This window comes from Mytilus californianus, unplaced genomic scaffold (assembly GCF_021869535.1).
Source record: "Mytilus californianus isolate M0D057914Y unplaced genomic scaffold, xbMytCali1.0.p SCAF_13, whole genome shotgun sequence".
Taxonomy (NCBI): domain Eukaryota; kingdom Metazoa; phylum Mollusca; class Bivalvia; order Mytilida; family Mytilidae; genus Mytilus; species Mytilus californianus.
In genome coordinates, this window is record NW_026262615.1 from 27009114 (window position 1) to 27073321 (window position 64208).

General features: G+C 33.0%; 1 long non-coding RNA gene across 1 annotated transcript; it reads right to left on the reverse strand.

Annotated features, from left to right (window-relative positions):
• Positions 1-34244: 34244 nt before the first annotated feature.
• LOC127723451 (uncharacterized) lies at positions 34245-48389 on the reverse strand. Its single transcript, XR_007992084.1, has 3 exons — positions 48357-48389; positions 45879-45998; positions 34245-35911 (listed from the first exon to the last, which is right to left on the reverse strand). It is a non-coding gene; the product is annotated as an uncharacterized LOC127723451 (long non-coding RNA).
• Between the last annotated feature and the right edge of the window lie 15819 nt (positions 48390-64208).

Consider the following 64208-nt stretch of genomic DNA (forward strand, 5'->3'; position numbering starts at 1 on the left):
AATAAAAGGCAGCGTTATTTTGCATTTAAGGTTTATCATTAACTGGACATTCATAGCTATAAAGTCTTCAAAAAAAAAAAAAGGAAAAAAATATGGAAGTTTGTCATTTGTGGCTGCTTTAAACATGTGAGATTTAAACTTTTTATGATTGTTTTTTTTTTGTCTTCCCTGCAACGAGGGTCGCAGTATGCGAGACATAGGAATTACTATCCGACAGCGTAAACTATTTGTTTAAAACTTTATATTTCAGAAGGTAGAAAACCTCTATACTTCATTACTTGTATGCAGATACTTTATATTATAAAGTTTATGTTATAAAGTTTCTGTCTGTCATATGTCCATTGTCTTTTGTCTCATTTTAATGGTTCAGCGACTGCTTGAAAAAAATACAGTTTTTTTGTCATGTGAATTTCTCACTAATTATGAGTAATAGGATAACTTTATCTGGTGTATGGGTTCCTTGCAACGGCTACATGTCCGTCATAAAGGGTTCACCTGACCTCGACCTCATTTCATCGATTGGTGATCAAGGTGTAAGTTACGTTTCTCAAATACTATAAGCAGTAGGTCAACTATATGTGTTGTATGAAATGATTGTAAGAGTTACATGTCAGTCTGGTAGGTTTCATCTGACATTGACTTCATTGTCATGGTTCAATGGTAAATGTTAAGGTTTTGTGTTTTGAGTTGTTTTTCAAATACTTATTGCAAATGGTTAGCTATATTTGGTGTATGTAATAATTGAAAGGTGAACATGTCTGTCTGGCGGGTATAATCTGACCTTGACTAAATTTTCATAGTTCATTTATAAATGCTAAGCTTTTGTGTTTTGGTCTGTTTTATTAATTACCATAAGCACTAGATCTTCTAATGGTAAGGTGTGCATGTCTGCACTTCATTGTCACACATATCTTAAAAAAATGTTAATGTGATACTTTTAGAAAAAAAACCTTTATCTTTAAGACTTCCAACAAAGAATCAATGGTTAGTAAAGCAGGCGAGACATTTCAGCGTGTGCACTCTTGTTTTGCGAATAATGCATCTTATGATAAAAAGGAGATGTCAACGGGACCGTAACTTAAACATGACATAAAACGGGTTACATATGGATTTTTTATTTATTATGTCGATCAATCTCATATCGCTTAGTGAATAAACAAATTTAGAAAGAGACAGAGACAACAGATCTGCCATGAATATCTAATGTACCTATATGTAAAAACATAAATTAAAATATACAATGCCATCAGTACTGGCAGCCCTGAAGTTGGACATGAATATGAACTTGTGAGTAATAGTATTTAGATCTCAACACTTTCTTTATATCTTTTCGATCGATGTAATAACAATAAACACAAACGAACATACAATGATAATTAGTGCAGAAAAAGCAAGCTTTATAATTTATAACCAAAACAGAAACAGACTCCATTACATACAAATAACAAATTATATTTAGGAAAACGTTTACCTAACCTGAAAGCAAGCTAAAATATTTTAACTAGGTGATAATCAATCATACGATCCTACACCTTATTTTCGATGACTGTATTTCATCAAATATTTCATACAGCAACGTCATAAACAGACAGAAAGACTCAACTTTGTTTGAATTGTTTATCTTCTCTGATATAGTTAACAGTTTTGAATACTTCCCTTTATCCTTCCCAGGTGACAACTCGCTTAAACGTAAACTGACCCAAACATTCACCCTGAGAATCAGTCATGCGCTTGTGTATTTTATCAGTCTCTTTCTTAAGCAAACAAGTTGACACGTTCTTTCATTGCTCCGAAAATTCGTGTTCGAAAGTTTTTTTGTAAATGCACACATTGTATAGTTCTGTCAGACACAGACATTGTAATTAAGGGAACTACTCTTTACCAAGGGCGATATCTCGTCGGTCAGCCTGGAGGTCGTTCAAAACACCAAAAAATCGATTTAAGTTCGAAACTAAGTCGTCATTTTTAACAACAAAACAACAACGATATTCAAGCTCTGGAGGATGAATTGGAAAGTAAATTCTCAGGTTTTTAGTCCAAAATTGATACATATTAATGGATTTGTTCACTTTAATGTTCACTGATGATTTGGAAAATGTCACTAGTCGTAGTGGGCAGATACCTATTGCAGCAGGCACAAATGTGGAAAAAAAATCTTTGGCAGTGAGTTGACCAAGTAATTTTGATGATGACCTCCGACGAAACTTATGAATCTATTGGAACCTTAAAAAATGTAATAAGGATATATTTATCATGTTCCTTTAAACCATCTGTTGAAATTGATTTAACGACCTAACAAAATTGGAAAACACACAAAACATGCATTGGGTTTGTTTCAAAGAGGTATGTGATTAGGCTGATTATTTTTATACATTAACATGTAAAATGTATGACACTTCGATCAGTTTACATTACAATTGCCGAGAAATTGTTGATCGATTGAAAACAAGATGTTGTAAAGAAGAAGAAATCGACGGAGAAATCGAAGTCGAAAATACGACATGGACATACAGGTATGAATCATAAAAATTGAGAACTACATCAAAGAAGAAAGTCAGTAAAAAAATCAATCACTTTTAAACCATAAAGCGCTAGATTTCATATACTCGAACCCAGCGTGCAAGAACATTTAAATGCTATAAACAACGAGGGTAAGTCAGTCAAAAATGCCCACATCTATGTCGTCCTATCATTAAAACACATTGCCTAAACACAACTTGCCAATTTGACGAAAACATACTAAAATGATCAGCTTTTTTGGATTTATACAATACTAACGTACATGAAAATCCTTCTTTGAGTGATGTACAAAGATCTTATTATTTGAAATAGCAACTTTACGAAGAAGCTAGCAAGTGTATATCGGGAATGCAAATTACTAGTACAAATCATAAACTAGCAATACAAATTCTACATGAAAGATTTGGCAAACAACATAAAATCGTAAACGAATACATGCACAACTTGCTAAAGTTGCCTGAGACAACGCCCGGAACTAAGGGACTGAAATTGATCAGTGACACGCATGAAAGTTATATACGCGTGTACTCGAATGAATGGTCCGATATCAAGAATCGTACGGAAGCCTATTAATACCACTTATTCTCAACAAAATTCCATGTTTTGTCAGACTAAACATTACTCGAGACCACGGTAATGACGATTGGGATATTTCAAGTTAACGCAAAGCAATAAAGCTGACGCCAATCCCACTGAAACCGATATTATCCCAACCGCATCTTTTGTAACAGAAACTACAAATAAAGGATGGAGGTCAACTAGACTAAAAGGCTGTGTTTGTTTTGTCAAAATTTGCATCAACCAAATGAATGTACAAAGATCACCGATACAAATAAACTCATCATAGATACCAGGATTGAAATTTTGTATTTGCGCCAGACCCTTGTTTCTTCTTCAAAAGACTCATCAGTGACGCTCGAATCAAAAAAAGTTAAAAAGGCCAAATAAAGTATACAATATGTCCGCATGAAAATTGTCAAGGAAAAAAGAGTTTGCATTAACTTATGCGGTTATCCTAAGGTTTCTGAATGTTAGTCACAATATAGTTGCCGATATTGCAGTAAGAAACATTATAGCAGCATTTGTCGTAATACTTTACAAAATAGAAATTCCACTTCGAATAAAGATAAACCCTTAACAAAACCTGCCCATGGAGATGAAGTAAGTACTATAAAAACAAAGAGCATTCTGCTGTTACAGCACATACCGAAGTTCTAATAAAAACTGCCCGTTTCGCACCATGATGAAAGTGTTATGCTCACATTCTTCTCGAGGAGGTCGCCCAGAATTCATTTATTTCTCAAACGTTAGCAGGAAAACTTCATATCAAACCGAAAGTTAAAGTAAGTATGCAAATTTCAGCATTGGGCGGGAAAGAGGTGAGGTACGCAACCTGGGGATAGCATCAATATCGATTGAAACCTAAGGTAAAGAAAGAATTCCAATGGAAATAATCTTTCTACCAAAAATTGCCCCCCGATACATATGAAGGAACGTGTGCACATCAACCGTTGGTTTTATTTAAGAGGATTACAACTTGCTCACCCTGTTACACACGATGAAATGTTCAACATTTTACTACTCGTTGGCGCAGGTCTACTGGTCTTTGGTACTGGATGAAATTATCCCAGATAACAGACCGACAGCGGTTTAATCCAAAATCGGATATTTGCAGGACCGATGAATACAGATATTAACACTTACAATGATGGATGTTTTAGTTGCGAACAAAACCCGAGTAATGCCATTTACAGAAATTTTTGGAGATTGGTTGAGCGAATTAGAGACGGACTCCGATGAAAACACAAACAATTTACAAAACATATTGATTCAGTACCAAACCTTTAGTATAACTTTGCAGGAAAACAGATATGTCGCTAAACTTCCGTGGAAACCAGATCACCCAGAGCTACTTTCAAATGAATATGTTGCAAGAAGGAGGATTCATTATGGCTAGGTTAGCCAAAGACCCGGTGATGTAACATTTAGACGATAAAATCATCAAAGAACAGGAGATGTATGACTTTATAGAAAAGGAACCCTTTGCAGAAATATATCGCGAAAACTGACGAATTCATTATATTCCGCACCATCCCGTGAAGACGGAATCAAACACAACCCTTTTTAGAATTGTATATGATTACAGTTGCCGTGGAAATCCAGATTTACCCAGCCGTATTGACTGCTAATAAACTAACAAGATTTAGATTAGGAAAAAACGGAATCACAACAGACATAGACAAGGCGTTTTTACAAGTAAGACCTTACAATGAAGACAAAGACGCCACAAGATTCTTTTAGTTCTCCGACTCAAATGATCCAACAAGCGACTTAACAATGTACGGATATAAAGCTGTACTTTTCGGAGCAACGTGTTCTCCGTTCATTTTAAATGCGACATTGCTGAAATATATATCAATGAATCCAAACAAAGTATCTACAATTCTACAGAAAGACTTGTTTATTGATAATGTATTAACTAGCGTGGAATCCTATGAATTAACATTTAAGCAATCCAAGGAATCGAGAGAATTACTTAAACAGGGAAGCTTCAACGATCATGGATGTCAAACAGTTACAAACTGAGAGATGTGGTCCAGTCTGATAAAGTACTTGCTGCAGAAAAGATGACGAAAAAAGTATTGGGTATGCGCTGGAATGCAGACTCAGATACACTTAGCTTTACCGAAACGAAATAATTAAAGATGGACACACAATTGACAAAACGGGAACTTTTGCGACAGTCTTTAGATATTTATGATTCGTTAGGACTTCTAGCACCCGTCACATTAGAGCAAAAATACTCTTTCAAGAACTTTGGAAAAAAGGATATACGTTGGACGACACTCGACCGAAAGAAATTGAAAACGCATAGACCACTGTGAAGAATGACATTTTACAGATAACTTCAAAGTATACTTTAACGAGATATTATAATTGCGCAAACCATGACGAGAAAACCAACGACTCTACTCTACACATTTTTGATGATGGAAGTCAGAAAGCATATGAAGCTTCCGTTTTTTCGAGTTAAGGCACTGTTTTAACAATAGTTATTGCAAAGAACTGTGTTGCACCGTTGAAACATTATTATAACATTACCGAGATTTTAATTAATGGCTGCAGTGATCGGAGCACGGCTCGCAAAAATATGTAATCGACACTTTCGGGAAAAAAAGATCAGTATTTTGGAGCGATAGTCAAATAGTTCTAGATTGGCTTACCTTATCGAAACCGTTAAACAAATTTGTAAAAAAGCGTGTTAGTGGAATTAAAGATATTACTGAAACTTACGAATGGAAATATGTACCTACAGAAATGAACCTAGCTTACCTATAAACACAGGGAATAACAGCGTCGCAATTTGAGGATTCGACATTATGCAAAAATGGACCACAGTGGATAACAGATGAGGGTAAGTGGCCCTCGTAGACCAGACATGTGGAAAGTAGCACTCAGCTAACAAATATGACAAGAACAGAGACAAATAAAATTGACGATAAAAACCCAAGTGTTCCGCATGAAATGTTACAGATAATAGATAATTCCAAGTTTTCTAAATTACACAAACTTTAAACAGTGACTGGATATGTCTTAAAATTTGCAAGTAATTGTAAAAAAACGACTGTAGTGACTTAAGAGTTCACAAGGTGATTGGAATCTCTAGATACTACTATTAAAAGAGGATATTGCATTAGCTATAGATATAAGAAGATGTGGTATGAGTGCCAATGAGACAACTTTCCCTTAAAGTCACAATTTGTAAAAAAGTAAACCATTATAGGTCAAAATACGGCCTTTAACACGGAGCCTTGGCTTACACCGAACAGCAAGCTATAAAGGGCCCCAAAAATGACTATGTAAAACCATTCAAACAGGAAAACCAACGGTTTAATCTATATAAGAACGAGAACCGAGAAACACTTATGAACCACATCAACAAACGACAACAATTTACTACAGGTTCCTGATTTAGGACAGGTGCAAACAAATGCAGCGGGTTTAAAAGATTTAACAGGCGCCAACCTTCACCCTAACCTGAATGTAATGCATTTATGGATCAACGAAACATAACAGAACAGGTTCGGACGCATGAAATAAATATCATGTTGTTTTCATTTATTTTACAGCACTGGTTCGATACCTCTGCTTGTGGACTATCAGTGCCCGAGGGTATCATAAGCTCAGTAGTCAATGCTTCAGTAATGACATGATTTATAACAAACCTTTCTAAAATTGTCCGTGTATAAATTTTGAAATTATAAAGAAACTAAGGTTTAAACTCTCTCAGCAAAATTGAATTTAGATAGGTTTGGCTATTGTTTAATTGTTTTTGAAATAAATAACATCTTGTTTGCATTTATTATTCGGAAAGAGCTTGGAACTATTTCATTGATTCCGAAAAATAAATAACTACCACTTGTACAACATTTATAAATGGATGCAAATTGAATCATACGATGTAAAGGCAGAATACGAAATTCATCTTTAGAAGAAAACGCAAAGTTTCCTATTTTGCTGCCAAAAAAAAACCCCACAAATTTACCGATTGTCTTATTATGGATGAACATCTACGAAATCTACATTCAAGTGTCGGACAGACAATAACACAGATAAAACTGGATACCGACAATTCGACAATATTTGAACGATGACTTCCGTAAATGCCTACAATGCCAGAAAATAATTGGTTAACCGTATAACATACCGGAACCGCCACACTACCAAATGATTGAGTAAAATTGACAACCTTTGGTGTGGCGGTTTGTGGGAACGTCTAATTGGATTCACAAAAACGACATTAAAGTAAATTTTTTGTAGAGCGCTCGTTAGAGAACAATCCTAGACAACAATATTTACGAAGATTGAAACAATTGCCCACTTACATATATGTGTCTTCAGACCTACGAGATCCCAAACCATTGACATTATATCATCTTTCACAAGAAAGGATTGATTTGACAACAGAAATGCACAATGACATACACAACGAGATGTACAAGAACTTGATGCAATCACTGCAAACAAATTATTTGAGGGAAAAAGACTTTTACTAGACTCTTTTCAAAACATTGGTGTAACGAATACCTAACTGTCTGTGAATAACATTATAAACAAGTTAACATCGGTGATGTAGTTCAACTAGAAAGTGATTTACTACGACTTTCATGGAGCTCATGAATGATAGAAGACGTTATCAAAGGAGGTCATCGACTTATTCGTGCAGCAAAAGTACAGACTTCTAGAGGTCTAGTTACCAAACGAACAATTATATCCCATATAACTAGTTACTGGTGACAATAGGACTGTTAAGTGATTTTTGTGAATGACAGTTAACGTAATGTGAAATTTACAAACACTTTTATAGAACTTTAATTGTTTTGATTAATTATCAATTCAAAATAGTTTAATTTCTGTTGCATTTTGATGCCCCTAGAATGTCGTGAATGTTTGCCAAGAGACTTTATAACGCAATGTTTGTAATTGTTTCCCTGACTTTCGCGCACGCTATTCTAATGCAATGTAACGTATCACTATTGTTATGAGTCTATAGAATTATAAAGTATAACAACTAGCAAGACGTTATTTTCTTTCACAAGTCTTACAAAATTAATAACCCTCAAGATTAGTGTTTAATTGCCTTGCAAATGTTAAATATGTATTATTGTTGAAAGCAGAGAATATACATAATTTCGTTACAGAAAACATGTACACATGCCAGTGCTCAACTATAAAAAAAAAAGTAATCACCTTTATACATGTGCTACGGTTAACGCGTTTATTCCCCAATAAAATTTTAAAGTTGCATTCAATTCTTTTTTATCTTAAGACTTACTAATATTACTAACTTTGACTCCATGGAAGAGCTTCTAGAGAAGAATGTTGAGAAGTTAGCATTATCCTTTTACTTCACGTTCCGTTATATAGATGAATAAGTTTGGTGACTATGTTGAATGCATTTATCCCATCGAACTTGAAATAAAGGATACAACATATACAGTTAAGTCTGCCTCATATCTTGATTTTCATTTAGAAATTGACAATGAGGCTCGATTAAGAGCAAAACTTTACGACAAAATACATAATTTTAGTTTCCAAATTTTGAACTTTCCATTTCTATGTAGCTGCATTTCAGTAGCGTCTATGTTACGAGTTGTATATATCTCCCATTTAATAATAATATACTCCACGTCTTGCATTTTCTGTCAATATTTCCTTAAAAGATGGTTGCTGCTTACAAAGAAGCTATTAAACAAAGAGTTCCAAGTGGTGAAGTTGAAATCATCCCATCAAACATTTTACAGACTCCATCACGAGTTGGTTGAACATTATGGCATATCTGTTTCACAGACAATGACGAATATGTTCCAAATGTCATAAACACACTCCCGTCCTTTTTTCCTCAAATATGATTTACCGAATTAGACCGGTTTATGCCTATCACCGGGTTTGTACTTACATGCACAACACGACGCGTGCCACATGTTGAGTAGGATCTGCTAACTCTTCAAGAAAACAAAAAAAAATCACCATCAATTTTTAGTTTTTAGTTTAATGTCATGTGATTGTCAGTTCGTTTAAGACTATCCCTCTTGTAGCTTCTGCATCTTTTTTGACGAATATCATATGTGGGATTTGATAATCATCGGTAAAATACATTTGGTGTGAACAGACTGTCGGATTTATCAAACTTTGAATAAACATATTCATTGAACATATTTTGATGATTAATATAAAAATTCATCCGGCAGTGACTGGAATCAACAAAATGTAGAGTACATCTATATAACATTTGGATATTGTAATCATATCTGATTTTGAGTATATATATATATATATATATATACATACAAGTCTATATTGAAAACAACGTTCAAACCTATGATAGCGTTGGATAAAAACCGCAATTTTTATACGTGTGCATGCAAAACAAATTTCTTGGTAGCGGGGTCTAAATACAGCACAAACAACATTTTCCAAAAGACCAAAAAAGTGAAAAAGTATATTTTAACAAAACGCATTTGACTAGCAGGTCGAACAACGGATGTTGTTAAAACCTGCTGACTGCCATTGGCGATTGCCAAATAAACGGATCACCAAATGTAACAAAATGGATCTCAACTATTGATTTAATACCAAACAGAAAACAATAAACTTGCGGAAAAGATGGTAACGCAAACAAAAGGTGCAAAAATTAGTACACCATATCCGGATTTCGACAATTAATGTCTCTTCAGTGATGTTAGGAATCGAAACGGTATTTGGAAGACCATATAATTTACCTCAATTTAGGATAGACTCTTGCATTTTGAAGAGTCGAAATAGGATGAACGGATTATATAAACCCGAAGGCAAATATAATACAAGCCCAAACGAAAAAATATAAACAAGTCTAAATTGAAAACAACGTTCAAACCTATGATTGCGTTGGATAAAAACCGCAATTTTTATACGTGTGCATGCAAAACAAATATATATATACATAATTACTCTAAATATCAGCACAACAATGTTTTTCCCTCGCCGGGATTCGAACTCTATTGGGATATCGAGACAACACCGCCTATACTGTGTCCATCGCTCTAGACCACTCGGTCACCTAGACTGATTTATTAATTCAGTTTTCGGTGGCTTAGTGTTACCTTTCCTCGTCAGTAGAATCTGCAGTTGTTACACAGTACATGGTATATTATCAGTCAGGGGCATTACTTAAACAAGTAATTTTTAAAATTACCTATATAAGTAATGTTGAAAACGAGGCTATTTTGAATATTTCTTATATAAGTAACTTTTCTAAATATTATTTTTATAGGTGTCCTTCCATAAAGATTTTACTACCTTTAACAAATTTTCACAGTCATCTGGTTATTTTTCCCATGAAATATAAAAACGAATCCTCCTGAAACACTAATTGTCTTTCTGACGCACTTATCTTTCATATTGACGCTTTTGAGTCAAAGATTGGTCTCTTGGGACTATTAAAAATATCATTTTCCTTGAAAATCTTGAAGGTAGACAGATTTAAATAGATAGACACTTGAGAGTTAATTAAGACTTGAAGTTATTTATAATTTGTAACCCAAAACAATTACCTATGTTCCTTAAATAATTGTAATTACTAATTCTTTCAAAGATGTATAAAATAACTTATTGAAGTAATATTTTTGTCATTTTTTTTTTTAAAGTAACCGTTTATCTCTATACTCCTCTCAAATTTAATAAATTTCTTATTTTATGTAATAAAATGATGTAAAAAGTCATGAAAACTACATCTAGTCCATGCTTTTATTGAAATTTAAAATAACTCTATTGAGTAATTTAATAAATTTTAAAAACAAAAATTACCTTTTTAAGTAACTAAAAAAAATAGCTTGTTTAAGTAACACCCCTGACTGATTATGCATGAAGATGGAATTGATTGCAGATTAGCTAAATATATATTGTAAAGGATCGTAAGATACAGTCAAGTACGTGACAATTTTACGACGATATATATATATATAAGTGCCTAAGAATGTAACTTTAACACACTAGTGAGTGTAATAAAATTAGTTGTTACATTTTATATATTATTCACGCAATATTTCGCTAAACAAATTAGCTTCATCAGGCGCGTGCAGCCAACCAGGTAAAAGTTAGAGGCTGTAAAGAAATTTTTGCAGCTCAATGTTAAATGTCTAGAAAAATATTTTTACCGCTTATTGTACATAGCAGTTCTTAAATCAAAACAAATAGTTGAATTAGTTAAATAAAATGAAGTTTAGGATTTATTTTTTTGGTTTTGGGTAGAACTGTTTTTCATCTCTCTCATTCAGTCCATCAGGTTCAAGAGTACGTAGCTGATGCATCCCGAACCTTTCACACTGTTTTCTCTTTTGGGAGTCCCAATTTTAGTTTACCTCAATTATTTGAAAGGTGATATTTTCAAAAGTATGCCCTGTTCTTAAGAGGTGTCTCGTAATTGGGCAGTTTCTTCCTTTTGTATAAAAAGACCGATGATTGTTAAGTCTGATGTTGAATTTAGTTTCTGTTTCGCCAACATACTGCAGCTTGCAAGTTCCACAAGTAAGAATATAAATACTATTTTCTGTTTTGCAATTAGATGTAACATAGATGTTGTATCGCTGCTTTGTTACTGTGCTGCTGAAAGAGTGGTCAGTGTTGGCGACTTTACAGCACTTACAATTGCTTCTTCCGCATTGTTTGTAACACCCAATTTTAGAAGTCTCTTGTTTCTTTACTTTTGATGTGACAAGTATGTCTTTGTGATTTTTGGGTCTGCGATAGGCAATAACAGGAGGTGATGGAAAAATTTCTTTTACGGAAGAGTCATTTTCGATAAGACGCCAGTGCTTGCGGATAGTAGATGAAATATTTGTCAAATCGGGATGGAAGGTGACAACAAAAGGAACTCTATCTGCGCGGGTCGTCTCATCTTTGTATTCCATGAGGATATCTTTAGTTGTCCCAAACGATAGTTGAGTTATGATTCCGAGGAGCAAATTCGTTTGAGTCTGATGGCTTGACTGTAAGGTATGCTCCTGGAGCAATGTTTCGGGTGACAACGGGGCATACTCAAAAGGATGCGTTCTTCAAGATCCCCCATAAACATCTTGAAGAACGCATCCTTTTGAGTGTGCCATACAAACCCTTGTCATGGCTCCGTTTTATTGATGATATTGACATGAAATGGAACGATACTGCAGATCATTTACAAGATTTCTTAGATCATTGTAATCAGTTCCATCATTCAACTAAATTTACATCTGAATTTTCAAGCGAGAAAATTGCTTTTCTCGACACCACCACATTTGTAAAAAACGGGGTCATGACAACTGATCTCCACACCAAGAAAACTAATAAACACCAGTTCCTTTCTCCAAAAAGTTGTCACCCGAAACATTGCTCCAGGAGCATACCTTACAGTCAAGCCATCAGACTCAAGCGAATTTGCTCCTCGGAATCCAAACTCAACTATCGTTTTGGACAACTAAAAAAACAACTAAAATCAAGAGGATACAAAACCAAAAACATCACAGACGCTTTTGATAAAGCCCAAGAAAAAGATCGAGATATCCTCATGGAATACAAAGATAAGACGACCCGCGCAGATAGAAGTCCGTTTGTTGTCACCTTCCATCCCGATTTGACAAATATTTCATCTACTATCCGCAAGCACTGGCGTCTCATCAAAAATGACTCTTCCTTAAAAGAATTTTTTCCATCACCTCCTGTTATTGCCTATCGCAGACCCAAAAATCCCAAAGACATACTTGTCACATCTAAAGTAAAGAAACAAGAGACTTCTAAAATTGGGTGTTACAAACAATGCGGAAGAAGCAATTGTAAGTGCTGTAAAGTCGCCAACACTGACCACTCTTTCAGCAGCACAGTAACAAAGCAGCGATACAACATCTATGTTACATCTAATTGCAAAACGGAAAATAGTATTTACATTCTTACTTGTGGAACTTGCAAGCTGCAGTATGTTGGCGAAACAGAAACTAAATTCAACATCAGACTTAACAATCACCGGTCTTTTTCTACAAAAGGAAGACACTGCCCAATTACGAGACACCTCTTAAGAACAGGGCATACTTTTGAAAATATCACCTTTCAAATAATTGAGGTAAACTAAAATTGGGACTACCAAAGGAGAAAACAGAGAGAAAGGTTCGGGATGCATCAGCTACGTACTCTTGAACCTGATGAACTGAATGAGAGAGATGAAAAACAGTTGTACCCAAAACCAAAAGAATAAATCCTAAACTTCATTTTATTTAACTAATACAACAATTTGTTTTGATTTAAGAATTGCTATGTACAATAAGCGGCAAAAATATGTTTCTAGACATTTAACATTGAGCTGCAAAAATTTCTTTACAGCCTCTAACTTTTACCTGGTTGGCTGCACGCGCCTGATGAAGCTAATTTGTTTAGCGAAATATTGCATGAATAATATATAAAATATAACAACTTATTTTATAACACTCACTAGTGTGTTAAAGTTACATTCTTAGGCACTTATATAATTTAATTTAGTAACTGCACCAGTTTATTTACAAACTGATCCACGCCTAGATAGATTGAATGTTGATTGTTGCTATTTTTAGACACTATATATATATATATATATATATATATATATATATATATCAGAAATTCGTTTTTGTAAAATTGTTTGTTTTGTTATTTTCTCTGACGTCTTAACAATTGACTTTTAACAGGCATTAAGCATATATTTTTTTTCTTTCAGCAGCGAAAAATTTCGCATATTGCAGGATCTGCTTACCCTTCTGGAGCATCTGATATCACTCCTGGTTTTTGGTGGGGTTTATGTTTCTCAGTTTTTAGTTTTCCATGCTTTCGATGTTGTGTATTGTGTACTATTGTTTGTGTTTTAGTTTTTTTTTCGGTTATTGCCATGGCATTGTCAGTTTGATATATCCCTTTAGTATCTTTCGCCTTTCTTTTACGAAATACCGGTATAGGATAATCGTAAAAATTAGTATGAAGCTATATATTTCAGAAGGTTGAAGAGCTTGATAGTTAATAGTATACATGTGCTCAATGGTTTGAAGTTTTCTTCTGGCATATATCTGATGTTTTGACATCGTTTTCATGGTTCAGTGACTGAGAATAAAAAAAAAGTCATACGGTTTGTTTCTTTTATTATGAGTAATTTGGTAACTATACTTGGTATATTATCAAATCATTGCAAGATATAAAAGTCAGATAGGGATCAACTGACCTTGACTTTTTTTATGGTTCAGGGATCAGTTATAACTTTTCGTATTGAGGTCTTGTTATGTTTCTCAGCTGACATTTTGTACATGTTAAAGTTGGTTTTGGGTCAGTTAAAGGGAAATCAGATTTGATAAATCAATGATACTTTGCATACGTATTGATATAAACAAATATCATTTCAATCGAGATTGTTTAACCCCACCCTTATGTTATAGTGTATTGGCTTTGAAACTTTAGCATAGTTTTTGTCGAGCCTGCGACTTTTGTCGCAGAAAGCTTGACATAGGGATAGTGATCCGGCGGCGGCGGCGTTAGCTAACTTCTTTAAAGCTTTATATTTTAGAAGCTAGAAGACCTGGATGCTTCATACTTTGTATATAGATGCCTTATGTTACGAAGTTTCCGTCTGTCATATGTCCATTGTCCTTGACCTCATTTTCATGGTTCAGTGACTACTTGAAAAAAAAGGTCAACATTTTTTGTAATGTTAATTTCTTTCTTATTATGAGTAATAGGATAACTATATTTAGTATGTGCGTACCTTGCAAGGTCCTCATGCCCGTCAGACAATTTTAATTTGACCTCGACCTCATTTCATGGATCAGTAAACAAGGTTAAGTTTTCGTAGTCAAGTCCATATATCAGATACTATAAGCGGTATGTCTACTATATTTGGTATATGGAATGATTGTAAGGTGTACATGTCCAATTGGTAGGTGTCATCTGACCTTGAACTCATTTTCATGGTTCAGTGGTCAAAGTTAAGTTTTTGAGTTTTGGTCTTTTTTTACTATTGATACTATATGCAATAGGTCAACTATCGATGGTGTATGAAAATATTTTATGATGTACATGTCAGTCTCACAGGTTTTATTTGACCTTGATCTCATTTTCACGGTTCATTTCTCAGTGTTAAGTTTTTGTGTTTTGGTCTTTTTTTCTTCAACTATAAGCAATAGATCAAGTATATTTGATGTATGGAAGGATTGTAAGGTGTATATGTCTGTCTGGTAGGTATCATCTGACCTTGATCTCATTTTCATAGTTCATTAGTCAATGTTAAGTTTTCATGGTTAAGTTTGTTTCTTAGATACTATAAGCAATAGGTCAACTATATTTAATGCCTAAATTGATTGCAAGGTGTACATGTCTGTCTGGCATGGTTCATCTGACCTTGACCTCATTTTCATGGTTCATTGGTCAATGTTAAGTTTTCTTGTTTAAGACTGTTTCTTAGAAACAATAAACAATAGGTCAACTATGTTTGGTTTATTGAATGATTGTAAGGTGTACATGTATTTCTCGTTTGGTTTATCTGACCTTGACCTCATTTTCTTGGATCATGTTAAGTTTATGTGTTACTTGTAGTAAAGCTTTGTATTTAGGACTGTCAACATAAAATCAATGGTTAGTAAAGAAGGCGAGACATTTCAGCGTGTGCACTCTTGTTATGTTGTAGTTTGTGATTAGGTCAGTAAGTCGAACCACGGATGAAGGGTCAATGATATTTGGAACTATTTGACGCTGCATACTCTGTCAGGGTCCACTTTAAATTCAACATATTCTATCAAAATTACATTCAATCAAGAACTATCTAGGTGTCAATGATTTATTTTATGTTAGACATCATGACCGGTGTATAGATTCTAACAAATACAATGCCAACTCGCATTAAATTGAGCACAGAGCAAACATAGTAGAATTCAGAATTATTCTTCAATTAGTGACAAACTTTTAACAAAGACAGCAATCAACGAAAAGGAGAGACATGTGCTGAACAGGAAAACACTTTTCATTGTAATGATCATTAAACAATATAATATCTTGATTAGTTTAATTTCAATATGAAATCTAATACAACGTTTTTCACAATAGCTTAATTATATTTATCTTCAGAATATAAACATTACTTCTTATGATTAATTTAAACAACCATATTATTTTTTCTCAGACAAAACTTTTAAATCACATGAAACCTGAATAATGCCACAAGCATTTCCTTATTGGAGGATTTAAAACAATCTGCTAACTTAATATTCCTTTCCTGATATTGAAATATTAAATAACACACAAATCATGTATTGGCTGTAAGTGGATGACGTAATAAAACTGTCCAATATCTATATATGTATTTGTAACACTTCAATCATATCACTTTGTTAAAGTATAGTTTCATTGCATACAGCTATGGGGAAAATACTCTATGGTGTCTTTTACGTAATTCTTAGTCTTATATTACAATCAGTTTTCGGTAAGTGAATATATCAACATTATTTTAATCATAAAAAATTAATACTAGAAAGAACAGGATTTGACCTTCTCCTTTTGACCTCTTTGCTGCTCTGCATATTTAGATATTTTGGATTATTGTATTTCTTTAACTCCTCAATTCATAAAACTACAACATCTTATTAAAGCATTATTTTTTTATCAATATATTATTCATATCTCTAGTTCTATAGCAGGCGCTGTCTATATTCCATAAATTTCATATATGAGCTTTTAAGCAGGAAATTTACGAAAGGGGCAATACGAAACATATGTCAGTGAAAAAGAACAACAAGAAAAAGGCAAACGGGTATAAGTCCACATAACGGAACAGTCACTTAAGATTAAACAAAATTAGTAAGCGCGTATGTTTTGAAAGGGTACACACTTCTTGTTCCACTTGTGGGATCCGTCGTGTTGCACATGTTTTGTTAAATCCGAAGTTTAGTCTGAAAGTGGACCGGATTGTGGCTAATTAAAAATTTCTGTAACCATCTGTAAAATATTTATTTAGATACAATTAACAAATTCATAGTGGCATCAGTTAAAGCTTCGGGTAACTTTATTGTACATTTTAACTGCATCATATATGGCTAGAAAATCAGCATAAATTTACGTCTAAATCCATTAGTTTAGGAGAAGTAGCTTGCTTATACATATTTATATGATTAAAAGAAATTGTAATGTATGATGTCAATACGACAAAAACCCAACAACAAAACAAAATAACAAAAAGTTATCTAGAGAGCAACATACAGTCTTCAACAAAAGTCATGTGTCAAATACTTGGTCGTCCTATATTAATAAGTTAATTATGTATAAAGAAAAAATATCAACATGATCAACACATATAACAGTAAAAAGACAAGAAAAACATTTAGACATAACATACGATAACTAAGGACATAAATATCGTTTTTTTAAACATTAACAATTTTACTAATTAAGCGTACATAAAGAACTAAAGAACACACAAAATTATTATATTTCTGTAGAGGAAAGTACTTAACTCTAAAATAGCGATATAACAGGCACCAAACACAAAATACAAGCATAATAATAATAATATACAAAACCAAAGAAGAAAAGAATGATCGCAGTTACTGAACGCAAGCCATTCTACACTATAATATCGGTTGCTGTACTGAATAGAAAACTTCACTATAAAGGTATGATCACTATCCGCCATCTCATAAGAATCATAATACTAGTAAGAGAGTTGGAATCTTAATGTTAGAAGAATGAGTAGGATCTTTATTGTAAAGTACACATGGCACTTGTTCTATAATTTCAGGAAATGGTTCTTTGAACATTGCATTAAACAAAATTGCAACACAAGTATCAACAAGGAATGATAATATTCCAAAATTTGGACCAAGGAATGCTAATGATGGAAAAAGAAATCAGGATGCAACTAAAAGTGAATGTACGCACACTACTGATAAAGATCCTGATAAATGGTGGACGGTAGATTTTTTGAATATGTACACTATTGAAAACGTTCACATCTATGCGAGAACAGATTGTTGTCGTGAGTCTATTGGTGTAATTTCTTTCTTATAAGCGCAACCATTAAATCCAGATATCTTTATTTGTTATAGAAAATCATTTTCACTCCTTCCTCGTTTTTGACAATCCCCGACTCCCGTTAATCCTCCGATGTAAATATAATGAGCAGTAAGGCTCCTGACATAAACTGGTGGTATTTCCGCAGTTCCAGAAACCAACCACAATTCTGGTTGGATTTGTGCTGCTCAGTTCTTAGATCTATGAGTAGCATTTTGCTTACTGTTGTTTGTCTTTTCGTCGTATTTCTTTTTGACTATGGTGTAATCTGTTTTCTTCGACTTCGATTTTGTGTCTTCCCCTTGGTATCTTTAGAACTTTTTTCTCTTTAATGTATTTTTGTTTTGTTTTGTGTTTTCTTTTATTTTGTTTATTATTGACCACCAACTTGTGGCCTGTAAGCACCACTTAAAGTTTGAGTGGAGAATATTGTAACACTTCGACAAAAAAGAAATAACCCTTACTTAATGTGTGTCCCTACTAGTATCCAGTGTATGGCAGCTTACAAATTGTACAAATCTGTACCAAGTCAGGAATATGACAGTTCTTATCCATTCGTTTGATGTGTTTGCGCTTTTGACTTTGCCATTTGATTAGGGACTTTCCGTTTTAAATTTCCACGGAGTTCAGTATTTTTGTAATTCTACTTTTTACAAACTATTGGACTTTAGTCAAAACCGGAAATTAGTCCAATTTGGTTAAAGACAATAAGGCAGCTAGATATTTGTTTCCGAAAACAGTTGAGGGACATTGACCTGATAACGAGTGATCAATTCATGAAGGCGTTTAACCGGTGGTAACAATTGGTACAGAAAGGTAAGGAAATATTATTAACCTAAAAATCGGCTGATAACAATAGCTCCGGAAGGGTAAGGATATATTTTAAATTTTAATCTCAGTATTAACTTTTCCTCGGGAAGGGTATTGATTAATATTCAATCTTCAAACAGTCATATCAGGTGCGTAGGCAGGTAGAGGTTATATTGTCAATATCTTAACATAGTAATGATACGTGTTCAGACATGTAATGAAACATCGTCAATCTTATAACACAGTTGTCTTGATTATGAAAACAAGTAAATTGTGTGATTGATGTTAAATTTGTATTTCAGTTGAACGACACAGTGACTTTGAAATACGGATACATAACACATCTGATTGGAGTAGTCAGTATAGTCTTTGCTATAAACAAACTGGACAGGCACCTACTGAATTGTATGTTAACTGTACTGACCACCTAACAGGAAAATATTTGACAGTATATAAGAAAAATTGTGATCTTAATTATCCTTTGACATTATGTGAAGTAGAGGTCTATGGTACTGAAATTACTGGCGATACAGTCGATACATATATATCAAAGCCAACAAATCTTGGAACTACAATTGGAGATTACATAGCACATGAATCAAGGCCAACAACTCTTGGAACTACAATTGAAGATAACATAGCACATGCATCAAGACCAACAACTCTTGGAACTACAATTGGAGATTACATAACACATGAATCAAGGCCAGCAACTCTTGCAGATGTCTATGGAACTGAAGTAACTGGATATGAAATTGATACATTTACATCAAAGCCAACGCCCGGAAGAACCACAACTACAGATCAAATTACAAATTACAAGAATGGGACTACAAACAAGAGCAAGAACTTAATAATCCAACCAACAGGTATACTGAAACGTTACAAAATACTAAATCAAAATCAATTTTGTTTATCCTTTTTGAGTTTTTTTCTAAATTAGCTTGCATAATGAAAACTTTGTCTCATCGGTGTATAATTATATTTGGAGCTATATCCTTTCACTCATATAAAGCAGTTAAAACCATAGTTAAGGTGTAAACATTGAATACTGCATATTCTGTGCGGGTCTACTTTGGTGAAACATTTTGTTTTATTTACAACAGAAAAAATAAAATTACACTTTACAGAGCAATTGCGTTCAAAGCACTTTTCTAGATTACCCTTTGTCAGGAACGTTCAAGCCAAATATTTGAAAGACAGAAATATATACTGAAACAGGTTTTGGAAGGTTTGGGCGACTTCGTTGTTGATTGATTGCTTGTTTGATTAATTGATTGTTTATCGTCTAATGAAAAATGTTTATTCAAATTCTCGATTAGAACAAATTACCAACCAACTAAATGGGTCGTCTGAGATGAAGGGCGGGTATTTTGACAGCCACTGAAATATAAGGGTATGTTGCATATAGGCTGACAATTACCTTGCAAAAGGGAAACATCGGAAACCTCAATGTTGGTGAATGGGTTCTTCATCAATCAGACAGCGTGGCATCGGACTAAACGTCTATATCCTGAGGTGGCTGCAAATTTAAATATTGCGAACAGTTAAACGGACCCCCCTTGTAAGAATGTCGTTACCATTAGGTTGGGAATCTGGAACCATTTCTTTAGTGGCTTATGCCTAATATGCATTATTGTGAAAAACATTGAAAATTGCATATTTTTTTTCTTTTAGAAAACATGAATATGTGTCTCTGCCAGCAATCAATCATTAATAATAACCAACAACAAAAACGTAACTACTCAAAAGAAGAAAGACAATTCCTGATAAATGAAAAAATCAAAATACTGGAAAAGGAACTGAAAATTGACCAATCGAAATTGTCAAGTACGATTAGAAAGAATATATGCGCAGAAGATGATCGAAGGTCCTCCCGACATTTAGGAATTCTCGGAATAATTGTACTTGTTTCTGTCACGGGTTGCATAATTTTGAGTGACTTAGTTGGCCTAATTAGATACATAAACAAACTTCATTGTATGCGACAAAAGAGAAAAAAATGATTTTTTGAATAATTATTTCAATATTTTAATCGTAAAAATTACTTATATTACTGTGCATGTTAATTCTTGGACATGCTCAATACTTCTTTTACTTTTATTTCATTACTGTTGATAAAGCAACATTGTCGTAACCACAATCGCGACCTCTTTTCCTCATGTTAATTACCAATTTACACTTATCATAGGGTTTGAGCTAACATGAGCAGCACGTCGGGTTCCACATGAGGAGCACAATCTGCATACCCTTCAAGTACACATGAGATCCCCCCGGTTTTGGTTGAGTTCGTGTTGCTCAGTCTTGAGTTTTCTTTGTTGTGTTTTGTAGACAGTTGTTTGGTTTTCGGTCGTTTTTTTAGGTCTTTTTGCCATGGAACTGTCAGTTCGCTTCCGAGTTATGAATTTGTATCTTCGGCTCCCCTTATTCTGAACATCAACTGGCAACTTTATTTTATTCAAGAGTAATATTGGTATTGGAAATGTAAGTAATCAAAAGGTTACATTAAATCACTTTGCAAATTTCCTTCTGGACTGCAAGCTTAACTTTGAATTGGAAGATGACTAAGTTATGAGGGTCTGGATGGGGTATTAAAGAATAGATAATTAGACCTATATGGCAGGAGTCATCGTCCCAATCATAACGAGCTTGATATATAGCCTGAAAGCTAAGCAGACGCTTATCGGTAGGTTTATTTTTAGAGGCCGACCATTTAAGATTTTGGGGAAGGATATGAGGATTTTTGCGTATTGACTTTTCCTTTCCATCTGTTGCTATGCATGATTATTTTTTAGTTTCACAAAAATTTATTTGCACTTCTGTACAAAATTGTTTCCGCCGTTTTGTGTTGCAGAATTTTCTTTTTCTTCCTGTCGTATGCAAGGTTATCTATTTTCAGCTTTTACCAGGCCAGGATTTTCATTTTCAAAATCCTCCTGCCTCTTCCGAAAAGTCAAATGGTCGTCCTCTTATGAATCTTTTACTAAATAGGGCATGGTTTACTCCCGTATTTGTATTTTACCTTACGTCCTAGTTTATCAGCAATCGACTGTGAAATGATTTACTCGTTTGCGTCACAACGCCCCAGAAGAGCTTGAAAAATGGCATATAAAATAAGGAAATGTTGTATTACTACAAACCAGTAAAAGTCTGAAATGGAGCATTCTGAATTGGTCTGAATTTTACTTAATAATAATCGACTGTAGTCTGAACCATACTAAACAGTCTGAATTCGTACTCGACCCTTATCTTGACCATACTAACAAGTCTGAACTCATACTCGACAAGGCTGAAAAAGTCTTAATCTATTCTCTACCTGTCCTCGACCTGTATTTAACCAGTTCTCGACCTGTTTTCAAAGTCTGAACCTTATTCGATAAAAGTTTGAACCAACTAGACCAAAGGGTGAACCTGACTTGACCTATAGACTCTACTTTATCAATGGTGAATGTATAACTATAATTTGTTCCACAACAAAACAAATCGCTTTCTTATATAGTACTTCTTGGTAAAATTTCTAGCTCACGGAAACACATATTGCAAAAATAGACTTTAAATAGAAAAATTCGTAAGGGGTTCCGCGGAACCCTGTGTCTCGCCTACGATTGCTGATGTGTGAAAGTGTAATATTGACCTAAAAAGTGAGTCCATTTATCAGTAAAGTACAGAATTTAAAACAAATGCAAACTTGTTCTTTAGATGCTTTTTCTTGGTCTTGAGGATTAGCTTCTGTCCAAGTTTCATTACAATCCATGAAGGTTTACAAATTTATCATGTCAAAACAATTTAATCCCAGACTGTCTGTAAATGTTAACTGTATAAAAAAAAGTCCATATATCAGAATAATACTAAATATGAAAAAATATATATACATTTGTATATTTGCTTTCAGACATTATCTCTTAATTATTAAAAAGCTTCTGCCAAGATTTCATAAATCGGAATATAACAGGATACATCAAGAAAAGCTTGGTTTCTTGGTTTAACAATGTAACAAGCATATTTGGTGAAAAAATATATAATGTCGTTAAAAAAAAGATTTCATAAACTCTATGAAGGTTTGACAAAGTAATTGATGTGTAACAAACGTATCTACTTGTTAACCGTAAAAAGTAAATGCTCCTCGTGTGCAGCTTGATACGACCGCAAAGGCCGAACCCTGACCATTTAGGGCAAGTATGGACCCTATATTCAAGCTTGATACAGCTCTAAATTTGGATTGTAATTAAATGTTTGACACATCATATGTTTCTGACACAGAAGGAATTTGGTCAAAGGAATGAGAAATATGAAATTGGACTTTTACCTATTATGGTCCAATATCCAAAATCTAAATACACAGTTAGATTCAGCATATCAAAGAACCTCAAGAATTTAGTTTTTGATGAAATCAAACAAAGTTTAATTTTGACCCTTTGGACCTTAATGTGAACCAATCTGATTACAGGGCCAAAAATCCAAAATCTAAATACAAGGTTAGATTCAGCATTTCAAATAACCCCCTATTTTCCATTTTTGTTGAATCAAACATAGGTTAATATTGTATCCCAATTTAAACCCACTTAAAAACTGTGCCAATAATAAAAAATCTGATAAGATGCTTTTATTATTAAATAAGCCAAATAATTCAATTTTTGTTAACAGCAAACGAAGTTTAATTTTGGATACTTTAGACCTTAATGTGGACAAGTTTGAAGTGGAGTGGTAATATCAGAAACTGGACACAATCATCTTTTCATGTACTATTATCTGTCCCTTTATCAGCAGGAGATAACAGATAGCATAATTTCAAACACAGAATGAATGTGGTCTAAGTATTTAAATAATTTAAAAGTGGATATTTACCGATTATGGTCCAATATCCAAATTCTAAATACATGGTTGGAATCAGCATATCAAAGAACCCGAGAATTCAATTTTCGGAGAAATCAAACAAAATTTAATTTTGTATTCTTTGGGCCTCAATGTGGACCAATTTGATAACGGGACCCAAAATCAAAAATCTAAATACACGCTAAGCTTCACCATATCAAGGAACCCCAAGAATTCATTTTTTAAAATCAAACAATGTTTAATTTTGGACCCTTTGAACCTTAATGTGGACCAATTGGAAGACAGGCCCCAAAATTAAAAATCTAAATACACGGTTATATTCGGCATATTAAAAAAATTCCAATAATTCAATTTTTAATGAAATCAAACAAAGTTTGATTTTCGACCCTTTAGACCTTAATATGGACCAATTAAAAAACAGGTCCCGAAATCCAAATTATATATACCCAGTTAGATTCAGCATAATAAAGAACCCCAAAGAATTCAAGACTTTGGATTAAATCTTATTGAAATAGGTCAAGAAATAAGCAATTTATACAAAGTATTCCAAAAGTATTGTTTTTGACCCCTTTTTCCTAAACCGTTAGGGTCGTTATCCCCAAAATCAAACCTTCCCTGTATGGTGTAAAACCTTGTGGCACAATTAAATAGCAATCCATAGACTTATACTCAAGTTATTGTCCAGAAACCAGAAAATCCTAGTTGTTTGACCCCTTTTCGGCCCCACATCCTACACGGTTTGGCCCATGACCCCCAAAATCAATCCCAACCTTCCTTTTGAAGTATTGAACATTGTGGTGAAATTTCATAGAGATCCATACTTATAGTGTTTCTCGTTTCTCGTTTTTTATATAGATTAGACCGTTGGTTTTCCTAGTCATCTTGGGGCCCTTTATAGTTTTCTGTTCGGTATAAGCCAAGGCTCCGTGTTGAAGGCCGTACATGTACTTTGGCCTATAGTAGGCGGCTTAGTACCGAAATTTGACAAAATCATACAAATGGTGATACAAGCATACGATTTGGCACATACGTTCTTAAGGGTGAACGTTAGCATATTAGAGGGATAGCCAACATATTTTTGATTTTTTTTCATGGCGGACATCTTGAATTTAAAATTGACATCAGTTTGCTAAATATTTGAAATTTAAAAACTGATCCACACCTTTTTAATCTGATAAAGGTCATGAGAATATTTCAAATACAACAAAATGACATGAAAATATGCCAAACATACAGTAATTATAAAACAAAATTCACCACTTCCGGTTAGGGTTGTAAAAGTTCATGTAATGGAGTTAGATTATAGTGGTAGGGATATGCTGTAAAAATGTCCGTTTGGTATATTGTTAATTATTAAAGACATACAGGAAGGTCGATTAATGTATTATTCTACCATATTTTCCGATGTATTTCCTTCTAACAGCTACAGGAACACAATGTTGTACATTTTAGACCAGGTTTGTAGCACTTGCATCTACCAAAACAAGTTTTCGTGCATCCACATTTGTGTAACTCCTGGCAAGATGTTGCATTGGCTGCTAATTGTGTCCATTTTGGAATCCACAACCCATCTGCAGTCTCATCAATTCATCCATATTCGCCCAGACTTGGTAGACGTTGTTCATGTGTGACTGCCTGTCCCCATACATTATCACCAGCTCGTTTGATGTGATCAAGCAGTGCAGCTCTGATAGACAGCATTGTGCCATACTGTCTTTGTTTGCGTACAAACAATTCAAGCCTGGATTCATTGATCATGTTGATGTCAAATATTGTTGTGGGTCTGTCGTACATAGCTACAACAAATGCCTCTATAAACTCCATATCAGCTTCACTGACCAAATGCAGGTTTCGTACTCAATCGCCCAAACACTTCGGTTACATCATCAAATTTTTCACACGTCTGCCTTGTCGACTTTTTTCCCTTTCAAAGAAAAGTAGAGACAGTGTCACATTCAGTTTCAGCGTGGAAAATTGTCAAAACCTCTAATTTAGGACCAAAAGCATGATCAATTTCGTGAATCGGAAGCCATCTCGCAGGTCTTTTCCTTTTCCAAATGCAACCCAAAGTTTTTCTACTTGTAGTTTCTTGAAAAAAAACATGAGCTAGCTGATTATCAGTGTCGACTTACACCCCCTTTCAGTTGCACTTTTGAACAAATATCCTTGTGTCTGCTTTCTCGTGATTACAAGGACCACTCATACTCATTCTGTAAACTCATGAGTAGATAGTCGTAGTTAAGAATGGCAGTAACATCCGATATGCAGGTTTCATATTCATGTAAGCATCAGGGAGTTCAGGTACCTTTTTAGTTTTTGGTTTTCTTGTAGTTAATGTTATCTGATCCCGTCTAACACTAACATTTTCTTTCATTGGATGTTGAAAAAAGTAAAGATTCTGGTCCGATGAAAAGATTATTTTAATGTTTTTGATGTTATGGTCTATGTTATCGACCGCAGCTGTGGTAAACAAATTGAATAAAGGCGGACAAACCCCACTCTCATTCAAATAACTTTCAACTACAGCTTCACCTAGTTGAGTTGATATATTAAGTACCTGATCACAAGAGATGCATAAACCATGTTGAAATAATGTATCTATAAGCTGTCTCTTCCTGGTTTTTGCTAAGGGTAATAGTCCAAGATACACACAAAATGGTGCCACACGATCAGCGGAATGTCTGTGTTGTACTGGAGCCCTCTGGGTGTTTGCATGGTAATTAAACAGTAATAGTTGGGCTATAGCTAAATAAAGGCAACAGTAGTATACCGCTGTTCGAGATAAAAACAAATCCGGGTTACAAACTAAAACTGAGGGAAACGCATCAAATATAAGAGGAGAACAACGTCACAACAAAAACACAACATTAAAAATGTAACACACACAGAAACGAACTATAATATAACAATGGCCATTTTCCTGACTTGGTACAGAACATTTTAAGAAAAAAATGGTGGGTTGAACCTGGTTTTGTGGCATGCCAAACCTCCCGCTTTTATGGCAACGTCAAACACAAAACCAAAACGAACATTGTAGAAACGTTGTCTAACTTCGATTTATTATCAGGTCCATGTTCTATCATTTTCTCCAACTGTAACAAAGGAGATATGCTGTCATATCTTCAGAGACCAAGGATACTGAAAATGTTGTCTTCTTGGTAGCTAACTGGCATAACTAATCATTTCGGCCGTCTTTGTCATTGTAGTCCCAGGCAAACGGGATAGCTGGTCCCATATCTTTTTCAAACATCAAAAGGACATCTCTGCTTTTTGTGTGTGCTTCTAGTTCTGGCCACGTCTGCAAAAAACGTGTCCTTCATATTAAGGGCGTAGAGTGTACATGTGCAGAAGTAGAATAAAGGCAACAGTAGTATACCGGTGTTCAAAAGTCATAAATCGATTGAGAAAAAACAAATCCGGGTTACAAACCAAAAACAGAGGGAAACACATCAACTATAAGAGGAAAACAAAAGAATAACAGGAACACCAAAGTGCAAAAAAAAACCAAAAAAATACGCCAACACACATAAAAAACAAACTATTTGATAACAACTGCCATATTCCTGACTTGGTACAGGACGACATTTTAAGAAAAAATGGTGGGTTGCTAATCGAAACACCACTGAGTCTTCAGACTTTCGTTGAGTTTCAAAGATGTATGTTACTAGCTGAGCTAATGCAGTTTCTTTCACCATATTTTCCTCTCTCTCTTTCTCTCTCTCTCTCAGCTGCGAGACAAGACGGGTGATACTTCAATTCTTGTGCTATAACATCACCACTACTTAGTTTTGCCAACAGCTGTTTATCCTGTAGAACTGTTGCACAATCCACTATTCGTTGGTTCAGTTTCATTGTCATTGTCTGAATATAATATCTTAATAGGTGTCGTCTGATATTCAGGTCGAGTGATTATCATTTTACCACCTGTATAGCAGTTTGTTGTATGGGATATAACTGAATTCGGTTAACCCAATTAAAAGTTTGACTACATTCAGCCCGATCGTTCATCCAGTATCATTTAACTCCCATACGATCTGTACACGTCCATCCAGAGGAATAAGCCCCTCCTCCTTGGCTCGGCTCTCTCGCGTTAGAACATCCTGTCGATTCATGTACGACTCCATGACTTAATAATTTGGGCAATCATGGAGTATTTGGGAGCACTTTAATCTAATAAAGCTGACACTGGACACCATGCCGAGATTATTGGCAGTGATTTATACTAGTGTGCTAATAAATCACTCTCTGAAAGACTTCTAGTGATACGTGATTAACATTAAGTAATGACTGGTAAGGAATGACATTTGACAAAGTCAAGCAACTTCAAAATGAACTGATGCCAAGCAATGGTTAAGGACGGACGCCAAGTAAAGACTAAACATTAAAAATTTGTTATAAATAAGGTCTAAAGACCAACCTCAAACGACGATTCAAGATAATAACTATCAAAGTACTACGATTTTTACATTGGCGTGTGGTAGTATGGATCAAATGTAAGATATTCATAAAATCGGGAGTGAGTTATCAACCGATATTTGACCGGAAGTGATGTTTTATGACTTGGATGGAGAGTTGACTCATTGGCACTCATACCAAATCTTCTTATTTCTCTTTATACACAAGTTATTGTCCTGAAACAAGAAAAATGCTTGTTTTTGGCCCCTGATTCCTAAACAGCTACGATAATAACCCTCAAAATAAATCCCAACCTTCCTATTGTAGTATGGAACCTTGTTCTAAAATTTCATAGAGATCCTTACACTTATACTCAAGTTATTGTCTGCGAACCAAAATGTCTTCGGACGACTAGAAAAATGCTTGTTTTTGGTCCCTTTTTGGCCCTTAATTACTAAACAGCTACGACAATAACACCCCCAAATCAATCCCAATCTTCATATTGTGGTATGGAACCTTGTGCTAAAATTTTATAGAGATCCATACACACATACTCAAGTTATTGTCTGCGAAACAAAATGCCTTAATACGACAAATATCTTCAGACGACAAAAAATATTTGCGGTCGTATAAAATTAAGTCCATTTATCAGTAAAATACGGAAATGAAAATAAATATTTGCAAAATTTCCGGATACTGTTTTTTGGTCATAAACAAGCTTCTATCCAAACATCATAAATTTCCATGATGATTGACAAAGTTACTGTTGACTGAATAAACTGTTAACACAGAGATATGTCTCGCAAATATGCTCTATGGCAATGAGATGTGCTAATGCTTATACAACTACATACCAATTAACATTGGCCTACCCCAAATGGTTCCCCTTGAACTGACCTAATCAAAAACTAATACATGTAAACTAAGCAAAAGTTTCAAAGTCAATAGACCATGACTGAGGGGATGGAGCAACATAATCTCCATAGAAATGAGATATGCCAATGCTTATACAACTGCATACAAAATATCAATGATCTACCACTAGTGGTTCCCCGTAAACTGACCTAATCACAAACTAATACATGTAAACTAAGCAAAAGTGTCAGTCAATAGACCATTACTGAGTGGGCAGGGCCAAATAATCTTCATGGAAATGAGATGTGCCAATGCTAATACAACTGCATACCAAATATCATCGACCTACCACTAGTGGTTCGCCATAAACTAGACCTAATCACAAACTAAAACATTGTTGACGCCGCCGCCGCCGGAAACAGCATACCTATGTCTCGCTTTTTGACTCTGTCAAGGCGAGACAAAAACTTTTACCTCAGATTGAGCCTGAGTGTTAACTATAAAAAAAATTAAGTCAATTTATCAGAAAAAAAAGAAAAAAGGAAAATAGATATTTTCAAAATTTCACACTGGATTCTGCCTATTGGTCATAAACAAGCTTCTGTCCAAATTTCATAAAATGCCATGAAATTTTGACAAAGTTATTGATGACTGAAAACTTTATCTCAGACTAAATCTGAATGTTAACTTTAAAAAAAAAACTAAGTCCATTAATTTTATGAGTAAAATACGGAATAAAATGCTTCGCTGGGGCGCAGCTTGATACGACCGCAGAGGTCGAACCCTGAACAGTTGGGGCAAGTATGGACACAACATTCAAGCTTGATACAGCTCTGAATTTGGATTGTTATTAAATATTTGACACAGCATAGGTTTCTGACACAGAAAGAATGTGGTCTAAGAACTTGAATTTTTTTAATTTACCTATTATGGTCTAATGTCCAAAATCAAAATACATGGTTAGATTCAGCATATCAAAGAACCCCATATATTCAATTTTTGTTAAAATCAAACAAAGTTTATTTTTGGACTCCAACTTGGACAAACTTGAAAACTGGGCCCATAATAAAAAATCTAAACACATGTTTAGATTCAGCATATCAAAGAACCCCAAGAATTCAATTTTTGCTAAAATCAAACTAAGTTTAATTTTGGACCCTTTGGACCTTAATGTAGACCAATTTAAAAAACGGGACTTAAAATTAAAAATCTAAATATACAGTTAGATTTGGAATATCAAAGAACCCCATTAATTCAATTTTTGATGAAATTAAACTAAGTTTAATTTTGGACCCTTTTGACCTCAATATGAACCAATTTGATAGCGGGGTCCACATATTAAAAATCTAAATTCATGGTTAGATTCAGCATATCAAAGAACCCCATATATTCAATTTTTGTTGAAATCAAAAAAAGTTTAATTTTGGACCCCAACTTGGACCAACTTGAAAACTGGGCCCATAATCAAAAATCTAAACACATGTTTAGATTCAGCGTATCAAAGAACCCCATATATATTCAATTTTTGTTAAAATCAAACAAAGTTTAAATACTGGACCCCATCTTGGACCAACTTGAAAACTGGGCCCATAATCAAAAATCTAAACACATGTTTAGATTCAGCATATCAAAGAACCCCAAGAATTCAATTTTTGTTAAAATCAAACTAAGTTTAATTTTGGACCCTTTGGACCTTAATGTAGACCAATTTAAAAAACAGGACCCAAAATTAAAAATCTAAATACACGGTTAGATTTGGAATATCAAAGAACCCCAATAATTCAATTTTAGATGAAATCAAACAAAGTTTAATTTTGGACCCTTTTGACCTCAATATGAACCAATTTGATAACGGGGTCCACAAATAAAAGATATAAATACATGGTTAGATTCAGCATATCAAAGAACCCCATATATTCAATTTTTGTTGAAATCAAACAAAGTTTAATTTTGGACCCCAATTTGGACCAACTTGAAAACTGGGCCAAAAATCAAAAATCTAAATACATGTTTAGATTCAGCATATCAAAGAACCTCATATATTCAATTTTTGCTAAATCAAAGAAAGTTTAATTTTGGACCCTTTGGACCTTAATGTAGACCAATTTGAAAACTGGACCCAAAATTAAAAATCTAAATACACTGTTAGATTCGGCATAACAAATAAATAAATGTGATCAAAGATTTTACAAATCTAATGCGCCATACTGTGCAATTAAAGATTTCTTCTTGAAATTTTTCAATATTTGAAATTTGAAAAAAAAATAATATTTGAAGAATAATTTTTTTTAATTTCTGAAATCTGAAATGAGAAAAAATTGACCCCCCACAATTTCTTTTTATCCCCCCCCCCTTTTTTCCCCCAAAAAATTCTTTCCCTCAAGATATGGTCATAATCTCAATTCAAATTTCCAATGGAGTTGGCAACCATAATTACCCATTGAAATTTACCATAGTGCTAACTTAATCTATTTTATAATAGAATTAAAAATATAGTGTCAAATCTTTCATATGGATTTTTTTGTAAAAAAAAAAAGATGCAACATTTGCAGATATTTTTACTGGTCTTCCTTTATAAATATGCATTTTTTAAAACATAATTTAAAAGCAGTGTAAGGGAAGTAACCAAAACGTTGTATTAGGATTACCTCCCTTACACTGTTTTAAATTATCTTTATTGTTCATTAACCATTACTTTATACATAATTTAAAAGCAGTGTAAGGGAGATAATTTCAATGATGTATTTGATTTATCTCCCTTACACTGCTTTAAATTATGTTTTGTACTAAAGTATTTGTCCATTAACCAGGACAACCTTGTTTTTCCCCCTTTTTTGCCCCTAATTCCTAAACGGTTTGAGCCATAACCCCCCAAAGCAAATCCTAACCATCCCTTTGTGGTATGGAAACTTGTAGTATAATTTCAGAGAGATCCATACACCGTTCCACAGTTATTGTCTGGAAACTAGAAAATGCTTATTTTTGGCCCCTTTTTGGCCCCTAATTCCTTAACTGTTGGTACCATAACCCCCAAAATCAATCCCAACCTTCCTTTTGTGGTATTTAACTTTATGGTCAAATTTCAAAAAGATCCATTCACTTAAACTAAAGTTAGAGTGCGAAAACCAATGTGTCTTCGGACGACGACGCCGGACGACGACGACGCCAACGTCATACCAATATACGACCACAAAATTTTTTTGCGGTCGTATAAAAATGGAAATAAATATTTTCAAAGTTTTGCTGTGGATCATTAAGAAGCTTTTGTCCAAATTCCATAAAATTACATGTAGATTTGACAAAGTTATTGAGGTCTTAAAAAATGTTAACCACTTAGTCGGCTATAAAAGGCACCCACATGAAAATGTGAAGCAATTCAATTGAGAAAACTAGCGGCTTATTTCATAACAAAACAATATAAGAAAAACAAATATGACAGACATGAATCAACGACAACGACTGAAATACAGGCTCCTGACTTGGGACAGTCACACAAAGAATATGGCGGGATAAAACATGTTTGTGAGCGCTAAACCCTCCACCTAACCTGGGGTCAAGTTATCCTGAATTGGTAGACACAAAATATGGCCAGGATCAACCAGTTTAACTCGAACAACAGTTCGACTTTGTCTATTTAACCCAAAGGATGCTTGAAGATACATACAAATTAGCCTAAAAGGCAGACACTGCTGTAAGTTGAATATCATAATAGAAAGAAAATCTTAACAACACTACTAACAAGCTTCATGAATTATCAACATAATTAGATGTCGAACTTTTGGTGAGAGGTAAGTTATCGTTGTTGGTGCTCATAGGTTTCCAATTCTTTTCGTTCCATTCATTATCTGATTGTCATGAGGCATCTCATTATGTAAATTTTGGCAAAACTTTATCACTTGGTTGTAGCTTATCGTCCTTTAAAACGAAACATTTTATCACAAACCGTATTGCTTGCATGACCCTGTGCAAATTTAAGCACGGACAATTTTATGCATTTGGCTTCCTATAGTTGGTCAACAAAGAGTGTATTAGTGAGAAATATGCAGGGAAATTCAATGAGCCTCTAGCACAGAAAAGGCATTATCAAAATTTTCCGAACTTATATCCTACATGTGGTCTGTCTGTACCCAAAAAATATATATTGTATTCATCAACCTATTAAAATGCTATCTGTTAAGATGTATTTGTATGTCCCCATGTAAGATGAGATAATACGGAAAGGGCTTTCTCCCAGTCAAAAATCTCATGAGTGGGTTTTTGTCGGTTTTTCTTTTAATTGTTGTTCTCTTAATTTTAGAATTGTCGATGCCTATATTGAATTCAGTCAACTTTTTTGAATTTTTTGAAAAAGTCAAAAGTTTTCATACAATTAAATTGAATACAATTATTAATCCAATGAACCATAATGGTCTCATTAGTTTATTATTTAGTTAGTTTATTATGTTATTATGAATAATTACATTGTAATTAATCTGCCCTTCAAAGGGTATCTTGACTGGATACTAGTAATAAAATAACGGTATCTGTATATTAAGAGCTTGCAACATGGTTACTGCATTTGCCGTAACTCATCACATCATCATAGCTTGTGAAATTAAAAAAGCAATGTTATTGCACATTTCCAGACATGGATATAAATATCAATGAAAAAAGATAGCTCTGACTACGTTGGGTGTAGAAATACAGCTGCAGTAAAATTAGTACTGTGAATGTTATTCAAATACCTTTTACACATAAGATCCTTCCATTGCACTCACATTCACACTGCTTTTGTTTGGGTTCATATTACACAATCTTAGCTGTTGTATGGAGTGATTTGTTGACTTGTTTGATTTTTCAATTTGACCATGGTGTTGTCTGTTTTTTAATCTATCTTCTGTTTTGATAACCCCCTTTGTGACTTTTAGCCAGGTCAAACCAAAGACTTGAAAATTGGTATTTGCTGCTCTCTAGTTAAGAGTAAGAGCAAAGACTGGTAGGCTAGAAGTCAGAATAATGTGTCCAGGTAGAGTGTTGTTTTCCTGCAAACTGTTCCTTTATGAACAAGCAAGTAAAAAATCAGACTCAGGGTGTCAGTTTAGTAAGAAGCAGGGTTTACACTCATACTACATTATCATGTTCTTGTCCTAAATATGCATTTAATTTGACATTCAAACGATCAAGCTGGAACACTGCATTGGACGTCACACAGCCATCCGTCCATCCAACATTAGAGACTTTTCCCATTTTGAAGAATTGATGAAAATATCTTCAATAAAACATTTTATTACAGGTATTACAATGTACTGTACAACTGTCAAAAGGAATGAATATCAATTGTTAATATAAAACCTACTTAAACACGTTAAAAAATACTATTGAAAGTTCATTACTTTGTTAATACTCCTAGATCTACATTGCTGCACTCATGGTAACTTATTCTATTTATGACTGAACAAGTGTGTGATACTAACTGACAGGTGCTTGATAGACTTGTCAATCACAGAAGGCCCATTAGAACTCATTCAATCCTACAGTATATACGAGTGGCAAAATGTACAATTACACATGTACAATTACACATGTACAGATCTGTATTGAGATAAAGAACTTTCAATGGTATATTTAAATGTGTTGTACATTTCAGTGGAAGTGACTATATTTCCAATTTATTTTATCACATAATCATACAAAACATTTGGAGACAGTAAATACCTGAATGCTGGTATCACCTTTCTTGCTGTAATAAGATAAATCTAGTTTGTCAAAAAAAATTTCAAGAGCTTAATTATTAATGCATTTTTTAAGTAATGGATGTCAAATCTTGGTTTTAAAGTTATAAACTTTTCACAAATTGGGATGAAAATACATTTAGAACATCATTTACTAAATCAATAAACTGTCTATCATTCATATTTTTAAATCAACCACAATGAGGTATGTACTTTTTATAATTACAAATCAGTGTCAGCATCATTGTAAATGGAAAAAATCTCAACTTGTCATATTGTATCATATCAATTAGAAATTGATACTTTTCCAATCTTTAGCAATTCAATATGTTATTAAATAAAAATTTCTCAGAATTAAAATGTTAAACAAACACAATAGAGATAAATACAAGGAAAAATACATGATATACTATTACAGCAAGTAAGGCAAATGTTTAATTCATAATGAGCAAGACTTCTTACACTTAACCTAATAATCTCTCAAAATTAATGGAGGTCATACTTCTCTTTGTCTTTTCAACAGACACATCGTGTGTTTCTTATGTTAACCCTTTATGGTGATATTTTGCAAGGTATTTATTTCAAGGAGAGAACATTTCAGTTCATTTAAATACAATGAACAAGTCCTTGGAGTACAAACAATAAGGGAACATACATTTACTTTCAGGGGGGGGGGGGGGGGGGGGGGGGGGGGGTATGCTTATTCTCTAAATAAAATCTTCTAATCCCAACTTTGATCAGGGAGAAAGAAAACAATTATTTGCCATGAAATTAAATGTTCCACCCATGTCAAAGCTGAATGGTCATTCCCTAAACATGGCAAAGATTTAATTCACCTTCTAAGGCACAAGCTTCGAACCAAACTTAAATTGACAATAACCAAATATATCATATATAAAGACTTATGAATGCTTATAAACAAATATCCAAATGGTACAAATTTGTCTCTTAAAGATTTTAAATTTCATTTACTTCCTTTGTACCAATGTAAAAAATCTTGCTCAATGTACTACTTAAAAGGCTGGCAAATTTCAGTGTTAATACTTTGACATATATCTCCCTGAAAACATGATAAAGTTAGGGTTTTCCTTCACCAACATTTATATCTATTTAATATAAAGAAAAGTGTCACTGTTTACATATGGTAATTAAGTATCATGTCTTTAGGAAGTATCCATTTACCAACAACCATGTTTGCATATTGTCTGAAATAAAGAAAAAAAACAAGAATTTGAGTAAACCAAATAAACATTGTATAACCTTGAAAATTCAAGGTGAGAAGAGTGACAAACAAAATCTGCTTTCCTTGTGTTCTTTTTAAAACATTGTTCTGGTGTATATCAATTACTGGGGAAATAAATAAAATGACTGAATAACCAATTCCACTTTTGTTTGATATCAATTGCAAACACGCCTCCTGGTGCAGCATTTTCTCGCTGTGTTGAAGACCCATTAATTTTGGTGGCCTTGGGCTGTTTTCTGCTGTTTGGTTGTTTTGCCTCACAAGTATGAATGGAAACCAACAAAAAGTTGTTGCATGGATTTAAAATCCTGCAGTGGGTATGGCATTAAATTTAATTTAAAGTTACATTAAATATTGTTAAATTGATGATGTGAAAAGATTTTAATAAAAAAGTTTCCCACAACTATGACCAGCTTAAACGAAACGTTGAGAAATAATGCATATTTATCTCCCTTGTTTTCTGGAATATAATTTATTTATTCCTTAAAATTCCTAAAATGCAAGTACAACACAAAAAGCAGTCTTTAAATGATTATTCCTTATAGGCCTTATATAATACCTGTGTTTCAACTAAAATACAGATAAAAATTAGGGTAGGGAGGTACAAGTTTTGTTTTTTCTGGGTTTAAACAGAGGAAGCAGTTGAATTTTATGAGTGCTTTTTACAATAAAATGCTCCGCAGGGCGCAGCTTGATACGACCGCAGAGGTCGAACCCTGAACAGTTGGGGCAAGTATGGACACAACATTCAAGCTTGATACAGCTTTGCATTTGTATTGTGATTAAATATTTGACACAGCATAGGTTTCTGACACAGAATGAATGTGGTGTAAGAACTTAAAAATTTTAAATTGGACATTCACCTATTATGGTCCAATATCCAAAATCTAAATACATGGTTAGATTCAGCATATCAAAGAACCCCAAGAATTCAATTTTTGATGAAATCAAACAAAGTTTAATTTTGGACCCTTTTGACCTCAATGTGGACAAAGTTGATAACGGGGCCACAAAAACAAAAATCTAAATACATGGTTAGATTCAGCATATCAAAGTACCTCATATATTCAATTTTTGTTGAAATCAAACAAAGTTTAATTTTGAACCCCGATTTGGACCAACTTGAAAACTGGGCCCATAATCAAAAATCTAAATACATGTTTAGATTCAGCATATCAAAGAACCCTAAGAATTCAATTTTTGTTAAAATCAAACTAAGTTTAATTTTGGACCCTTTGGACCTTAATGTAGACCAATTTGAAAATGGAACCAAAAATTAAGAATCTAAATACACGGTTAGATTCGTCATATCAAAGAACCCCAATAATTCAATTTTTGATGAAATCAAACAAAGTTTAATTTTGGACCCTTTGGACCTCAATGTGGACCAATTTAAAAACGGGCCAAAAACTAAATACACGGTTAGATTCAGCATATTAAAGAACCCCAAGAATTCAAGAATAAAACCCCATTGAAATTGGTCAAGAAATAAGCAATTTATACGAAGTATCTTCTTTTGCACAATACTGTGCAATTAAATATTTCTTGCTATTGCGCAATACTGTACAATTGACAATTTCTTGCTATTGTGCAATATTGTGCTATTGGATATTTCTTGCTATTGCGCAATACTGTGCAATTGAAGATTTCTTGCTATTGCGCAATACTGTGCAATTGAAGATTTCTTGCTATTGTGCAATACTGTGCAATTGAAAATTTCTTGCTATTGCACAATACTTATTATATAATAATTTACACATCCTGTTTGGTGTGTATCTCCTACCATATCATTATTATTTGCTTTTAAATATAAATCAGAAATAACCAACTTAAAATGGAAAATTTTAAAAGAAAAAAAAAAAGGAAAAAAAGAAAAAAAAGGAAAAAAAAAATCCCCCCCAAATTTTTTGAACCCCCTTATGATTCATCACCCCCAAACTCAATCCCAGCCTTCCCTTTGTGGTATGGTACCTCACAGTACAATTTCAGAGAGATCCATACACTTGAACACAAGTAATTGTCTGGAAACTAGAAAAATGTGTTTTTTGGCCCCTTTTTGGCCCCAAATTCCTAAACGTTTAGGGCAATTACCCCCAAACTCAAACCCAGCTTTCCCTTTGTGATATGGAACCTTGTAGTACAATTTCAGAAAGATCCATACACTTACACACAAGTTATTGTCCTGAAACTAGAAAAATGCTTGTTTTTTTCCCCTTTTTGGCCCCTAATTCCTAAAATTTTGAGGCAATTACCCCCATCATCAATCCCAGCCTTCCCTTTGTGGTATGGTACCTTGCAGTACAATTTCAGAGAGATCCATACACTTGAACACAAGTTATTGTCTGGAAACTAGAAAAATGCTTATTTTTGGTCCCTTTTTGGCCCCCAATTCCTACACGTTTTGGCAATTGCCCCCAAACTCAATTCCAGCTTTCTCTTTGTGATATGGAACCTTGTAGTACAATTTCAGAAAGATCCATACACTTACACACAATTTATTGTCATGAAACTAGAAAAAATGCTTGTTTTTTGCCCCTTTTTTGGCCCCTAATTCCTTAAATTTTGAGGCAATTACCCCCAAAATCAATCCCAGCATTCCTTTTGTGATATGGAACCTTGTGGTTCAATATCAGAGAGATCCATACACTAACACAGAAGTTATGTCTCTAAGTTACAAAAATGCTTATTTTTGGCCCCTTTTTGGCCCCTAATTCCTTTACTGTTGGTACCATAACCCCCAAAATCAATCCCAACCTTCCTTTTGTGGTATTGAACCTTGTGGTAAAATTTCATAGAGATCCATTCACTTAAACTAAAGTTAGAGTGCGAAAACCAATGTGTCTTCGGACTACGCCGGACGACGCCAACGTCATACCAATATACGACCACAAAAATTTTTTTGCGGTCGTATAAAAACAAGCGTAGGTAAAGTAAGCAGAAACACAGTTACTTTTTAAAAGCCTTTCATCAATGTGTGGCTAGATAAAGGTACCATGAAGCCGTGGAAAAAAACAATTGTGAAGTCAAGTACGGTCAAATTCTTCATATTTTCATTATATTCTAGGTTTTGCTGACAAGTAAAATTTATGATACTGATTCCTAATAATGTTGCTACTATTTAGGGCTGATTATGATCCTTAACTGGCTTTCTTTCTCTTGAAATCTTCAGAGTTGGACCGGGTGGTACTTGTTCAAAGAAGCATGTGACAAGTTCTAACTTGTTAAAACACTTTATCCTTCAACTATTCATTTGACGTTTTCTTAGAACAAATTTATATCATATTTAAGCTTGAGCAACACTGTATTTTGTTATAAACTATTGTTTTTCAGAGAACGTCGTGTAAATAAAGCAGATAAATTGTATGAGGAATAGTTTTTTACTGTACAGAGAAAAGAATAGATACCTTTTGCTATCATCGTTTCTTTGCTTCAGGGTACCTATATCAGGTGGTGATGCTACCCAGCATTAATAAGATTAAGCTTTTTTATTACTTATCACATGAGCATGATGAGTGTGTCAATAAATTAAAGGACAATAAGAGAAAAGAAAAAAGAAAAATTTAGTTCCAAAAATCTTTACATTTTGTAGTTTTGGAAGGTGTGACCTTTCCTATAGTTCACTCCTTAAAAACTATACATTTTTGTAAAACAATTGGTTTATTTTTTTAATTTCTTATTTTTCCCATGATAGACAACCTTCACTATTTTTTATAAAATTTTGCTTTGATCTTTTCATATAACGCTACTCGAGTGATATGGGATTTTCTCAGTCTGAAGAAAGAGAATGTATGACATCATGAGCCAAAGAATTTGAAGTTGCCTAGGAAAACAGCGATAAACAGATTATCAATACACTTTCAAACTCGAGGATATTTCTAGGCTATATCTCATTTCAGCGCTGTCGCCCTTCAATGAGATTGTAGCTAAAAAACACCCTCTTTTTGAAAAAAACATTGATAATCTATAAACACCTACATGTACATTATACATGCATATATGTACAAAACAGAAAATTTGCTGACAACACTGTTCTGATGATAATATAAAATGTACCTACAATAAAGAATATCGCTGAAAATAATAAAATGCTTCGCTGGGCGCAGCTTGATACGACCGCAGATGTCGAACCCTGAACAGTTGGGGCAAGTATGGACACAACATTCAAGCTTGATACAGCTCTGAATTTGGATTGTGATTAAATATTTGACACAGCATAGGTTTCTGACACAGAAAGAATGTGGTCTTAGAACTTGATTTTTTTTAAATTACCTATTATGGTCCAATGTCCAAAATCAAAATACATGGTAAGATTCAGCATATCAAAGAACACCATATATTCAATTTTTGTTGAAATCAAACAATGTTTAATTTTGGACCCCAACTTGGACAAACTTGAAAATTGGGCCCATAATCAAAAATCTAAACACATGTTTAGATTCAGCATATCAAAAAACCCAAAGAATTCAATTTTTGTTAAAATCAAACTAAGTTTAATTTTGGACCCTAATGAAGACCAATTTAAATAAAATGCTTCGCAGGGCGCAGCTTGATCTGACCGCAGAGGTCGAACCCTGAACAGTTGGGGCAAGTATGGACACAACATTCAAGCTTGATACAGCTCTGAATTTGGATTGTGATTAAATATTTGACACAGCATAGGTTTCTGACACAGAATGAATGTGGTCTAAGAACTTAAAAATTTTAAATTGGACATTCACCTATTATGGTCCAATATCCAAAATCTAAATACATGGTTAGATTCAGCATATCAAAGAACCCCAAGAATTCAATTTTTGATGAAATCAAACAAAGTTTAATTTTGGACCCTTTTGACCTCAATGTGGACAAAGTTGATAATGGGGCCCAAAAATCAAAAATCTAAATACATGGTTAGATTCAGCATATCAAAGAACCCCATATATTCAATTTTTGTTGAAATCAAACAAAGTTTAATTTTGGACCTCGATTTGGACCAACTTGAAAACTGGGCCCATAATCAAAAATCTAAATACATGTTTAGATACAGCATATCAAAGAACCCTAAGAATTCAATTTTTGTTAAAATCAAACTAAGTTTAATTTTGGACCCTTTGGACCTTAATGTAGACCAATTTGAAAACGGAACCAAAAATTAAGAATCTAAATACACGGTTAGATTCGGCATATCAAAGAACCCAAATAATTCAATTTTTGATGAAATCAAACAAAGTTTAATTTTGGACCCTTTGGACCTCAATGTGGACCAATTTAAAAACGGGGCCCAAAATCCAAAAACTTAATACACGGTTAGAATCAGCATATTAAATAACCCCAAGAATTCAAGAATAAAACCCCATTGAAATTGGTCAAGAAATAAGCAATTTATACGAAGTATCTTCTTTTGCACAATACTGTGCAATTGAATATTTCTTGCTATTGCGCAATACTGTACAATTGACAATTTCTTGCTATTGGGCAATATTGTGCTATTGGATATTTCTTGCTATTGCACAATACTGTGCAATTGAAGATTTCTTGCTATTGTGCAATACTGTGCAATTGAAGATTTCTTGCTATTGTGCAATACTGTGCAATTGAAAATTTCTTGCTATTGCACAATACTTATTATATAATAATTTACACATCCTGTTTGGTGTGTATCTCCTACCATATCATTATTATTTGCTTAAATTTTAAAAGAAAAAAAAAAGGAAAAAAAGAAAAAAAAGGAAAAAAAAAAAAAAATCCCCCCCCCAATTTTTTGAACCCCCTTATGATTCATCACCCCCAAACTCTATCCCAGCCTTCCCTTTGTGGTATGGTACCTTGCAGTACAATTTCAGAGAGATCCATACACTTGAACACAAGTTATTGTCTGGAAACTAGAAAAATGCTTATTTTTGGCCCCTTATTCCTAAACGTTTTGGGCAATTACCCCCAAACTCAATTCGAGCTTTCCCTTTGTGATATGGAACCTTGTAGTACAATTTCAGAAAGATCCATACACTTACACACAAGTTATTGTCATGAAACTAGAAAAATGCTTGTTTTTTGCCCCTTTTTTGGCCCCTAATTCCTAATATTTTGAGGCAATTACCCCCAAAATCAATCCCAGTATTCCCTGTGTGATATGGAACGTTGTGGTACAATGTCAGAGAGATCCATACACTAACACACAAATTATGTCTGGAAGTTACAAAAATGCTTATTTTTGGCCCCTTTTTGGCCCCTAATTCCTTAACTGTTGATACCATAACCCCCAAAATCAATCCCAACTTTCCTTTCGTGGTATTGAACCTCATGGTAAAATTTCATGGAGATCCATTCACTTAAACTAAAGTTAGAGTGCGAAAACCAATGTGTCTTCGGACGACGCCAATTGACGATGACGACGACGACGACGACGCCAACGTCATACCAATATACCCCCAAAATCAATCCCAACCTTCCTTTTGTGGTATTGAACCTTATGGCAGATTCCATATAAGAAAGTGAAACAACTCCCATAAGCACGTTAGGCAAAAATCATAAGCAATGAACTTCTGTTTTTGAATACATGCTTTACTCATAAAGATAAAGACAATTTGATAAAAAAAAAAATTATGAGCATCATCCTTTTTAAATAAACGAAGCCTTAAATATTATGTTTCTGACATAAGATTTGACAGACTTTATTGTTTCTGACATAAGATTTGACAGACTTTATTGTTTCTGACATAAGATTTGACAGACTTTATTTTTTCTGACATAAGATTTGACAGACTTTATTATTTCTGACATAAGATTTGACAGACTTTATTTTTTCTGACATAAGATTTGACAGACTTTATTATTTCTGACATAAGATTTGACAGACAAATTGAGTTTCTGACATAAGATTTTGACAGACTTGATTCTGACATAAGATTTTTCATACATAAGATGTTTTGACAGACAATATATATTTGTTTTTTTTGACTGACATTGGAAATCAAATCCTAGTTGAAAGTCATTTTTAAAACTCCTGGAAAATACTGCAGCCTAACATCTAACGAGATTTCACAACAGGTCAAAGAACTTTAACTGTTAGCACATTCAAATGTTTCAGACATAAGAAAACAAGTTTGACAGATCTTATGTAGGAAACATATAAGTTAAAACTATTGCTTGAATAAAGTTAAATGAAAGAATCAGCATGTGTTTTTTCTTATGCACAGCATGACTTACAGTTTTAACTGGCATATATTGGAACCTACAATGATTTTGAAAGTTTTTACAGCGATGTTCCTGACATAAGATTTATTGACAGACACTGAGCTATAAAGCAAGATATTTGAAAGTGAAAAAAAATATATATCAAAGATGTTTTTGACTAAAAAAAGTAACAAATTTGGGAACAGGGATGTTTGAATAACCAGACTACACTAGTAAATACCAGTAAACAAGTGTCAACATAAAGCATTGCAACACATAAACATTGTGTAAAAAAATGGGAGTTAATTCTGTCAAAATTTTTGCATTTTTTCAACTTGTTTTAATCATTTCTACTTTAAACGGAAACAATCATATCCAAAAATTGTTTTTATAATTTCTTCTTACATCATTATTCCTCAAAACATTCACAGATTATCTTTAAAATAACAGTAATTATTATTTTTATTTATTTATTCATTTTGACAGACATTTCAATTTCTTATATGGAATCTGCCATATGGTAAAATTTCATAGAGATCCATTCACTTAAACTAAAGTTAGAGTGCGAAAACCAATGTGTCTTCGGACGACGCCAGACGACGACGACGCCAACGTCATACCAATATACGACCGCAAAAATTTTTGCGGTTGTATAAAAATGGGACCCAAAATTAAAAATCTAAATACAGGGTTAGATTTGGAATATCAAAGAACCCCAATAATTCCATTTTTGATGAAATCAAACAAAGTTTAATTTGGACCCTTTTGACCTCAATATGAACCATTTTGATAACGGGGCCCACAAATAAAAAATCTAAATACATGGTTAGATTCAGCATATCAAAGAACCTCATATATTCAATTTTTGTTGAATTCAAAAAAAGTTTAATTTTGGACCCCAACTTGGACAAACTTGAAAACTGGGCCAAAAATCTAAAATCTAAATGCATGTTTAGATTCAGCATATCAAAGAACCCCATATATTCAATTTTTGTTGAAATCAAACAAAGTTTAATTTTGGACCCCAACTTGGACCAACTTGAAAACTGGGCCCATAATCAAAAATCTAAACACATGTTTAGATTCAGCATATCAAAGAACCCCAAGAATTCAATGTTTGTTAAAATCAAACTAAGTTTAATTTTGGACCCTTTGGACCTTGATGTAGACCAATTTAAAAACTGGGACCCAAAATTAAAAATCTAAATACACGGTTAGATTCGGCATATCAAAGAACCCCAATAATTCAATTTTTGAGGAAATCAAACGAAGATTAATTTTGGACCCTTTTGACCTCAATATGAACCAATTTGATAGCGGGGTCCACAAATAAAAAATCTTAATACATAGTCAGATTCAGCATATCAAAGAACCCCACATATTCAATTTTTGTTGAAATCAAACAAAGTTTTATTTTTGACCACAATTTGGACCAACTTGAAAACTGGGCCAAAAATCAAAAATCTAAATACATGTTTAGATTCAGCATATCAAAGAACCCCATATATTCAATTTTTGTTAAAATCAAACAAAGTTTAATTTTGGACCCTTTGGACCTTAATGTAGACCAATTTGAAAAGTCGTTGTATTTGTTGTATTTGGATTACGAGAGTAAATGAGTCATAATATTTGAAATTTGAAAAAAAAATAATATTTGAAGAATAATTCTTTTTTAATTTCTGAAATCTGAAATGAGAAAAAACCATTACTTTATACATAATTTAAAAGCAGTGTAAGGGAGGTAATTTCAATGATGTATTTGATTTATCTCCCTTACACTGCTTTAAATTATGTTTTGTACTAAAGTATTTGTCCATTAACCAGGACAACCTTGTTTTTCCCCCTTTTTTGACCCTAATTCCTAAACGGTTTGAGCCATAACCCCCAAAGAAAATCCTAACCATCCCTTTGTGGTATGGAAACTTGTAGTTTAATTTCAGAGAGATCCATACACCATTCCACAGTTATTGTCTGGAAACTAGAAAATGCTTATTTTTGGCCCCTTTTTCCTTAACTGTTGGTACCATAACCCCCAAAATCAATCCCAACCTTCCTTTTGTGGTATTTAACCTTAAGGTAAAATTTCAAAGAGATCCATTCACTTAAACTAAAGTTAGAGTGCGAAAACCAATGTGTCTTCGGACGACGACAAAGATGACGAGGCCAACGTCATACCAATATACGACCGCAAAAATTTTAAATTTTTGTGGTCGTATAAAAAGTACATTGCACAAGGTCATGTTTTTCTCTGATTGTTAAAGACGTCTTTACACTAAATCCATTGGATGTTGGATGTGTACTGATTGATATTTTAGTCTTAGATGCATGATTTTTTGTATTAGTTGTTATTGGCTTTGAACTAGCTGTCAGTAACTGTGAGTACTCTCAGATCTGTTCTGAGGGTCTTTTGTTGTGGGGATGTATAAGTACCCTCCCACATCCACTCTGTTTTTGTTAGATGTATTTCTGATTTTTTACAATCTAATGAGTTAAGTTAATGGTTGTCGTTTGTTGCTGTATATCATATTTATTTTTCGTTCATTATTTTGTACATAAATCATACCTTTAGTTTTCTCGTTTGAATTGTTTTACATTTGTCATCTCAGGGCCTTTTAAAGCTGACTATGCAGCATGGGTTTTACTCAATGTTGAAGGCCGTATGGTGAACTTGAATTGTTAATTTCTGTGTCATTTGGTTTCTTGTGGCATTGGCATTCATACCAATTCTTCTTATTTTTATAGCATAGAAAATATCGTTGAAGATAAAATGTACATACCATAAAGAATATCTGTGAAGATTTTTAAGCTGAAATATCTTTCAAGTTTTCTGGTAGTGCGACCTTAGGATGTTTACTTTCAAAATGTTGTTTGTATGTTTTAGGATCAGGCATCATAGACTGAAAAATAAGCTTATCTCTATAATATATTTAACAGGTTAAATTCATTTATCTACCAATCAAGTGATTAGTTTTAAGGATCTAGTAATACAAATAAATACATGTACATCATTAGGGAAACGGTAATACTTACAAATTTCTTGTACTGTACTACATGTACTTTAAACATGTTATAGGGGGAAAACACACAACTTATGATTGTAATGCATCTTATAACCAGCAAGCATGACCATGTACTTGTCACAAAGTCAGGAGCCTATAATGCAGTGGTTGTTCTTTGTTGGTTGCTGTCCTTCATATTTGTTTTATAAAAATTTGATATAAATAAGGTTTTCTTGTTTGAATTGTTTAACATTTTGTCATGTCAAGGACTACTACAGCTGACTATACGGTATGGGTTTTGCTCATTGTTGAATGCTGTATACGTACAGTGCCCTATTCTTGTCATGACAAGGACTACTACAGCTGACTATACGGTATGGGTTTTGCTCATTGTTGAATGCTGTACAGTGCTCTATTCTATAGCTGGTTACATTCTCGTCCTTTGGTCTCTGGTAAATAGTTTTCTCATTGCATTGGCACCACATCCTTCTTTTTATGTTTATTGGTTTTAATGCTGCATCATTTATATGTCTTGGAGTTTAGTTAGGCATCCATTTCGCTGAACTGGTATACATTTTTATTATTGTTAGGGTCCAGCTGAAACCCACCTCTAGGTGCAGGATTTTCTGCGTCTGAGACCATTTGGTCAAGTTGTCATCTTTTTGACACATCCCCTTTTCCATTCTCTATTCTATAGTCTTCTTGTGACAGTGAAGACAACCATGTTGGACAGTTTAAACATGTCATTCTTATTCTATTTAGTTTCAAAAAAAACACAGGATTCAGAAACTAGAGAAAACTGACATTTCAGCAAGGACCCCGCTTGCACATTTTTCTGAGGAGCAAAGAGAATGATTCATACAAAGCAAATGTTCATAGGTTGTCCATTGTCACCAGCAAGTTATTCAAGATGTGTTCTTGACTTTTATATGTATTTTGTTAAAATCCAAGCTCTAGTAATGACATGGCTTTTGGTAGGTATTTTTGTAATTGGTGGGCAACCAATCATTTTTACACAGAAAATAGTTTTTTTTATAGCAAATGATACCTTTTCTTTCAAATCCTAGAAAAAATATGATTCTTAGATTTTGTCACTTTTTTAACAAAAAAAATCAAGTTTTTAACACAATTTTGACTTAAAGAAACAATTTGGAATGCATATTATGTCTATATCAAATATAAATTTTTGAGGACATCTTACAACAAGATGCTCCTCAAAATTTGTGATTTTTAACAAAAAGAAAGTTTTTACAATTTTTTTTATTTATTTGTCCATCGCTTGAAATAACATAATAATTTTTTTAAATCCTATTATAAGACATTTCTCAATATTCATGATATTTGTGATTTTTTAAACAAATAAATGAGCTGAATTTCACCAAAATGAAATGTATATATCTACATGTACATATTACACACAACAACTGTGCAAAATTTCATTGGTTTCTTACCTATACTTTTGGAGTTTTTTGCGATAAAAAAATTTGTGAAGGACAGACAGACTAAGTGAAAACAATAGGGCTCCTGCATCCTCATCTTCGTTAGCTAAGGGTTACGATTCAGTCCCCTCCTCTCCACCCTTGGCGGATTAAGATAGAATTTCGGATCCATGAGGTACGAATTTCCATTGGTCACAGTTATAATTGGCTTCATCCAATCAAAAAGCGCCTTTAAGATAATCATGTGTAAATGTATAAAATATAAATACACAATTGCCACATGCTGATTGTGCAACAAGTCTTTACCCAAAAAACATAGGACGATATTTAGTGACAATTGTAAAGTTCTTAATAAACTAATTGAAGTTCCTGGATATGTTTCTAGTGGAAATGTTGGAATGTCAATGTATATTTTCTGTTCCTGCCTCACGAAATTTGTAAACACTAGTCACAACCATTTTTACACCTCCATACTGAAGAGAGTTCAAGTACTGCCACTGGTCAAAAATGATGCAGTCGGAATGGGTGTGACTTTTGTCTACCATTAGATGGGGCAGCATTGTTATCACAAATATTGACTTCATCTGCCAAGGGTGGAGAGGAGGAGACTGGATCGTAACCCTTGGCTAGCGAAGTTGCTGCATCCTTAATGTGAAGCCCTACCAAGCTGTGAATAACTTACTAGAACAACCTAATAAGTACATGTAGATATAACAATTTAGTCAACACAATACCTTGGAAATGGTAACATTTAATTAAAATTATTTAAATAAGTGTTCATATGTTTTATACTGTGCTGTGGTGTACATGTACATACCATACACACAGTACATTTATACGTTTTATACTAGGCTATGGTGTACATACCATACACACAGTACATTTATATGTTAAAGCAGCTGCAGCAGCCTTCTTTGTGTCAGTTCCAGCCATCTTCTTTAACTTGGCCTGCTTCTCAGCATTTTTCATCTGAGACTGGATTTTTTGTTGACCACGAGCCATACTAAAAATGTTCAATAAGAAAGGAATTAAGCATTTACTTTAAGTAGTTATTAACAAACAAAGATCAAAATTAGATCTACAGAATTTTCATTGTCCAAAAAAAATGGTGGAAGCTAGACAGCATCAAAAGGACAAATAAAAAATCAGAAGTTAAAGAAAAGGTACAGGTATATACATGACATACCCCCTCCCCACATTTTCTTTTGTAAACTGGATCCACTACTGTCATCACAAGTAATGTTTATAACAGAGTTTCTGTTAACTTTAGACAAAAGCTAAGAACTTCTGAGTTACTGTCACTAGATAATAAAATTTTGCGTGAAGGTTAATAAGAAGGGCACACTTTGACTGTTTCTCAAATCTGAAGTATCTGTTTTGTACTTCTGAAGTTCCAGAACCAGTACTCACATACATATATGTATATGCAATTAACAGATTAAAGAACTTAGGCATATTAATATTTTCAGCATAAGACAAGTTTTAAAAGGTAATGCTTAGACATAAATGTTTGGTCACCTTATTTGAACTTTTGACACAAGAGTTATGAATATTTGGAATTGGTGAATTTAACCTTCAATTTGTAGAAAGCAATTTAATTATAAAGGCCAAGAATTATCGTGTTCTTCCTGAAGATAAAAAATACAGAACATTTTATGTTCACGTTTATTAATTCAATTTATGTGTGTGTCATCATATCTATTAATTTACATGTTCTTAAAACAACTCTTCATGTGTTTACAATACAACTTGATTCGGTACAATGAACATTACAAAGACTGAATAGCCTCAGGGCCTGTTGTACATGTTATATCTGTAAAATTAGATACCGACGTCAACAGATCGCATAATTTTCCGTATCTTCACTTTTAAAATTTATTATCATGATCGTTCATATAAATTTAAAAAGACAAACTAAGATTTGATACACAATTTTGGAAAAAAAGATTTATTTTCCGAGACGACGTCATTCATATGAGTTTGACACAACCTAACAATATTGATATCGATCTGACGTAATTAAAGCCTTTTAACTAGATGAACACATATCTTCATAAAATCAAAATTATTTTGTATTAAAAACAGAAATTAGTTGGCTCAATCTATCGTTTTATTAACATTTTTACCTGATCGAACTAAGACACCGCTTTTGTTTGCACAACCGGATGTTAAAGAATTTGACATAGGTATGTCTAAATACCTAAACATAAAAGACAATGCCACTGTACCAGTACTAGTCGTGACTAGTGCACCGATAAAAATAGAATACGGCGTAATCGTTTAATGATAGAAAATACATGTAGTATGTGAAAAAAAAATTAACCTAAATTCAGGGGGAAAAGAGAATAGATACACATCGTGGGATTAAATTCATTAGAAACAGCATGGTTAACGGGGTCTGGATGGGGTTTATAGAATAGAGAGGGGCCTGTTTTTTTTTTTGGGGGGGGGGGGTCTCATCACGATTCACGAGTTGATTTTTTTGTCAATCACGATTCACAGAAAATAAATTTCCATGATCACGGATCACGAAAATATAAAAAAAAAAAAATCTGTAGAAAAACGGATCACGATAGAGAAAATGCGCCGCCGGATCACGAAGAACGAAAATAACCCATCAGGCCCCTCAATAGAGTGACAATAGAGACACATCATGCATTAAAATAGAAAGGACTTTGAACGCAGTGAACAATGAAATGAAAATTTATAAAAATTAAAAATGGAATGAAATATAACAAATAGGATAAAATTTGAAAGTTTGGAAAAACAAAAAAAAATGTACAAAATTTGACTAAAATTCACTTATAATTTGTACAAAGGATATTTGATAATCTAACTTGATAGAAATGATGGCCTTTTATATATTTTTAACAGTAACTGTAATACATTTTAATTGCCTTGTTCAAGTATTTTAATAAGTTGGCAAATATATACAATATATACCAGGTGTTTGTGAACACTCTTTTGGTCATTCACGCAGTTGATGTAATAGTGTAGCATGTGTAAGCATGGCCAACAGTTACATTGTTGATCAGCAGAATAAATTTGTCCAAGAAGGTCTGAAACTAACAGATGATAATACATCAAAGCATAATCATATGCACACAAAGGAAAAACTTATCATACGTTCCAGGATGTGTGCACTGTCTTGCCAACAGATCCAAGCCGAATATCTTACCAAGAATATGAACCCAAATTATCAGATTAACTTGCTGTGGAGGGACAATGTCATTTTACTTATTCCGCATTCCGCAGTATGATCTTGCGCCAATTAACTGATCCCCGAAATCTCTTAGGCGTAATTGTTGAATCTGGAGATTTTGGGTATTAGCTGTAGGAACTTTAAAAGGATATTTGTCTAGAAATCAAGTTGAAGCTGTTAAAGAAACCTGTGTATTCACAATAAGGGTTCCTGAGAATGTAAAAAGTAAAAAAAATGAGCAATTCCCGATGCCATAATTCACTCACATGCTCAAACAAATTTTAAGAACTATATGTATTTTTTTATTTTGTGAATAAGATTTATTGTGTGGTCATTAAACATGTTAAATAAAAATTCTATATTGTGTATCAGTGCTTTTTTTAACCAAATCTATGCTATAAATTATTGTACAAGTTATAAGTGAATTTTAGTCAAGTTTTGTACGTCAAGCACTTTTTGGACAAAGTACAATTTGTACAAAGTCGAAACACAAATTATGCACACAACATATAGACACCTTGATGATTGGGGAGGGGGTTGCTGTCTCATAGTTGTTGACCTTACCCTTTTATTTATAGGAATAATTTATCCTCGTATATCACAAAAACTTCGGGGATATACAATTCTAGTATGTTTCCTGAATTATTTGCCACAAACTTAATCTTTGATGACAATACAATTTAAATAGAATGGAATACAAAATAAACAATTCAATAAGTAAACCATATAATAGAAAAAAAAGGATATGGGGTATCCATCCATGACATAAAATCAGGATATGTACAGCAAAACAAACAAAACAAAAAGAAACATCGCTTTTATTGCTGTTCTTCATCTCAAAGTCACAATGAGGTCTTCAACACGGAGCAAAAAAACTCTTACCTCAAACTATATGCTTTAATATAATCCCTTCAAAATAATATAATAAAAACAGATTTTCGCATCACAATAATTAAGTGTAAGAAATGAACATTGTTACACTTACATAAAGATTGTTCATACTTATTATATGGAATCGACATTGGTATACATACAACATGCTGTATCGAACCAAACACACGTAAACCGGCGTTGACTGCATGCATTGAACTTGCTTGATGTGAATAGTCTTCACCTTGGCGCAGACATGTTTGATCTATCGAAACATATGTATATTGGCGTCCATGCAGTTTATAAGATGTGGCAAATAATAATAGATACAAATAAAGGATGCTCCGGACGCATGCAATCAATAACGTGTTGTTTTCATTTTTTGTATGAAATATGTAAATACAACATTATCAAACTCGTTTAATGCAATTGTTTTGTGTTTTGGAAAGTACTTTACTTGAATCTTTTCATTACTTCTTAAACTTATAAATGTTAATAGACAACATTTTAAACCAACGGAATTTTCAATAGTCATTCGATAAAACCTGGACGCTACTAGAAAAGACCCGGACTGCTCTCGTAAAAAACCCTGACATACAAAATTGAATTTATTCTCAAAATGCCCTTATTTATTCAACACGTTCAATAACAAGACATTTTATAAAGTGTCTGTAAATAAAAATTCATGTATGTATTTCCTTTGTAATTTGCATTCGTCGATGTATAAAAAAGGGTTTTATTCTATATATTGGAATAAAAACATTTTAAGGCTAAATTTAACTTTTTATAACACAAAATAACATATGGTTGGTAATATCCTTTTATAACAAATACAAACTTACATAAAATGATCTTGTATATTTAGTTTAAACATCTGTTTCACGTTTCACAAGAACATGAAGAAAGGAAGTCTATTTGTTTACCGTGATTTCAGATCATATCCCTCGAAAAAAAGTGGTCACACTCGATAAAACACGATCCCAGCTGGACACTATATCATGTAAATTTTTCTTAAAGATATCATCTACCAGGTTAGAGAACTTTCTTGAAAATAACAGTATATTACACAAGGAGCAAATAGGCTTTAGGAAAAATAGCAGAACAAGTGATCACATTTTAACATTAAAAACTCTGATTGACAAGACCTTTAAAAAATCTAAACATCTGTACACTTGTTTTGTAGATCTAAGAAAAGCGTTTGACACAATCAATAGAGATGGCCTTTTTCATAAGTTACTTAACTATAATATAAAAGGTCTTTTTTTAATATTTTAAAAGATATGTACAAAGATGTTTCTTTCTCTGTAAAATTAAAAAAGGGACTAACACAAACATTTCCCTCATGTGTAGGATTAAAACAGGGTTGTATATTAAGCCCTACATTATTTTCATTGTATATAAATGAACTGGTTGAAACGTTTGACCACAAATGTGATCCAGCATGCCTAGATGATAAACAAGTGTCTTGTCTTGAGGCTTGTTTAGGGGGGGGGGGGGAGGGTATCAATATCCCATATCCCTTTAAGTTTTTGTCCCAATATCCCATATCCCTATAATATTTACCCCTAATATCCCAATAAATATTTATTACAAATATCCCGTATCCCTAAAACTATTTGGAAATATCCCAAAAAATCATTAATTCATTCCCAAGCCCATTTTTGTATACAACATTCGTAAATACATGTTGTATGTGTTGTAGTAAGGATGTTGGCTTTTTCACAGAGAAAAGTTAATCATTCAGAATTAACCAGAGGCCTTTAAATTTAAATCTACATGTCTTTGGAATAACCAATATATAATTAAGCGTTTGTAACGTCAGTGGATAAATAAAAAGTTATTGTTGAGATAAGCATGTTATTTAAAAGTAATTATCACTAAATCAGTAAAACATGAAGGCAGTCACTACAAAAGTCAAAAAGTCTGAAAAGACCAGTTTTTGTCTGAATTTGCATGAATTTTTACTCGACATTCTTAATTTGTCTAAATAATTTTTAAAAATTCTTGACATAGTATGAATTTGTCTAAGAAGGTTCTTGATTTTTCTTGACAAGTGTCTTGACAGTATGAACATTGTCTTAAAATTTCTCGACACTTCCTGTATCATCTGATAAGAGTCTGGATTGGTCTCGACCAATTCTTGACTGTCTTAAATTTGTCTCGATCTGTCTTGACATATTCTTGACATTCTTAATAATGTCTGAATATGTCTCGACATATTCTTGACATTCTAAATAATGTCTGAATATGTCTCGACACATTCTTGACAGTCTTAAATATTTCTTGACACTATCTCAACAGTATAAATTTGGCCTGAAATGTGAACAGACTTATTCTGCACTGTTTATGACATTCTATTGCTGTTATTTACTCCTTTTTATTATGGCTAAACTAAACTTTGAAGAATCAAGGATCAATTTGGTATAGTAAGATATCCTTTTGGTGCAACTAAGTTGGAATACCCTGAATAATTCCCCATGTAGTTTAATTTTGATTTATTTTTATTAACCATTTAATTAATTGTTTTCACTTGGAATATAAGTCAAAGTTACTAACAAACAGCATTTAGATTTTTGCCTTTCGCAAAACTGCCAGTCAAATTTGCTTTACTAAAATAGGTGTCTTATAGGCAGTTTTAAAATGTGACCATGTGTCTCTTTTGGACCCCACAATTCATCTTTTGGGTTTATGTGGATAAAAAAAGAGGGGGGGGGGGGCTTTCGTTTAGGTCAAAGAATTTGTTCCCATCTTGATTCAAAACCTTATTCATTTTTTAGAACAACCCAAAAACATTTTTTATTCAAATTTTAGTGTTGAATTTTATAATTTTTTATCAAAAATAAATATTTGTGATAACTCCTTCCTGAAAAGAAAACAAATGTTTAGAACTATATTGTGCATGTCTGTTTGAGATCCATTTCATAAGACCAATGATTTCATTGATGGAACCCATTATAAATACATTTTTTTTTATTATTCCTGGAGTAGATAATAATTTTCTTTTAATCTTTGGGAATTATTCAATTTGTTTTTATGTTAAAATAATTAACTTCATAATTTTGATGAAAAAAATCCATTTTAATTCAATTTTTTTTCATCAAAATGATGATTTTCATTTTCATCTATCAACAAACTTTTTAAATTGTAATGGCATGTTCGGTCAACTGATAAGTTGTATGGCTGATTACAGGTAAAGCAGTAATTTCTATTTGACAGTTGCGTGTACTCTTGGGTGTGGAATACCTTAATTTTATGGGGAACATCCTGTCCATGTGTAATACTTAATATATATATTCCAACAGATGACATTACACAAATTTTTCTTCTGTTAAATGAATGATTTGTATATCATAATTTGCTATTTATATAAACCACATTTTGGTATAATAATTATTTACCATATCAACATTGAATATTATGAATGTAGAATGAAATATGTCTACAGTATGATTGGTTTTAATCATTTAATTTATAAGATTTAGGAATCAAAATTTGTAATTATTTAAAAACCCACATTCAAATTGTTTTATATCAACACACCCACATTTGAATTATTTTATACTTTAGATTTCATAGCCATATTGGCATTTGTAAAAATATTTATATACCCAAATTTTCAATTATTTTACATGCCCAACTTTTATTTTTGTTGTAAGAAGTGTAACTTGGAACAACAGTATATCATATAAAGAGAAATAAAGATTAAAGTTATATCATGAATATTGGTCATGATTTGTAAAACTCAGAACTGTCAAGTAAATTTAAGACACAATTCAAAATGTTCAGAATATGTCAAGCCATACTGAGAAAACATAAGAATGTCGAGAATATGTCAAGAAATATCAAGACAGTATTCAAATGTCAAGAATTTGTCAAGAAATTTTAAGACCATTTTCAGAATGTCGAGAATATGTCGAGTAAATTTCATACAAATTTAATATAAATGAGAATTTGTCAAGAAAAATTAAGACACGAGTCATACTTTTGGAGAATGTCGAGTAAAAGTTCATGCAAATCAAGACAAAAACTGGTCTTTTCAGACTTTTAGACTTTTGTAGTGAGTGTCAGATCGAGATTTTCGCTTCCTCGTTCCTCTCGTGGGTAAACGGTCAACATTGGTTGCAGATTCCTCCTCTAAATCCATCTCCACCTCTTCTTGTAATGTGACATCATTCATATCTGATCTTATATAGATATAAGAAGATGTGGTATGAGACAACTCTCCATCCAAGTCACAATTTGTAAAAGTAAACCATTATAGGTCAAAGTACGGCCTTCAACACAGATCCTTGGCTCACACCAACGGCAAGCTATACAGGGCCCCAAATATGAATAGTGTGAAACAGTTCAAACAGGAAAACCAACTGTCTAATCTATATAAAAAAACGAGAAACAAGAAACACTTTTGAACCACATCAACAAACGACAACCACTGAACATCAGGTTCCTGACTTAGGGCAGGTGCAAACAAATGCAGCGGGTTGAAACGTTTTAATAGGCGCCAACCTTCACCCTTACACTATGAAATATCAATTGAAATGGCTTAACTCAATCAAAAGACATATTAAAACAAGTGAACATACATTGAACGAATAAATTTGATCTATGACACAATGTAAATATACAAAATTTATAAAAACAAGGGGGTTAGAATAGATGTAAACCGATATCAGAAAGACAACCATAACCTTGGACAAAATGCCGCAAAATAAAATTACATACACAGGTAGATTAAAATAATTTTGTTGTAAGGTATACATGGAGTACGGAAATATTTTTTTATTACAAAATAAATAATTTTGTTATTCGTAGTACGAGAACAAAAACGAAAATTTATCGTCATACTGAACACGTATATACAATTAACTTGTATCAACAGGTCAAATTAACACGAAAGTACGATTTGGGATTTAGTGTTTTAACGTCATGGACAGTCAAAGAAGACATGGCTTGTGCAATGCCAAAGTAAAAGTATCGACAGGCAGTAGGATAGTTAGGAGTTAACCTTTTAATAAATATGTATATATAATGTTATATACAGATAGAGTAATCTTTATATAGAAAATAATATATGGATGTGTATTTATACATCCCAAACACCGTTTGAAAAGAATACAAATTTAGTTATGTTTTAATTTGCTGATGACAAAATCGATATTTGTGCCAAAGTAAACTATTATATTCAAAGCTATACACACTTTTGTCATGCAAGCATAAAAGGAATCTTCATAAAAAGTAAAATCACAAAAATATTGAACTCCGAGGAAAATTCAAAACGGAAAGTCCCTAATCAAATGGCAAAATCAAAAGCTCAAACACATCAAACGAATGGATAACAACTGTCATATTCCTGACTTGGTACAGGCATTTTCTTATGTAGAAAATGGTGGATTAAACCTGGTTTTATAGCTAGCTAAACCTCTCACTTGTAGACAGTCGCATAAATTACTATCCCATCGTCTTCAGCTTGAAAGTCATCTAATAGTAAAATTTCAATAACACTCTCTACTATAAATGTTTCTGATGTTTCTGCATAGTACACTCAACGAAGTCAAGAGGGGGGAATTTCGTCCTGAGCAAACCACTTTCCCGAAACAAATTTGGCATCATCAGGCATTTTATAGCAATCTGATTTGATGACAATGTAAAAAGGACTAGATGGTAGACCTTTGATATCACGTTTAAAAACACATACTGTTGATCCCTTGCTGTAGATTACATTTCTGGTTTCCTGGATTTCAACTGTAGTACCTACAGTTTCTGGTACATCTACTTTTAATTTTGAAAAATCTAGCTCATGAAAATCTGGAGGTTTCAATGCAAAAGAAGAGTTCCTGCGTGGTCTTTGGTGCTCATGTTTCTTATCGTTAACTGGCGAACACTGTCCATTTTCTACTTTCCATTCTCTTATTGCATTTATTTTTGTGTCTGAAAGTTTTACTTCTTTGGGATGAGACATTTCCTCAAGAGAATGATAACTCAAGCAATAACTTGAAAAATTTTCATCATGTGAATACTCACTAGTATAATACAAGAAACATAACTGTGTGAATTTTTTAAATAGTTCTCGTACACAATTTGAACATTTGCGAGCGAATTGTATCATTACTGGTGTTATCAATTGCTCTCATCTCATAGAAAAGATTTTCAACAATGGTTGTGGATGTACTTTTCATCGAGAATTTTGCCTTGAATAGAGGTTCTGTTTCATTCACAACATCCCTAAGACTTTTCAACGCAGTGATTAACTGTAAATGTAATGTTTCGTCTGCATTGAATTTGCACCATCTGGACTTTGAAGAGCATGGTGTTCTGATGTCATTGTTTTAATCTCAATGTCACAAAGACAAAGAAAGTCAACAATGTCAGCTAGTCCTGAAATAACATCATCTATTGAGAAGTTCTGTTTGTCTTTAGTAAACCAAAATGTTGACAAGAGTTTGTGTAAAATTTCTAAATATATGAGTAAACTACTGCTAGGGGTTATCATTTTCACTTGACCAACAGCAGTATCACATACAAACACGATTCTTCTCTGAACACACAGAAGTAGGTTGCTGAAATTGAGCAGTCGTTTGACATCCATCTTCACTTCCAGCTCTACCTGTATCCAGGCCTGGGGCCATTACATTGCAATGTAATGCACTACATTACAATTACTTTGTGATTTTTCCATTACAATTACAATTACAATTACATTTTTTCTCACATGTAATGCATTACTTTACAATTACTTTGCCTGTGTAATGCATTACATTACACATTACTTTTTCAATATAAAAACTAAAAACATTTCAAAAACAGATTTTTATAAGAAATTGATAAATATTACCGGGGTATATGTACATATATATACAGCGTTGGTGACATAGACTTCAAATACTGGTTAATTAACATGTCCATTGAACTTTATCATCATAAGTGTTTCAAACGTGCTGTCATTAAGAGAACAGCGATCAGGTCTGTACACCTTTCCGGCAATACTAAAAAGCCTTTCTACGGGAGCTGATGTGGAGGGAATGGCTAAATACTTGATAGCTGTATTAGCCAAAGAAAAATATATAAATTATCATATAATTTTGTTTCTAACATTGATCACTTAATCATTAAGACATCATAAAGGGATTTCAAGGGATATAATAAATGTGTCATTAAAGGATTATCTTGTTAAATGCCTAAGGGCTCTGTGAGGACAAACATAAGTTGTGAAGATTTGATTGCAATAAAAACATTTGATATTAATTAGGTGAAATAACAACACAGACAGGACCCAAACCACAGTTTGGTGTAAAAATGTTGATTGACATATTCAATCTTTCATTGAAATACATGTAAGGTGTGTATAGAATTATGAAAATTTCATCTTCATATTTTTTCCTTTCATCTATATAGTTTTGTTCAATAATTTTTTTAGAAGATTTTTCATGGACCACCAAACACCAAAATATTCCCAATATCATTTTATACAAATATCAGAAACCAAGATCAAGACTTGATAATTTTCACTTTTTTTCATTTGCTGGATTAAAGTTGAGTTGGCCTAGGCTGGGACTATTATACTAACATAGTTAGGAATGAGTATAATAGTCCCAGGCCTAGGGGATTTAGTTATGGACAAACTAAGGGCAAACTATCTATAATGATTTAATACAGTAATTAACTGTGACAATAGTTTTATTCAATACTTTCTTTTGTTTTTATTTTACTATATTCTTCAATTTTATGTATTTTACCAATTTGTAAAGAAAAGTAATGAACAGTAATGGAGGCATTACATTGATTTTAAACTAAAGTAATCATTACATTACATGTAATTGTAATGCAGAAAATGTGCATTACAAATTACTTTGCATTACATCAAAAAAATGTAATATTACAATGCATTACAATTACAAATTACCATTACCCCAGGCCTGCCTGTATCTGCCAATCGTTTGACAACTTTGGTCTCTACATTTATTTCCTTTACTGTTTTGTCATCAATATCTGAGAAATATATCCTTTAAGAGGTTATTCCATGTTCATCTGTTTTTGTAACTGGAGAAATGCCATGAACTTTCTAACAATCAATTGTACCATTTCTAAGAATCTCATCGTAAATAAATGTATCATCAATTTCATGGTAGGCAAAAAATCCCCCTTTTTAATGTCTGTTGATGCAGTGTGTATATAACGTGGTTATGCACAAATATGCTATAAACAAGATGTTGCACACCAATAACTCTTACTGCCGTTGCTTTCATTTGTCTGGAATTATGATGTAATGAAAATAAACTCAATGAAAATCAACAAAGCACTAAATGACCTTTTCTAGTAAATTAGTTTTGGCAATTTTATCAAGTGAGATGTAAATATTTCTGTACTTAACTTTTAAATTCCACATTTTTTTTTCATGTTCAAAATTCAATATCCCTTAAAATGCATCAATATCCCATATCCCATTTAATTTAAAGACAAATATCCCATATCCCTAAAATTAAATTGGCAAATATCCCGTATCCCAATATACCCTATACAAGCCTCTGTCCTCTTTATGCAGACGATTTAGTAGTAATATCAGAATCTGCATCTGGCCTGCAAAATGCTTTAGATAAATTAAATATATTTTGTGATAAATGGAATCTATCTGTTAATCTGAACAAAACCAAGATTATAATATTCAATAAAATAGGGAAAATAATAAAAAAACACAAATTCTATTACAACGGAAAACTACTAGAGCTGACCGATCAATACAAGTATATCTAGGTATAATTTTTAAACCATCTGGATCTTTTACTACAGCAATTGATCAGTTATCTTAAAAGGCTAGCAAAGCTAAATTTTTTATTAGAAAAATTATTATTTTCTGAAAAGATGAATTTACTACCACATTTAAAGCTTTTTGATTCATGTGTTAAACCATTTTTTATTATATAGCAGTGACGTTTGGGCTACCGTTAGTTTAGTGAAACAAAATACTACCATCGAGTCAAACTATGTAAACTTTAGTCCAAATAAGATTTAAATCAAATTTGCTAAATTTTTATTGGGTGTAAATAAAGGTGCTGTTAATAATGCCGTACTTTCTGAATTAGGTTTATTCCCACTTTCATTGTCAGCCCTTAAAAATACAATTAACTTCTGGCTTCATATCATTAATATGAATAGTGAGAGTATGGTAAAGAAAGCATACACAGTGAAAACTTTAACATGTCGAATGGTTTTTGTAGTAAAATAAAAGTGTTATTAGGTAAACTTGGTTTTCCGCATGTTTGGGTAAATCAAAATACTATGCCAAAGACAAAATTACTTTTTTCATTTCAAAAGAAATTAGAGGAGGAATTCATAAAATCCTGGAAACAAGCTTTTATTTTGTGACTCTAATAAAGATAATAATGATAATAAACTAAGAACGTATCGCATAGTTAAAAATAATTTCGAATTAGAAAAATATCTCCTACTGGACCTTAACAAAAGTGTTATTTCTAAAATGGTTAAAATTAAAATTTAATTTAGTAATAGCAAATTACTAATAGAAGTTGGTAGATATACTAGAACGCCTTTAGAATAGAGAATTTGTCCACTTTGCAAGGATGGAATTGAAGATGAATTCCATTTCCTCATTAAATGTAAAGCGTTAGAATTTAATAGAAATATACTCCTTTGTAATTCAAGTGATATAGTTCCATCTTTTGTTAACCCGTAAGGAATTTCGTTAATGTAATGCTTTTTCATAATGTATAGTAAAGAAATTGCAGAAAACAAAAAAATTGAGACTGCTATTTTTTAGAAGTTCTCACGTTCAGATTGTTCAATGTGCATCATGGCTTAACTATTTTAGAGGATTGACCGGTTGTTTCTTGCTTAATGTCCAGTGACAAACATTTCATGCATATTCAGGAGGAGTGCAATTTACAATATAGCGTATGTTATGAAAGTTAACATGGTTAAGTTCGACCAGGACGAAGGACCAGAAATTTGCACTGCCGCTGGAGAATATGTTGGATAGGGGCAGACATATTGCGGACACTCACTCTGCATGAGGCATCGGATTTAACGTCCAGGGTAATTCCGACCAGATGTGGCCAGGCATGGGGTAATGCAAATTTGTAATTGTAATGCATGGTAATGCATTACATTTTTCCAAGTAATTGCATGTAATGTGTAATGCAGCAATTTGTGCATTACATGTAATTGTAATATAAAGCATTACTGTAGCAAAAAGTTGTGTAATTTCATGCATTACATGGCATTACATGTCATTACTTTCACATACTACATCTTTAACATATTGTTGGAGTTTTAACTAAACCAAATTTAAGATTTCTTGATTAACTAAGAATATGTTAATCATTAGAATATATTTTTTATTTCATCTTATTTCATACATTTTCCTGCATAAAAAGATTGATATTTGAAAAGCATAACTGTATTGTTGTCATAAGATCAAAGAATATCTTGTCTTGCTTAAATAAAAGATAATTAAACTTTGTTATAAAACACTAATTAGTTTGTTTTACAATCAATATTTTCACCATTTAGACAATTGTTCATTAATTAAGGTCTATGTTTATTTTATAATTAGGGAAGTAATTCACAGTAATTAAATATTTCGTTTAAAATTAAAAAAAAAAACAACAAAAAGTATATTTATAAAAGTAAAGTCAACATTAAGTTAAAATAATTAAAATTGTAAAAGTCGAATTAAATAGACTTTTTACATGTATACTTATATTCAATTCATGGAACAGCTACTGCATATGCTAGAATCTTTTGTGATTTCTAGTTGTTTTTCAAAATATTTAATTTTTCTATTCACTTAATAAAATTTTCAAATGTAATGTGTAATTCAAGGCATTACTTTGCAAAAGTAATTGTAATATAATGCATTACTTTGCAAAAGTAATTGTAATATAATGCATGGTTTGGTCAAAGTAATTGTAATATAATGCATTACATTGCAATGTAATTCGCCCAATGCCTGGATGTGGCTGCATATGTTATTCATTCCTGGGGGGGGGGGGGGGGGGGGGGGGGGGGAATTCCCAAAAATATAAAGCATTCATTCTGGATCCCGGAAAATCTTCAATTTCCGAGTCCCGATAAGTGTTTATCCCGAATTCGCGCAAAAATAGAGGTCAAATCCCGACGTCCCAAAAAAGGTAAATCCACACTGCAAAACGGACGCCACACTCTATATAGCATATTGACCATATTCCCATAGCCAAGTCAATCCTTGGGGTTCTATTTGTGAGACTTATTTGTAGCAGATTGAATGCACAGGCACTTAATTGGTGCATGACCTCCCTTATTTTACTCTCCACTAGAAAATAAGAATAGCGGGGCAGATATAGATGTATAAACGACAGTTATTTGTAAGATACAATAGACAAGAGCAATAACACACAAAATAAGGAAAATTGTATAATAAGCCTATCGTGACATTATAATGATATAACAACGTGCCATCTTAGCTTAACATCACGTACTTTCAACTGTACGTTGTGTAGTTTTAAATTATCAAATTGTATAATAAGCCTATTGTGACATTATAATGATATAACATCGTGCTATCGTAGCTTAACATTACAAAATTTCAACTGTACGACGTGTAGTTTCAAGTGAGCATCTTAGCTTAACACGTTGCATCGTGTACGTATGGTAAGCCTTTCGTTTCAATATAGTGGTGTAGCATCGTGTTATCTTAACTTAACATCATGTACTTTCAACTGTGCATCATGGTGTTTTAAATCAACAGATTGCATGATAGACCTATCGTAATATCACAATGATATAACATCGTACTATCTCAGCTCAACATTTATTAATAACAAGTCAGCACCATACATTTTAGCTATTCATTTTATTTGTTATCATAGCTATCGAAGTGGATGACTGAGCAGTATCCATCTGCAAGCTAACATCATGCAACGTCAACTTTACATCATGTACTTTAAACCCAACGTTGCGTGTGTTTGACATATCATCACAACATCGTGACTTATCATTATAATATCACGACTAAAGCACTTGTCATTGCAAGTCAACATTGCGCAAATTCAACTTAGCATATTGTAATTTAGAGTTAGCATTTTGATGACTCAATTCAACATCATCACGATGTCTTAACTTTACATTTTAAGCTACAGCATAACGTTTTGTAAATCTCTAATATATGACAGCTGAGGCTTTCCATAGAAAATGATTTGAAATATATATGAACATTTAAGATAAAAAATCTTTAAAAGGGGGCTAGCTGTCTTTGCCCCCAAGTGCATGATATTGAATGGAGAGAGATAGTGTGTGTGTGTTACATGTGTAAACATTTTTCGTTGTTTTCAGTATTCATCGTATATCATATCATGTGTAATAAATATATATAAATGACATATATTTTTATGTTTTCATTTTCATCCAAGTTGTGATTTCTTGGTGCTTTTAATGAGGGTCGTAATGGGGGTACATTCATGACGAATAACAGTAAAAGTTCTTGCCAAATGACGTTAACGGTAATTTTTGGTGCATGACGATAATATGAACACTTTTTTTAGACGATAAAAAAATTGACTGATTTTGAAGCATCACGCTAATTTTTTTCCAAAAATAACGGTTACG